The 72,089-nt window shown below is 46.2% G+C and overlaps 1 protein-coding gene across 1 annotated transcript; it reads right to left on the minus strand.

Moving 5' to 3' along the window:
- Positions 1–8,900: 8,900 nt before the first annotated feature.
- Positions 8,901–59,546, minus strand: LOC126419358 (glucose dehydrogenase [FAD, quinone]-like). Its single transcript, XM_050086545.1, has 7 exons — positions 59,310–59,546; positions 51,398–51,868; positions 42,052–42,423; positions 37,052–37,327; positions 21,429–21,560; positions 19,784–20,020; positions 8,901–9,476 (listed from the first exon to the last, which is right to left on the minus strand). Exons 1-7 carry the CDS (start codon positions 59,511–59,513, stop codon positions 9,162–9,164), a joined length of 2,007 nt encoding a protein of 668 aa, XP_049942502.1. The 5' UTR covers positions 59,514–59,546; the 3' UTR covers positions 8,901–9,161.
- Positions 59,547–72,089: the final 12,543 nt, after the last annotated feature.

The raw sequence follows: 72,089 nt of genomic DNA on the forward strand, positions 1-72,089 counted from the left end.
CGTGCTTCATTTGCAGCGTCTACCTCAGGTAAATAGCTCATGAGCAGCTGCAGTTCACACGATTCTGAGACAAATGGTATACACGACATTTCTCCCAAAAAAAGATACCTGTGGTTATAATTAAAGTGCATCTACTCACAGATGTCCACCGTTGGCTGTAATTATCACGAGGCCGCGGAACTTGGTAGATATCCTAATGCGTTAATGCGGAACCGATGTACACTGAAAAAAAATTAGTTCCAAATTTGGCCACCAGGTGCAGATCTGGCGCTGTGAATGCAAGATAGGCGTATACAAATGCTTCCACATGCAATGGATTAGAAACGGGACGTGCACAGAAGTGGTCAGACAAGTGAGAAAGGCATAATGCTGATTTTATTATTAACAGCCGCTTACGCAGTTCGTTCAGTATTAGTACCGGAGACGTCGATCAGATAATGTACACGTCCAGATTTGCACCTGGTGTCCAAAATTGGAACTGATTTTTTTCCAGCGTTAATAGGTTCCACATTAAGTCGTTGGCATATCTACCAAGTTTCGCTAACGTACGATAATTACAGCCCACACTGGACCTCCATGAGTAGCTGCACTTTTAAAATCACTGATAAAAATGAAAGTTTTCAATCACCAAAGGCTCGACAGGTGCAGGGCATATAATTGGACTCGAAGAAGAACAAGACGCCGATGATGGTGAATTTCTTTTTTATTCCGGCAAAGATATTTTTCTTTTGTCTTCCGCCACGGATTACTTAAGAAACGTGCTTCATCGTTGTTAAGATCTTATATATCAACGCAAATAATAATTAAATGTTTCCTTATCTGTTGCAGGTAAGATGTGGTTCATACCAGGGAACTCGCTGAGCTAGGTGCGTTCCCTTCATTGCATCTCGCTTGTTATAGGAAGCGTGAGGTGCTGGTAAGTAACGACCTTCTTTTTATAGCAGAGAACGTAAACAGAGTGGAAGGACTACCGTAGATTCTAACTTTCAGGCTCGCTGATAAGTATGCTCCAATGGTTTAGTGTCCAGTAAATGTTGAGGATTTTCCAGCTGACGTGTTTGTTGCCATAGCAGTGGATAGCTCTGGATTAATGTGCTCTACTTATTACCGTACGGGTTGCTTATCGCCTGGTCGTCTTTGCTGTACTGGGGACGGTTGTTCAGAACAGGTGTGAACATCCTGATGTCCTTAGCTGGTTGCAAAAGAGATTACGCAAGTGAAGTATCGCAACGATTTCTTTAGTCTGTAGAAGAGAGCCATAAAAGAGGTAGCGCAATAACGCACATTAAAATTCGATGTTGCCGACAGCTAAGATGTTAGAGAATGAGCAAAGTTTAACTGAGAAATTATTTACCTAATTTCCTAGAGTCACTCAAAGGAAACAAGGAAACAGTAAATAACAAGTACCAAGGAGATATTTCAAAATGTTTTCTACACAGTAGGACTACAGTGGCTTGTCAGTACATCTACATCTACGTGATTACTCTGCTATTCACAATAAAGTGCCTGGCAGAGGGTTCAATGAACCATCTTCATGCTGTCTCTCTACCGTTCCACTCTCGAACGGCACGCGGGAAAAAACGAGCACTTAAATTTTTCTGTGCGAGCCCTGATTTCTCTTATTTCATCGGGATGATCATTTCTCCCTGTGTAGGTGGGTGCCAACAGAATGTTTTCGCAATCTTGTTTCATGAAGAAAGAAACAGAACTAACGTTTTCCAAATATTGGACCACTGTTGCTGGTGAATGAATTCTCCGTGGCCGTATATCAGAAGCCCATCACAACTGTCACCTATGTTATTACCATTTGACTTCAGATGATTAACAGGACTTTGCGAGAGAGTTATGTACCACCATGAGAAGTGCAAGGAAGTGTGTTAAATGTTTGACAGTGCATGTTTGCTGCTTATTATTATTTTTGACTGTTCTTAATGACGTGCTAATTTTACCAACTTGATACTGGAATAATGTAGTCACGAAACACCTGTTATAAGTCACATATTTTGGACGACAGGTGGGTGAAACCTCCGTATTTCGTAGTGCTGGAACACAGTATACATTCTAAAACCCTACCACAAGTCGATGTCAAAGCGCGAACAGCGGCCTTTTGCACCGGACGTGCAGACAGAGTGTCAGAGAGGTTCTGGACGCGGGGCCAGGCCGGCTCCAGTGCACTCACCCTCTGCGCCGGGTTCCTCGGCTGAAGATCCGTGGCGCCAAAAGCCCGAACTAACTGGTCGCTCAGATTATCGTTTGGGTTTAAATCCGAGGAATTTGGTAGCCATGAGGTTGCGGTAAATTCAGCCTGGTGCTCTTCGAACCACGCACGTACACTCCGATCTGTGTGACACGTCGCATTGTCCTGTTGATAGATCCCATCGTGCCGAGAAAAAAAAAAAACGCATGTAGCTGTGGGGATGGTCCCAGAGGATAGATTCGTTCTTTTGTTGATCCACGGTGCCTTCCAGAATAGCATCATCCAGGGAATGAAACATTCCGCAGTCCATAATGCTGCCTCCTCCAGCCTGGTCCCTCACGACGGCTGTCTGCCCGATGGAGCATGAAACGTGATTCATGTGGAAAGACCGCCTGTCGTCAGTTAGTGGACGGCCAGTTGCGGTGTCGGCGTGCAGATTCCATCCCTCGTCGCCGATGGACGGAAGTCAGCACGGGTGCACAGACCAGGCGCCTGCTGCAGAGCACCACACGCAGCAGCGTTCGCTGAGCGGCCGTTGAGGATCACTGCTGGTAGCCCACTGGTTCATCTGTGCCGTCAGTTGCTCAACAGTTGCGCCTCTATTCGCCCGTATTCATCTTTCTAACCGTAATTCGCCCATGTCATCTGTGGTCCACGGTGGCCGTGGGACGTGCAAATAGTTTACAAACTTAGTCGTTATGGAAATGCTTCACCCTTCGCTCGAAAGCCATTAATCGTGTCCTTTTGGACGTCAGATAAATAGCTCCGTTTCCGCATCATGACAACGGCTGCAGTGTTTTTCGCGTCCCCCGAGACGCTGTATATACCCTCCACGGCTAGTGTTGCCGCCGGTCGTCTGTGTGTGGTTATTCCACGTCGAATATCCGTGGTGGTCACATGAATGTGACTAAACTATTTATTTATTATAAAAAGTGTAACGGGAACATCACATAATGACACAAATACGGCCAAAAATCCGGCCGGAGTGGCCGAGCGGTTCTAGACGCTACAGTCTGGAGCCGCGCGACCGCTACGGTCGCAGGTTCCTGCCTCTGGCATGGATGTGTGTGATGCCCTTAGGTTAGTTAGGTTTAAGTAGTTTTAAGTCTAGGGGACTGATGACCTCAGAAGTTAAGTCCCATAGTGCTCAGAGCCATTTGAACTTTTTTTTTTTTTTTTTTTTTTTTTTTTGGGTCGGTGAAAAAGTAGCGATGTGGAGACAACCAGTGGAAAGTGATTGTGCACTGCAGATTATCAAGCTTTTTTATCACCTGAACGGTGGTCTTCGAAGCATATGGTTCACTTCCTACTAGATGCTGCCGAAAATTGGTATGCAGACATCCTCTTCCACACATTACATTCGCCGGGACTGAATTTCACCGTTTTGGTTACACAGAGAGAACACGGACGCTGTGAAATTAAAGTCCCTTAAACTCTTCTGCACTTGCGCGCTGTATCTTCACTGATTATCTGGAGGGGTTTAGCTCACCTGACCTCTTCTATAGATGTCTCCTGGACGCCGTTTCTATATACTGACGTCCCCACTGGATTCTTCTTCTCAGCAGGTCGCGAGTTCGTTACTCCTGTACTGAATGGTGCGAGGAGGAGCAGTGGTTCAAAATAAAGCAACGGACACTGACCTAGGATGCCACAGAAGCCTCTCCAAATTTATTAAACTTTGCCGTGAATGGCCTGCAGACGCACAGAGCCAGTAAAAGTACATTTCGAAATTTGAAATATTCCCTGAACAACGTGATTAACAGTCTCTTTGCAGGCAATATGCTCTAACTTAGTTTATATACTTTCGGGTAATATGACACTAAACATTTCCGTGTCACTCAGTATCCTATCACTTCCAACACACATATTTACACCTTTCAGTCTCAGTCGTGACTTTTGCAGACGCTTAACCACCGTTACGCACTTGCCTCCCCCTGCTCGCTTCTGATTGGTCGATCTCAATATCTAATAAAACATTAAAATGTCAAACTTCTCTCATAAAAATTATTAAAGTTGTTGAAATTATTGAACGATTGTTATCTGCACAAGCAAGACCACCAGTACGGTTGGAAGTTAAAATTTAATAGTAATCTGCAAAAGCAAATTGTGAGCGGTGTGCGGCTTGGTGCCCCGTCCGAACGGTTACTCCCAATTGCTCCTGCATAGGGAGCCTCTCGAATGTTCCGTCTTCCCACACTACGTGACCATCTGGCGTCGGGTGGTGTGAGGTTAGCTACCGATTACCGGCTACTGATGCAGCTTCGCATAAATGCCGCAACATGTTACACGAGACAAGACGTTGTACGAATCATGTCGAGAGCTTACGGAAGACTAGCACAACTTCTAAGGTCTAAGCGCCTCTGCTCCTGAGAGGTTCTTCGTCTCTTCCTCGACGTGAATGTTGTCCGAAACTGGTGCCAGACCCCTCGCGTCCACAGGGGGCAGTGCGCGCCAGCAGGTGGGTGGCCCTGGCCACGTACCAGCCACTGGTGACTACGTGGCACAGTGATCAGCAGCCGTAGAGAAAAAGCTCTACCAAACCAGCAGCCGGCCGCGTGGAACGGTGCCGGCCGGTGACAGGACAGTCCCAGCAGTAGCAGAGTCATGGTCGAGCCAGTTGTCACGTGTTGTGAGCTCACAGTGAATGAGCTGTCTGTAGAATTTGTCAGTAAGCGAAGCCGAAATGACGAGGGAACGGTCAGATTTCTCTTACCGAAACCTAGCGTCATTTATTTTCCACTTGTGATTAACGGCGCACAAAGTCCACATGTCAACATTCACCTCCCAATATAATCACGCCCCGTGCTTGAAACTGAAGGATCGACACCCCTAATGATGTCGCAGTGCCCACTGAAGAGGAATATCGGTTTGTAAAGATAGCTAATATCCGGTTATTGTGGCTCTTTCTTACACATGAGTCAGGACATTGTATTGTGTGGTATTGTATTGTATAGTATTGTATGTTAACCGGGGACCTAGAAACGACGGAGAGGCTCCGTCCCCGCCGCAGCCGCAGTGGTCCACAACCCCACGACGGCTACCGCAGTCCACTTCACCCCTCCGCTGCCCCTCACCGAACCACTCTTTGAGGGTCATTGTGCGGTTCGGCCCCCGGTGGATCCCCCCTCCTTGGATCTTCCAAAAATATTCTGTACATGCAATATCGGTGGCAGCTGAATATTTGCTCAAAAAACTTTCTAAAAGTAGACCATGAGTGAAAAAAATTAAGTTTCGATATGAAAAACCTGACCGTTTCTTTCGGAGACAAAAGTGAGAAATGTTTGCAGACTCCCAGAACGTTGTTTTCTAACGGACTTCTGCAACGCGACTGTACGCAAGCACGGCGGTCGCGTTTATACATACACACACACACACACACACACACACACACACACACACACACACACGCACGCACGCACCACCATCACAGCCCCAAAAAGCCGCGTAAACAGCGTTGACAAATCGTCGTCATCATCACATTCTTCTTTTTCTTTCTCTTCTTCTCCTTCTCCTCCTCCTCCTCCTCCTTCTCCTTCTCCTTCGCGGGTTGTGCTAGCTGGTCCATACGAGTTCAACACTCCACCACTTTCTGGAGCGTTCCACACAGGATCTTCCTGATGGGGCATAACGTACAGCTGATTCTGGTTCACTATTCTTAACCACTCTCGACACATGAGAGAACTACGCGGTGGCTCATTGAGACTAGAGCCCGAATCAGTTGTAGGATTTCATATTGCTTATCGCTTGTTTGACCCCTGTCAATCGTTTTTTATATCTGAAAAATGCGGAGTTGCCTCGTGGTCCGGAGTTCATTTTGAACTACAGTTTCTCCAACAACTGTCTCGGTAAGTCAGTTCAGACATCGGAGGAAGGTAATACTATCACGTTTTGGTAGACACTGCTATGTTCAAACCACCTTTCGAGTTGAGGACGACATTCCTTAGTTTAAGCACTTACGAAATTTGTGTTATTCTCTGATACACTCATTTCTTATGTGGTCAATTTCTGAAGCAGCCATTAACGGCACGAAGGACCCCCCTCCTACCACTTGCATCTGAGAATGCAGTTCTGTATTTTAGCTACTATTAAGGATAACCGTAACCTCTACTAGGCATGTCCGTGACTTAACAGTCCAGTTATCTGAAGTGTGTGCCCTATTTTAATATCAAATTAGCGATCTTAATTTTAATCGAAATGCCGTTATATCTTTCAGAAATTTTGTTTTGCTTATGAACTGATTTCTGGAGATGATCTTTGGGGTATATGTAATCTCCTGGTCGCCTGAGAATAACAGGACACTTAACTTTCTTCATTATTTCACAATTATATATTCTAAAGAAAGATGATATTACAGGAGAAAGTTTAGAAAAGAGGAAAATATAACGTAAAAGTAGAGCCACATTGTCACTTAAGCTACTAATTCAAGGGAAATATAGTTTTTCTTAGAAACTCTCATAAATTATCTGATCATTCATATTCAGGAATTGGAAATTGTTAACAGTACCTTGTAAGGGAGGATTGCTGTTTATAAACACACATGTTACAGTGTGTGCTTACTCGTGGTCACTTCACAGTTATCATTCTGATACCGTAAATAGTAAACAATAATAGATTACCAGCAATCAATGACGTAGAAGTAACTTTTAAGATACTAGTAGTTTTGCTTCTGATTGAGTTTTTTTCGTTTATTGACAACTGAATCACAAATAAAGTGCAACTGAAATACATTCTGCAGGAATAGGTTCTAAAAGTTTCATTTTCCTGTTCTTTTGGTGAGAGGGTGTCAGTAAATGGATCACCAAGAAAACATACATATGGAAGACACGAACCAAAGAAGGGACAGCATGGTGTGACATGTATTAAGACGTCAGGCAATCACTTATAGGGCACTACATGGAGCCGTAGACGGGGAAAATTGGAGGGAACATAGAGACTGAAGCATACAGAACGAATAACAAAGGACGTCGGGTGTGTTACTCTGAGAGAGAGAGCTTGGCGAAATTGTGGCGGGTCGCGTCACACTAGTGCTGGTGTGCTGTTGCGGTTAACTGGCGTGTAAATCAGAACATCTGATTCCTTCGGCTGTCCGTCGTGGTATCATAGGAAACGTGTCATATAGAGAAGCAGGTACATTTAAGTTTAGATGAAGTCGGGGATTCTTCCAGCAAACATACTTCATACGAGAATATTATTAGGTTTCTAATCGAAAAATACTGATTTAATTATGTCTAAACTGAGATTTGATATGTAGTAGTTTCTTAAAGAGCGTAGGCGCAGAGTCAATGTAGCTCGTGTAGGCGGTTCTAGAAATAGACTCCTCATCCCATGTGCGGGATTCAAAGAAAGGACTCTAAACCGAGACTACAGAGGCCGTCTGTTTGAAATTTCCTCGCTCCCTATTGAAACGGAACCACCCGCACGCTACGACTGAAATGGAGCGAAAGCTCCTCTTGCGCGAAAACCATTCCTTGACCAGCACGACATCAAGGCAGTCAGAAGTCATATGAGAAAAAGGAGGAAAATAAAAACAAAGAGCTTGAACGCATTACTTATGAAGTGGTAGATGTAACACTATTTACCTGTGTCCTATAAATTTCCGCGCTGTTGACTGCACAGACGTATTAGTTGAGGTGGAGGATTGCACATGTACTCGTATGGGAAATACAAAAATTTTTTTGTATCAGTTACAATTAGAGTTGCACTGCATTAAAACTACGGTTCGCTAGTTTTGGTTCACTATATAAATGAGGTAGTAAATGCTAGAATTACCTGTAGTATTGGTAAGGATAGAAACACAAAAGAATACGTAACAGAAAAACTCGAAGCCGACGCCTTCTCTTTGTTTTTTTATTTCTCCATTGTGTTTTTTATACCCTTACACAATATAAATAGCATTTTATAAGTAACAAAAATTAATTCTGCGCTTTTCTGTTACCAAAGCAATTACTTTTGATGCAAGTACAGCTTATATGCAGAAACATAATATTTTTTTTGTTATTTTGTACTTAATAGTACATTTTTAATCATTATCAAAGAGAAGAGTTTCCTGTTATTATTGATAAATGCGAAAGTTGTTTATGAATGACAAACATGTTTTGTATAAATGCGACGAAGTATTTAAGTGATGTATGATACATATTTTTGTTCCGCATTTTTTTGTTTTATCTTTTTGTTTTGTTTTCTCACGCTACATGATAAATCTGTATCGTTTTCTTTATTTTTACTACAACATTCGTCTGTTTCACGTTACAGACAGACAATTTCCAAATAAAATTTGAATTTAACACTGACAATTTCAGTTTTGCTGTAAATAATGTTCATTCTTAAGTAACAGCCTGGAGGATAACAATGGAGAACAATTTTCGCTAGGTCACCGGCCTTTCATATACCCTCACTCAGTTTCTAGTCGGTTCAGCGGTTCTGCTTTTTAGGCGAATCTAGTAAGACACTGTCGCATACGTAAGGAAAGCGATCGTAATGAGGTAACGACCGATAGGTATGGAACACACCTGACGTATAGGCAGTGCGTGTAAGATCTTAACTGACCAAAGTGACAAGGAAAGCTACCGTAGTCTACGTTCGCTTATCGTAGTCTTTGGTATCGTACGGTAGTCTCATAAGTAGTTAGAACACCCCAGGCCGTCATTGAGAGAGTTTGTTACATTCATGGGAGAGTATTCCATTTTGTATGTAAAACATGCGATTCTAGCAATTCAGCATCTTGTTTATTGCACAGCCTTGGACACAATGATATTGTAAATTGTTTTAATATCGGAACGAGTTTCGCAGAGACATTATTCGAATCCATAACAACTAGTTGTGTAACAACTTTTTACAGATTTGTGATTTCTTGTAACGGAAGAGGCATCCAGTGGTAGTAAGGCGAATGCGTCATCGTACGAGTGCAATACACGAGATGTCTGCGCGCTTCGAGAAACAAACGGTGTAGAGGGACGGGCGTTGCTCAGGCGGCGATGGCCCCCCAGTCCTGCTTGATCATGTCGGCCGCCTTCTCGCCGATCATCACGACGGGGGCGTTGATGTTGGCAGTGACGATGGTCGGCATGACGGAGGCGTCGACGACGCGCAGCCCGCGCACGCCGTGCACGCGGAGGCGCGCGTCCACGACGGCGGCGGGGTCGGTGTGGGGGCCCATCTTGCAGGTGCCCACCGGGTGGTAGATGGTGGTCGCCAGCGTGCGCACCACGCACGCCCAGTGCTCGTCCGTCTCCCAGGCCAGGTGCTCGCAGCCCGGCACTGGCTCGCGGCTCATCTGCACCTGCACAGTGGCACCACAACACGCAGTCACACAGCGGACATTTAATTAGTCATTTGTTTGTTGCGGGTACTAGTATACTGGGTGTTAAGTGTACGAGCGCAGGCGTTGTGATGACTGGCGCCTTAATACACTCCTGGAAACTGAAATAAGAACACCGTGAATTCATTGTCCCAGGAAGGGGAAACTTTATTGACACATTCCTGGGGTCAGATACATCACATGATCACACTGACATAACCACAGGCACATAGACACAGGCAACAGAGCATGCACAATGTCGGCACTAGTGCAGTGTATATCCACCTTTCGCAGCAGTGCAGGCTGCTATTCTCCCATGGAGACGATCGTAGAGATGCTGGATGTAGTCCTGTGGAACGGCTTGCCATGCCATTTCCACCTGGCGCCTCAGTTGGACCAGCGTTCGTGCTGGACGTGCAGACCGCGTGAGACGACGCTTCATCCAGTCCCAAACATGCTCAATGGGGGACAGATCCGGAGATCTGGCTGGCCAGGGTAGTTGACTTACACCTTCTAGAGCACATTGGGTGGCACGGGATACATGCGGACGTGCATTGTCCTGTTGGAACAGCAAGTTCCCTTGTCGGTCTAGGAATGGTAGAACGATGGGTTCGATGACGGTTTGGATGTACCGTGCACTATTCAGTGTCCCCTCGACGATCACCAGTGGTGTACGGCCAGTGTAGGAGATCGCTCCCCACACCATGATGCCGGGTGTTGGCCCTGTGTGCCTCGGTCGTATGCAGTCCTGATTGTGGCGCTCACCTGCACGGCGCCAAACACGCATACGACCATCATTGGCACCAAGGCAGAAGCGACTCTCATCGCTGTAGACGACACGTCTCCATTCGTCCCTCCATTCACGCCTGTCGCGACACCACTGGAGGCGGGCTGCACGATGTTGGGGCGTGAGCGGAAGACTGCCTAACGGTGTGCGGGACCGTAGCCCAGCTTCATGGAGACGGTTGCGAATGGTCCTCGCCGATACCCCAGGAGAAACAGTGTCCCTAATTTGCTGGGAAGTGGCGGTGCGGTCCCCTACGGCACTGCGTAGGATCCTACGGTCTTGGCGTGCATCCGTGCATCGCTGTGGTCCGGTCCCAGGTCGACGGGCACGTGCACCTTCCGCCGACCACTGGCGACAACATCGATGTACTGTGGAGACCTCACGCCCCACGTGTTGAGCAATTCGGCGGTACGTCCACCCGGCCTCCCGCATGCCCACTATACGCCCTCGCTCAAAGTCCGTCAACTGCACATACGGTTCACGTCCACGCTGTCGCGGCATGCTACCAGTGTTAAAGACTGCGATGGAGCTCCGTATGCCACGGCAAACTGGCTGACACTGACGGCGGCGGTGCACAAATGCTGCGCAGCTAGCGCCATTCGACGGCCAACACCGCGGTTCCTGGTGTGTCCGCTCTGCCGTGCGTGTGATCATTGCTTGTACAGCCCTCTCGCAGTGTCCGGGGCAAGTATGGTGGGTCTGACACACCGGTGTCAATCTGTTCTTTTTTCCATTTCCAGGAGTGTATGTACCCACTTCAGTATGATAATTGTTTTTTCTCTGCATCTGTCTGCCCACAAACACGTCACATGATTTACTGCCTGATGTCTTCTGCACGGTCGGAACTACACCTGCCAGTAAAGACTAACTGTTTTGTGTCCAAGTGTCCACACTTCGACACTTGACCTGTTGCCCAGGAGAAATTAAGTATTAATGGCTTGCTCTACCCACAAATACTTGGAGATACTAACCAACCTAAAAACATTCTACAGCTATAATTATTAGCCTGCAAGTGAAGTAAATACTGATGTAATGTTACGATACTGCAGTGCCTATGTTGTTAAGAAGAACGAGGCAATGTTCCTTCAGAAATGCACAGATATCCAAAGGAACAGGCACTGCGGTGACAACAGCCGTTACGAAATACGTCACATGTCTTCACTGTTGCGAATACGAATATCAGTCAGCTGTATAAGCGAATGATGACAGAGAAAACTTTTGCCGGACTGGGATCTGAACCCGTATTTCCGGCTTTACGATAGCGGTCGCCTTAACTGCTTTCGCCATCAGTTCAATAATCATGGCCCAGACCTGAGCTTCAATACAGGGTGTTACAGAAAGGTACGGGCAAACTTTCAAGAAACATTCCTCACACACAAAGAAAGAAAATATGTTATGTGGGCATGTGACCGGAAACGCTTACTTTCCATGTTAGAGCTCATTTTATTACTTCTCTTCAAATCACATTAATCATGGAATGGAAACACACAGCAACATAACGTACCAGCGTGACTTCAAACACTTTGTTACAGGAAATGTTCAAAATGTCCTCCGTTAGCGAGGATACATGCATCCACCCTCCGTCGCACGGAATCCCTGATGCGCTGATGCAGCCCTGGAAAATGGCGTATTGTATCACAGCCGTCCACAATACGAGCACGAAGAGTCTCTACATTTGGTACCGGGGTTGCGTAGACAAGAGCTTTCAAATGCCCCCATAAATGAAAGTCAAGAGGGTTGAGGTCAGGAGAGCGTGGAGGCCATGGAATTGGTCCGCCTGTACCAATCCATCGGTCACCGAATCTGTTGTTGAGAAGCGTACGAACACTTCGACTGAAATTTGCAGGAGCTCCATCGTGCATGAACCACATGTTGTGTCCTACTTGTAAAGGCACATGTTCTAGCAGCACAGGTAGAGTATCCCGTATGAAATCATGATAACGTGCTCCATTGAGCGTAGGTGGAAGAACATGGGGCCCAATCGAGACATCACCAACAATCTGTGTTGATGATGTGATTGCACAATTGCGTCCGGATTCTCGTCAGCCCACACTTGTTGATTGTGAAAATTTACAATTTGATCACGTTGAAATGAAGCCTCATCCGTAAAGAGAACATTTGCACTGAAGTGAGGATTGACACATTGTTGGATGAACCATTCGCAGAAGTGTACCCGTGGAGGCCAATCAGCTGCTGATAGTGCCTGCACACACTGTACACGGTACGGAAACAACTGGTTCTCCCGTAGCACTCTCCATGCAGTGACGTGGTCAACGTTACCATGTACAGCAGCAACCTCTCTGACGCTGACATTAGGGTTATCGTCAACTGCACGAAGAATGCCTCGTCCATTGCAGGTGTCCTCGTCGTTCTAGGTCTTCCCCATTCGCGAGTCATAGGCTGGAGTGTTCCGTGCTCCCTAAGACGCCGATCAATTGCTTCGAACGTCTTCCTGTCGGGACACCTTCGCTCTGGAAATCTATCTCGATACAAACGTACCGCGCCACGGCTATTGCCCCGTGCTAATCCATACATCACATGGACATCTGCCAACTCTGCATTTGTAAATATTGCACTGACTGCAAAACCACGTTCGTGATTAACACTAACCTGTTGATGCTATGTACTGATGTGCTCGATGCTAGTACTGTAGAGCAATGAGTCGCATGTCAACACAAGCACCGAAGTCAACATTACCTTCCTTCAATTGGGCCAACTGGCGGTGAATCGAGGAAGTACAGTACGTATTGAGGAAACTAAAATGAGCTCTAACATGGAAATTAAGCGTTTCCGGACACATGTTCACATAACATCTTTTCTTTATTTGTGTGTGAGGAATTTTTCCTGAAAGTTTGGCCGTACCTTTTTGTAACACCCTGTATATCGTCGTTCCTGCGTCACAAGTACGGTAAGTAATTCCCGCACAGATGACATTTTAATTGAAAATCGCTGCCTGGTATCAGCAGATTAACATGATTGCATTGTTGTTCTTAAAAGGAAGGCGTATGCAATATCGTTTTTACCCCCTGATACCAGGCAATTAAAATGTTCTCCCCTATATACAAATTACGTAATGTGTATACGAGAACAGGTTGTAACACAGGAACGACGACATATGGAAGTTTGGGTCTGGCCACGAATCGTGCACGAATAGGCAAAGTTTTTAAGGTGATCTCTCAGTAAAGAAGAAAATCTGGGTCCGGGTCCTAGTCTGACACAAATTTTCGTTGCCGTCATTCCCTTATACAGCTGATGATTGTTCGTATCCGTAACAACGAATGTATCTCATGTGACGTAATGTTGTTCAGTACACTGTTCCCAGCCACCAATAAAAACATCTCCACTTATACCCTGCGACCGAACCGCCGAATCTTTCCATCAGTAAATGGGGTATGTTCTCAACTGACTCAGTTGTTTTAAACCCTCCACTGACGGAATGACCCGCTTCCTACTTCCGTATGTATAAAGCCAATACGGACTTGTAGCTGTCACGCCTTTGCGCTTACTGCTACGTATTTTAACCGTAAATAGCTCAGCCCTAATGGTACGAGGTAGTAGTGAATTCACGTTATTAATCTTTGAAGACAGCACAGCTGCCACAAGCTCAACTCACTTTTACTCCACTCCTACCCTCGCCATTACACCACATTAACTAGGTGCTACATGGGCCTTGCTAAATTCACTTGCGTATACATATTTTTTCGATAAGAATAACAATACTGCTTGTTAAAATTTGTATCTGATGCTCAATTTTTCATTTAAATATAATACAAAGAACCCCATCCGCTTCATTTCATAACACAACATGGCACTGGATTGCTATCTCACTTCATGAAGCCATAGGACAAATAAAAGTAGACCAATCAGTACGATCAAATTTTTAGTTGAAAAGTTGCAGGTAATCAGTCACAAAAAAATTAAAATGCATGTGTTATAATTTGCAGGCTTAAAACAGAAAAGTAACTGAAAGTTTTATTAATATTATACAGAAGTAAAACAAGGTGAAGGTGACACATAGGGGTCGAAAAACGTTTGGGTGAACAATAAAAAAGGAAAAACGTTTTGTTTTGCAGAACGTGGAGTTTAAAAACCCAAATTTAATTCGTACACATGGAAAGCAGCAAAAGGAGCTTCCAGCAACGGCAAGATGAATAGTTACAAAGTATTCACGACAAGAATAAAAAATATTCCCTAACAAGTCACTAGGGACTTAACAAATCTCTGTTCGCCTGATGCGGGAGTGACCTGGGCTCTATGAGAATTTGCTGCAGACTGAAAACAGGAGAACTGATGTCCATGTACACTCACTAGTTTATTTAAGCAATCTTAGGTGAAGGAGTATTTTTTCTCTAATGTTCGGATTTTTGTTAAAGACGCATAAGCTGATACACAATTCCAACTTACAAGTTTATTTTACTCAGTGCTACATATCAGATAAGTACAAAATTTTGAGTCATTATTTGGTTTTAAAGCTCTAACAGTGTTTACTGATGATGGCACAAAGGTGCTCAAATATGTTCAGGCATATTGTCAAAAAACAGTTGTCCACATAATAGACAGACTTAAAATTCAGTAACCAATTCTTTGGTAAATTACACTGGATGCCTCACATATAAATTAGGTTTCATTTGTAACACTTCTCAAGCTGGAAGTTTTTCCCACAGTTGTAATATCTGCAAGAATGGCAAGGCTATCCTCGTGTCTGCTGGAGAGTTAAATTGTATTCATCATGTTGTACAGCCATCGCAAATGGGTGCCAACCTTGGGTAGACGTGTCGGTGCTGGTGGTGAGATGCAGGTGGCTAACGCAGCTCTTCACGCCTCATGCCCTTAATGGCGGCTGGAACTACGAGCTGTAGCACTCGTATAAGCTTCTGCACATCCGCCATAAAATCTGGGCGCAGGAACTCTTACAATCAGCCCCAGTGGCATAGAGACGGCTTCGACAACCATTCGTCGCGTTCCACTCCACTAACGGCGACGGTATTCGCCTCTTCGCTGTTGCACAATCACTTTTGCGTGAGCACAGTTACGCACGTCCGATCACGTCAACACTCCCCAGGCCATTCCATTGTTCAGTCCCTGTGTCTCCAGCTACCTCTAGCTACGCTCGTATCATCAAGAGTGGGGGCGTTCCCCTACCACCTTTTCACCGAAATCATTTAGTATTTAAGAATATTTATATTTATTACCCTGGAGTTCATACCAGTCATAATAATTTACTACTAGCTCTTTATAACATTAAATCATACAGTAATAACTTATTATTACCAAGAAAAAGAATACATTTGACTCAGAGAGCTCTGTGCATTGTCTGAGACAGCGCTAATTCCCAGTTTCGCCAATAGATGGCATCAGGGTGCACTCCCTGGCAGTCTCACACCAGCGCGCCCGTTTCCGACGCGCGGGCTCCAAATTACTGTCAGCCCACCATCATTTCAGTTCCGTTACAACCCCTAACACCCTGTATGTCTGCAACTCTCGTACACACTGACACAGCCGCGGAGAGTGGCCGCGCGGTCTGAGGCGCCATGTCACGGATTGCGCGGCCCTCCCGCCAGAGGTTCGAGTCCTCCCTCAGGCATCGGTGTGTGTGTGTGTGTGTGTGTGTGTGTGTGTGTGTGTGTGTGTTGTTCTTAGCATAGCAAGTTAATTATAGTAGTGTTTAAGTCTAGGGACCGATGACCTCAGCAGTTTGGTCCCTTAGGAATTCGCACACATTTGAACGTTTTGAACACACTGACATCCCCCACGCCACAGTACTTTAGCAATCCGCTACAGGAGCCAAAACAAAATGGCGCAGCTCATTCATAAAATGGAGTTTTGTACGGTAATTTGTTTTCTACATTGAACGGTAACAATGCTGCAACAATCCATACAGTGTAGGTGGAAGTGTATGTCGACAATGTACCATCACATCACACAGAAGATGGGTGGCGCAGATCTTTCCAGAGTGGTCAAGTAAATCTGAATGATGGAGAATGAAATGGCAGAACACCCTTCCGTGAACAACGAGGAACTGCAAGGGGAGCGCAAGCTCTGGTGAGCGAAGACCGGTGTACCACAATCGAGGCGATAGTGGAAAAAGTGAAAATCAGTCACAGATCAGTTCTCAACATCTTGCACACCATTTTGAATATGATGAAGGTCGCCAAACCTATGCAGCAGTGGAAATGTGGCAACTCTGTCATGCCAATCCAGATTACTAAGGACAAGTGCTGGGAGTATCGCTGTAACCCGAGGCAAAGGAGCGAAGCAAGCAGTGGACTTAGGAGTATTCACCACTTCCTGAACAGGCAATGACCCAACAGTCTTCAGAGAGAGTGAAAGATTGCTTTTTTGGGGGGGGACTGGCGTGGTGGCAACACATTATACACGTAAGGGGTAAGTGTGTCACCATGAGGGGTCAATATGTAGAGGACTACACCGTCACCAAGTTTAATGGAGGCAGGTTGATATTTCTGAGATGATACTTAAAGCTTCGTGACTACCTATTGTATGCATGATGTCGTGGGGAATTACACTTGTAAGGGAACTGCAAACGTGTTCACACGATTTTAAAAAATAGTTTTGGCGTTGCCCATAAGCAATAAGTAATTACTTTCGATCCATTTATCATTTTCGTTAGAATAGTCATCATACAAGCTGACACTCCATGCCGAAGTGCCATGTGGAAATTATGAGATCAGTTGAGTATAGGAATTAGCAACTTCAGTACTACACACTACTCAGAGCAAACTACAAGTCACAGAGGTTGTGCCTGGAGTGTGATACTGAAACGAGATATGATAAGATCAGAATCTTGCTTCAGACGTGAAGTATCTTAGAGTGCTTAATTAACTTATTGAAATAAGGAATCGGATATCTTCTGTACACCATGTGATCGGAAGTATCCTGACATCCCCAAAAACATACGATTTTAATATTAGGTGCGTTGTGCTGCCTCCTACCGCCAGGAACTCCATATCAGCGACCTCAATAGTCATTAGACATCGTGAGAGTGCAGACTGGGGTGCTCCACAGAGCTCCCGGACTTCGAACGTGGTCTGGTGATTGGGTGTCTCTTGTGTCATACGTCTGTATGCTAGATTTCCACACTCCTAAGCATCCCTAGCTCCACTGTTTCCGATGTGCTAGTGAACTAGAAACGTGAAGGGACACGCACAGCACAAAAACGTACAGGCTCACATCGTCTTTTGACTGACAGAGACTGCAGACAGCTTAAGTGGGTCGTAATGTGTAATAGGCAGACATCTATCCAGACCATCACACAGGAATTCCTAACGGCATCAGGATCCACTTAAATACTATGTCGGTTAGGTGGGAAGTGATAAAACTTGGATTTCATGGTCGAACGGCTGCTCATAAACCACACATCATGGCGGTAAACTCCAAACGACGCCTTGCTTGGTGTAAGGAACGTAAACATTGGACGATTGAACAGTGAAAAAACGTTGTGTGGAGTGACGAATCACGGTACACGATGTGGCGATCCGATGGCAGGGTGTGGGTATGGCGAATGCCCAGTGAACGTCTTGTGCCAGGAAAATTGGGAGGCGGGGGTGTTATGGTGTTGTCGTTTTTTTCATGGAGGCGGGGTGCACCCCTTGTGGTTTTGCGTGGTACTATCAAAGCACAGGCCTACATTGATGTTTTAATCACCTTCTTGCTTCCCATTGTTGAAGGGCAAGTCGGGAATGGCGATTGCAACATTCAACATGATCGAGCACCTTTTCACAATGCAGGCCTGTGGTGGTATGGTTACATGACAATAACATCCCTGTAGTGGACCGGTCTGCACCCAGTCCAGACCTGAGTCCTATGGAACACCTTTGGGATGTTTTGGAACGCCGACTTCGTGCCAGCCCTCACCGACCGACGTCAGTACCTCTCCTCAGTGCAGCATTCCGTGAAGAATGGGCTGCCATCCCCCAAGAAACCTTCCAGCACGTGATTGAATGTATGCCTGCGAGAGTGGAAGCTGTCATCAAGGGTAAGGGTGGGCCAACACCATATTGAATTCCAGCATTACCGATGGAGGGCGCCACGAAATTTTAAGTCATTTGCACCCAGGTATCTGGATACTTTTAAACACATGTCTGGGATCTCCTCCCAAAGCCTTGGATCAATTTCAGCCAAATTTGCCACATAAACACGAGACCTCACAACTATCAGCACTGTGGGGTTGATAATCTCCTGGCTCCAGAAGGAGTGGGGATATGGGCAGAAACGTGTTTTCTCAGTGTGTGGTGTACAGGCTGCTCTGCAAAAAAGATGTATTGTGTGGGAACGGTATCGGCCTGTCAAATCAATCTGCTTTGCAGTGAAGCCTATATGTCAGTGACAAGAAACGGTTTTCTGGGCTCTGGCCTGTAGGCTGCCTTGTATGAGACGTACTTTGTGTTGTAGTAGTATGGGTCAGCTTTATCGACCTCTGCCCCGCACATGGCAGCAAATAAATGATTTATGATTTTCAAGCCTCTGTGTGACAGGCATGTTGAGAGAGTAATATCAATGAGTATGGCTGGGGATTGATTGGAATGGATAGAGGAGGGGATGGACAGAGTGAGGGGAGATGAAATGAATGGAGAGAGAGAGAGAGAGAGAGAGAGAGAGAGAGAGAGAGAGAGAGAGAAAGAGAGAGAGAGAGAGTGGAGGAGGAGGAAGAGGAGGAGGGAGGATGCAGGATGAAGGTGTAGAAGGGTAGTGGCAGGTGGGAAAGGAAGAGAGGGAGACAGAAATGGAAAGAGAGAGAGTGGGAGGAGAAAATGGTCATAATGAGGGAGGAGGAAACTATGGTCAGAAAGAGGTGGAGGAAGTGGACAAAGAGAGCGAGAGGAGGAGATGATGACAAATGGTTCGAATGGCTCTAAGCACTATGGGACTTTAGATCTGAGGTCATCAGTCCCCTAGACTTAGAACTACTTAAACCTAAGTAACCTAAGGACATCACACACATCTATGCCCAAGGCGGGATTCGAACCTGCGACCGTAGCAACAGCGCGGTTCCAGACTGAAGCGCCTATAATCGCTCGGCCGCAGCGGCCGGCAGAGATGAAGACAGTGGGAGGGAGTGAGGCAAGGAGGGATGGACACAGAGGGGGAGGAAGAGGTGGTGGTGTGTATGTTGAACGCATGTAGTGGGTGGAGCCACAGGGAAAGGCATATGCATGTGTGTGTGTGTGTGTGTGTGTGTGTGTGTGTGTGTGTGTGTGTGTGTGTGACAAGAAATGGATGACTGTGTGAAATAAATACCGAAACTGTAAGACATTGAGGCACTTCCAGAAATTAAGACTGGCAGTGGGACGGTGAACTCTTGGAACATTTTCAAATTATCGTGATACACACTCTAGATGAACACTTTTTGCACGTTACATGTAGTCAGATGGTGAAACCATCAGTGTATAGTTCAGAAAGGGATTATCTTTCATCGTGGATGTCTTCTTAGTAGAAAACGTAGCACGTAATTTGTAGGTAGTGATTTAGCACAGGAGGCACTGACCTCGAAGTCCTTGGCGAGGGCCTTGGTCTTGGCCATGCGGGCGCTGAACTTGGCGCCCTCGACCAGCACGGCGACGTCGTGCGGGTGTGTGAGGTAGCGGGGGTCGATGACGGGCGGCACCAGCGGGTCCGCCGAGCGCAGCCTGATGGTGCCCCGGCTGCGCGGCCGCTGCAGCACCGCCAGCTGCACGTAGATCTCGGACCGAGACACCGGCCGCCCGAACACCGCCTCGTGCACCTGCAACACGCCGCCGCACCGTCTCGTGTGTCCCTGCATCCCGCTACTGCTGGCACACTTGCCTATAGAAACAGGAGGAGGAAGCCGTGCACTGGCTGAAGACGAATAATAGCCGCAAGTTCAGAATGTCCTCTAGCGACAACGCTAAGGTGACATATAAAAAAGGACTAACCTACAACTTCTTCCGAAACATTGAACCATTTTCTGATGGGTCATGTAAGTTTCTTATGCCGAACCAGAAGTAAAGGGAGAAACTAATTTGCCTTTGGAGAAGGCGGCTCTCCAGAGTACATTTCTGGGAATGCCCATTGTGTGCTGATAGGGCTAGTGATGGGCTGCAACAACTGACTCAGCGTCGAATACCAGATGTTAAGGAGATCCTTGACAACATTCCTGACACAGTGTCCTAAAAAGGCGTGGTAAGCACAACGATATTTGAACCAGCATGCTCCCCTGTACAACGAGAGAACAAACACCGTCGAAGCAGTGGTCTGCCCATCCAAGGAATCTGACAGATCTGGGTAACGCGGTCTTGATCCGGCGACAGTCGACACTGAATATAGCAACACACACCACCATCAGGGAATTGTCTGCTGCGAAGAGGAAGCACAGGAGCAAATTGTGCAGAGGAAGACTGCTGTCTAAACTGAATTGGACGAAGGAATCACTTTCGATCACAAAGTCATTTGCAGTGCTCGTAGAACTGTGCTCCTTTCCGGCTTGACCTGTATTATAGGCAGCTTATGTCCACCTAAGTAGCCCGTTGTGGGTGGCGAATTCCATTTGGTTTCCACCGATTACTGGTTTCGAGAGTCAGTACTAAGCGATAAGGCTGGGCAAAATTTGCAACATACAGGTCGTTAATAGCAATACCTGCAGAGTCCTGGACAGAGTGCTGGACAATAGGGTCGGGAATGTGTCTTATAACAGTGGTGCAGTGCGTGGTCCGCCGTCTCTATGAAAATGTCAGTTGCTGATACAGTTCCTCGATATGAGATTATGTTGCATATGGTCTTCTGAATGATCTGTTTGACCAAATCTAAAACAGTGACAGACATTATCTCTAAATTACGTAACACGGACTGTAGAACTGAAGCTTCACGGGTTCCAAAAGCATAGTAACAACAAACTTTTCGCTAAAGTTTCGATAGTAGAAAAAGTAATTTTAGAGCAGGCACCCACATTTGAGCTGCAGTGCGCGTAGCTGACTGCGACTCTTCCATTATTTGCTGGTAACCCATTAGTACATTCACTTCAGTATTAAAGGAATATCAGGGAATTTTTACCTCCAGTACGTATTAAATGGCGGGCACACACTAAAAGACAACATACGTCAACTCGGTTTGAAGCCCGCTACAGATGGTGAGCCTGTCAGAAAGATAGTTTTTTCGAGTCACCGCTGGCTCACCTCTGGACGGAAGCGCGTTACCCTGGAGACGCGCTCCACCGTCTCGAAGTCCTTGTGTGGGAACCGGATGTGCTGGTACTGCACGTCGGGGTAGTCATCCTGCGGATCTTCGTACTTTGTCTTGATGAAACCCTGTGGAGGAAGAAACACATCAATTAAGTGCCAAAAACGTTGATGTTTACTCGTATCTTGATACAATCAATGCGAAAACCAACATGTCTTTTTCTACTGGAGTGCACGATTTTCACGTTTTTCTAGTTGTTTCGCTACTTCATTTACAACTCTTGACAGCTCAAGATTAATCAGTAATTCAGATGTTGAAACACTAAAATCTAAAGAAGTTAATGTTAACACAAAATTAATATGGAGTGAAGTCGCTTCTGAGATCCAAAACCCGTCATCGGTGTTTCAATGCATAAAAATCTTAGATAACGGTTAGTGCTATTTTACGTCATTCCTTTGGTCGAGTTGGTTGAGAGATGCTGGAGAAGGACGCTTATAGCTGGATCTTATCTGTTATTTTGATAGAAACCAAACTGACTGTCCATCGAATTTCGAACCGTATTGTTTCCCTCCCGATCTCGTCAAACCAGTATTGGTCGTTCCCGAAGATTTAAATGAGGCGTCATAAGGAAGATACAGTCCTCTGCTGGAAACAATATTCACGCCACTGAATGAACATAGTCAGTGACAACGGTTTTATAGACCACACTTGTGACTACAGTATCCTCTGAAATCCGCGGAAGCCATTAGAAATCTTACAACATACTTACAGTTGGAAGAAAGTTGTCTGGGCTGTATATTTCCCTTTACGTTGTCCACACATAAACAAGTATAGGTTACAGTGTAAAAGCAAACGCTGTGCACTAGGTTATGTTTATCCATTTATCGGCAGTCCAAGGTATATACACCATGCGCAACGGTAATCTTTTTTATTTGCGTCAGGTTGACAAGAAGGTTGACAGTATCAACTCTAAAACAGTTGTTTACGCAGTTGCTCTTACGTATCTTTGTTGACACTCTGGTCTTGAACACACATGCTAATGAGTAATTTCTTTCCTGATCGCATTTCACTGACCTTGTCGCCGATGAGATCCATACCTTCCGGTCGCGGTAATTCCCGGCCGGCCTGTGTGTTTCTCCTGTGGCTTTTGTGTTCGCTAGGACCTGCATCTCTGGAAAGTAGCTGTTCTCCATCTTGGAGGTGCGAGATCTCTGGAGTGGATATGCTGATTCGAAAGTATTATTGCTTTACGTGTGTCGGAGACTTAGTGGTCCACCGTGACCACGAAGCCAGTAAATTGTATTTGTTTCCGTGGAAACTTGAGTGTGGAAATTATGTATGACCTTTTTCTGCTGACTTATTCCTGTTTTGTTATTGTGAAGATGGGAGGAAGTTGCTTGTAGCCTCTTAAAGGCGATGTTCAATTATGTGTGAATTCAATTATGTGTAGCAGCAGCGCGGTTCTCGACTGAAGCGCCTAGAACCTCTCGGCCACAACGGCCGGCCTTGGCGTATCTAACCGCGCGAGTAGGGGGACAACCTTCGTGCCAGCGCACGTTGCATTGATGCCAAATTTATTCAAGATGGCGGCTATGACGTCATCCAAGATAGCGGCTTTTAGCGGAAAAATAGTCCAATTGTGCTATGTCCACTAACCTAACCTCAAGAAAAAATGGCGGGAATTTTGAATTTTGGCGCGAAAATAGCCCAACTGTGTTACATACACTAACCTAAGCCACCAGGAGAAAAAATGGCGGGAAGTTTGAATTCCAACAGGACAATGCATGCAAAGAGCGTACTTGTCTTTTTATTATTATTAATTATCATTCATTAACATTTATTATTATTTATTATTATTCATTATCATTTATTATAATATATTATCATTTATTATTATTTATTATTATTGACCTGCATCCTCTAGAAAATTCCCTCCAAATTCAAATTCCAACACGATAATGGCTGCAAAACCTTACTTTTGTTTATTATTATTCAATATTATTTATTAACATTCATTATCTTTCATTGTCATTTATTATAATTCATTATCATTTATTATCATTCAGTATCATTTATTATTATAGGCCTACCTCCACTAGAAAATTGCGCCAAATTCAAATTCCAACACGATATTCTCTCGAAAACTGTACTTCTATTTATTATTATCATTTATTATTTATTCAAAATGTCCGATTTTCTCGGTGAGAAAGCCATTTTCCTTACATCCATAACAAAAATCTATCACAAGTTCAAATCTCAACACCGTAATTGATCACATGTACGAGCTTTCTCCGTCACTTATCTTTTTTCACTGCTAGCCTATCATAATCGCGTCAAATAATAAACTGCACTTATAGTAACGTAATTCACGCCCTTTGATTTTGCAGGGGGGAAGGGACTGAAGACTTTATTTCAAGCAGTACGGTCATCACTCGTTCTCCAACACAGTCAGCACACACATCTTTGATATCGCAGTGCAGTCACCACGACGTCCGCGCTCCAACTGAAATAGTTCAAATCCTCGCCACCCCCTGGCCAGCGTGCGGAGACACTGCCTATGCCTGTCACGTGAGGCAGCCAGCCACTAGTGCGGGGGGCGAGCCCAGCGATCGCTCCCACGTCGTAAACATGTTTTCGCTGGACACGCTGGAACCTGCCGACTTTTGGCGTCACAGCGGCCTCTTGTCCGCTCACCACGTGTATTCGTCGCCTCCACACGTTTCCCACCAAAATTGTCTGCCTCGGAGCTGAATCACACAACGGTCGACTGTTCGCTGCCACACTTTTGGCGCCACGTTCAAACCTGTCCATGCCGACCGCCCACAGTCCACCACGTGTCCCTGTGCGAGCGAGACGCAGTGCTACACTTTTGGCAACAAAGTTTGCTCGACAGTGGAATCCGCCATGACTGTATAACAGCAGGTTTGCACTGCACTAGAACGCCCGCTAATTGACTCGCTCGCGCGCGCGCGCGCGCGCGTAGTAACTGTACAATCGCTGCGCCGCCGCCCCGCTTACGTCACACACCCTCCATACACGCGACGGACATAGCCTTCTGTAAATACCTGGAAAATGACTCTTTATTCCAGACATTACGGTCATGCAGGTGTGTTCGAACTGACTTCTCCATGCTCACATAGCGAAACTCCAGAGCGCAGCTGACGTACGCGTGGCCGGCTGCGCCTGCTCCAGCGGCAGCTCCCTGGCCGGCTGATGTCAAGCGACCAGCGGTGCCCGCACACTCCCACGGCCAGCGAGTCAGGTAGGCGGCGAGCGGCGCCTCAGGGTCCCGCCACAAACGGTCAGCCGCGCTCGTCTCAGAGTCCGCGACCGAGAGCGCTTAACGCCAGACACGATGCAACCTGTCGAGACCGCGTGCCGGACAAAGGATACGTTTGACGCCAGAGTTTGACCGACAGTGGAATCCACCATGACCGTATAACAGCGCGTTTGCTCATCGCGAGAACACGTGCTAATTCACTCTCACCACCCCGCTATATTAAACAATTGAATTTACAATTTCATATATGTATGCAAACGTGTTCAACTCCCTGATTTCAACTGCTTTACGAGGACCAGACTGCCACCTCCTCGTCCTAGGAATCAGCGCCAAATTTGAAATCTGCCAATAAACAAAGCTCACTTGCGTTTCCGCCAACAACCTAAGAAAATTGTTTCAAACTAAGCCACCAGCACACAACCTCTTCCTACACGTTTCTGGTAAACGGACTCACCCTGCACTGGATGGAGGAACGAATTTACTTTATTTAGGAATGTAGTATATCTATCACACCGACATGTCCCACATCATACAGACCTGCAAAACACTCCTACATAATTCATTTATAATATTCTAGACACACGCTTGCTAATTGTAAACAGTTAAAAATAACTCAGAGCACAGCCTACAGACATGCGAACCGCTCGTAAATAATGCAAAACATTTACCTCCAAACAGCCAAAAAAAAAATGGTTCAAATGGCTCTGAGCACTATGGGACTCAACTGCTGAGGTCATTAGTCCCCTAGAACTTAGAACTAGTTAAACCTAACTAACCTAAGGACATCACAAACATCCATGCCCGAAGCAGGATTCGAACCTGCGACCGTAGCGGTCTTGCGGTTCCAGACTGCAGCGCCTTTAACCGCACGGCCACTTCGGCCGGCTCCAAACAGCCAAACAACTGCTAATTTTCGGAAATAATTTTAGTGCATAGGCTGATGGAAGGAGGAAGGAGTGTATTTTATTTATCTGCGACATATCTTTTTGAAACTTGTACTTCTCATAGGTTTCGATATGTAATGATCACATGAGGCAGTTTCCGAACTCCAGTAGTGCACTACGCTTGGCAACAGAACCACACCCATCAAAATATTCATTCCAATCCTGACCTGTAACTCCTCTACAGATAAATTTCTGCAGTTATTTGTCTACTCACCCACAGTCTGACCAGATTGCCGTTATTGCGCAAAAACAGCTCAGACTGCGCTGTGCGGCTCGGGGAAGTAAGGAACGGCTGCACTCTATTTATTTGGACCCTTTTTATTTAGTTGTGGAGTATATTTGTCACAAAACAACCGCACTGATCCCACTGTTGTCATCTGACACAGGCCACAAATACGTAAACAACTCCTAATTTCACCACACAATAGCAAACTGCTCTTAAATAATGCAGTACACAATATCAGCAGACGAGCTCTGTACTCTTAAACTTTCCAAATAAAGCACCGCACAGTGCACACACATGCTCGCAAAATACACTCCTGGAAATTGAAATAAGAACACCGTGAATTCATTGTCCCAGGAAGGGGAAACTTTATTGACACATTCCTGGGGTCAGATACATCACATGATCACACTGACAGAACCACAGGCACATAGACACAGGCAACAGAGCATGCACAATGTCGGCACTAGTACAGTGTATATCCACCTTTCGCAGCAATGCAGGCTGCTATTCTCCCATGGAGACGATCGTAGAGATGCTGGATGTAGTCCTGTGGAACGGCTTGCCATGCCATTTCCACCTGGCGCCTCAGTTGGACCAGCGTTCGTGCTGGACGTGCAGACCGCGTGAGACGACGCTTCATCCAGTCCCAAACATGCTCAATGGGGGACAGATCCGGAGATCTTGCTGGCCAGGGTAGTTGACTTACACCTTCTAGAGCACGTTGGGTGGCACGGGATACATGCGGACGTGCATTGTCCTGTTGGAACAGCAAGTTCCCTTGCCGGTCTAGGAATGGTAGAACGATGGGTTCGATGACGGTTTGGATGTACCGTGCACTATTCAGTGTCCCCTCGACGATCGCCAGTGGTGTACGGCCAGTGTAGGAGATCGCTCCCCACACCATGATGCCGGGTGTTGACCCTGTGTGCCTCGGTCGTATGCAGTCCTGATTGTGGCGCTCACCTGCACGGCGCCAAACACGCATACGACCATCATTGGCACCAAGGCAGAAGCGACTCTCATCGCTGAAGACGACACGTCTCCATTCGTCCCTCCATTCACGCCTGTCGCGACACCACTGGAGGCGGGCTGCACGATGTTGGGGCGTGAGCGGAAGACGGCCTAACGGTGTGCGGGACCGTAGCCCAGCTTCATGGAGACGGTTGCGAATGGTCCTCGCCGATACCCCAGGAGAAACAGTGTCCCTAATTTGCTGGGAAGTGGCGGTGCGGTCCCCTACGGCACTGCGTAGGATCCTACGGTCTTGGCGTGCATCCGTGCGTCGCTGCGGTCCGGTCGCAGGTCGACGGGCACGTGCACCTTCCGCCGACCACTGGCGACAACATCGATGTACTGTGGAGACCTCACGCCCCACGTGTTGAGCAATTCGGCGGTACGTCCACCCGGCCTCCCGCATGCCCACTATACGCCCTCGCTCAAAGTCCGTCAACTGCACATACGGTTCACGTCCACGCTGTCGCGGCATGCTACCAGTGTTAAAGACTGCGATAGAGCTCCGTATGCCACGGCAAACTGGCTGACACTGACGGCGGCGGTGCACAAATGCTGCGCAGCTAGCGCCATTCGACGGCCAACACCGCGGTTCCTGGTGTGTCCGCTGTGCCGTGCGTGTGATCATTGCTTGTACAGCCCTCTCGCAGTGTCCGGAGCAAGTATGGTGGGTCTGACACACCGGTGTCAATGTGTTCTTTTTTCTATTTCCAGGAGTGTAGTTCAACAGACGCGCCCAAACACCACCAGCTGCCAAACCGACCAAAAGTCTCTGCTCGGCCTCCCCCAAACATGACCTCAACACAGTCGCATTCGCACCTATCACCGGAGAAGTTGATATCGCCTATGCGCCTTAGATTACGCTCCAAGGCAGGCAGCGCGCGCGTGCGGTCGGCGGGGAAGGGGATTCCAGAGTCTCCAGCCAAGTTCAGCTTCCGAGCGCTCGTGACAGCTGACACATTGTTCTTCTCATGTATACCGCCGGCGTCACAGGTCTGGACCTGCCTTCACGTCTATTCTCAGAGTAGCTCATAGCTCGTTGACACACTCGATTAATGCGGCCGGGAAAACATTTACTACTCGCATGCAACCGAGATGGTGACGGAAAACCAATCACTCTGATCTGCGCTGCAGGCGCGTGTAATCATTGAGAACACTCTATTTATTTATTTCGAACAGCTTATTTAACCATACAGTGTATCTGTCACGCTGTCACAAAACACGAATCCCAGATGTGCCCTGGGCCATGTTGCACAGCCCACAGAGACGCACCCAATAATAGTTTCAGTGAACACTATAGCAAACTGCTAATAAACAATACATCACACAGATGTGTAGATACGCTCAGTACTCGTAAACTATCCTAATAACGCATAGCAGAGCCTGCAGATCCGCTCGCAAAATAACTCAGCAGACGTGCGCAGGTACCCCCACTCTGCACCCTGCCCACAGGATCATGAAGTCACCCATCCGTCTGATTTCAGGCCTCGCACAGCCCCTGCTCGGCTTCCGCAAGCGTGAGTTGGCGCGGTCAACGCGCTCGTCAGCGGTCAAAGCACACACATACGTCCGTCCAGTACTGGCGAGGTACTGGCAGAAGTAAAGCTGTGAGTACCGGACGTGAGTCGTGCTTCGGTAGCTCAGATGGTAGAGCACTTGCCCACGAAAGGCAAAGGTCCCGAGTTCGAGTCTCGGTCGAGCACACAGTTTTAATCTGCCAGGAAGTTTCATATCAGCGCACACTCCGCTGCAGAGTGAAAATCTCATTCTGGAAACATCCCCCAGGCTGTGGCTAAGCCATGTCTCTGCAATATCCTTTCTTTCAGGAGTGCTAGGTCTGCAAGTTTCGCAGGAGAGCTTCTGTAAAGTTTGGAAGGTAGGAGACGAGGTACTGGCAGAAGTAAAGCTGTGAGTACCGGGCATGAGTCGTGCTTCGGTAGCTCAGATGGTAGAGCACTTGCCCGCGAAAGGCAAAGGTTCCGAGTTCGAGTCTCGGTCGGGCACACAGTTTTAATCTGCCAGGAAGTTTCATATCAGCGCACACTCCGCTGCAGAGTGAAAATCTCATTCTGGAAACATCCCCCAGCCTTGACTAAGCCATGTCTCCGCAATATCCTTTCTTTCAGGAATGCTAGTTCTGCAAGTTTCGCAGGAGGTTTCTGTAAAGTTTGGAAGGTAGGAGACGAGGTACTGGCAGAAGTAAAGCTGTGAGTACCGGGCGTGAGTCGTGCTTCGGTAGCTCAGATGGTAGAGCACTTGCCCGTGAAAGGCAAAGGTCCCGAGTTCGAGTCTCGGTCGGGCACACAGTTTTAATCTGCCAGGAAGTTTCATATCAGCGCACACTCCGCTGCAGAGTGAAAATCTCATTCTTTTATATGGAACATCACGCACATACGACAATATTCAAAGCCTGGTCCATTTTTACCACTTCCACCTTCAATTAAATATTATTACCATTGCCGCAACATTCTGCCAGCGCTCGATTTGTACCTATTTTTCCGCTCTTAACTGTTGTCACTAGCGGTCGAATCTCACTATCTATAGATTGCATATATTTCCACATAAAAAAAAATCTCGCCCCTCCGTTTAGAGACTCCTATATCCGAACACATAGCATCATTCAACTATCACTTGCTCTTATCTAATAACTCATCTATCAGGTCTGGGGGCAAGGTCATCCCTTTCTTTCTTTCAGCAGCAGACAGCTACTTTTTTTACAGTGGTAGCTAAACTGCGAGATCAACTTAACATCACCATTCGCGAAACATATCTTCAAATACGTAAACACACTTATTCAATTACACAGCGGTCCCGCTGAGGACATGACCTTCAATATTACAGTTCTTAATCCAATAACCACCGAAACAAGTACTAAATTTTCAAACTAATCCCATAGCGCCTTACAAAGCGAGTGTCCGAGCGCCGCCGGCGGCATGTCAGAGCCACATAGCTCTCCATCTAAACAGCCGTCCACTCAGCCCCAGGACCAGAATGCTGAAGTGGGCTCTCCCTATACCTGCTCTCCAGCTATTGTCTAACGACGTACAGTGCACAAATGGATTCCTGAATAGCGCAGATCTCTATCTCCCCCTTGCATCTCCAACAGGACATGTAAATAGTGTCTCCCCCAGCCAGCGTACCCGACATCATTCACCCTTCGCTCACAATTTCCACTCGCATATATAAAACCATATTCACCGCTGCCAAAACTCACTCAATAATAAAAAAGCATTCTCCCTTTCTAAGCATAGATGAGTATGGATTTATCTTCACCCACCTTATCTCTGCAATTTAAGTCGGAGAAAGACATATCTATTACCTTCTGCAACCTGTCTATAAACAGAACGATCTCAGTAACTACAACAGGACCTTGTTTTGACCATTCGCCGGAAATGCGTGCAATGTTGTACGCCTCAAACTAGGTACAAGTACAACAGATCCTCAACACCCTATCGTCTTTATCCTGTACCATCAAACAATGAAAAAGTCACGAAGGCACCAATGCGATCCACCTCCAGCGCGGACAAACGGAATTCACAATACTCCTCCCCCCCCCCCCCCCCCCCGCCGAATAACTCGGAGTCCAACCATCCAAGAATTCCTAACAGCTCACCAAATCCAACACCTCAAACTACAGATGCCTATATGAACAAGATCATATTAAATATACACACATGCTGCGGAGACCCCTTTAAAGTTTGATCACCCGTACTCTAAGTGAATGAGGAGCTGCCTCTGGCCCTTGTCAAACAGTGTTTTCTAACACGCTTTTGCACACTGCCGAGCATTTCGTCTTTCTGCTGCGACTTCGAAGTCACTGTCTGATTCTAAACAGCGGACTGATGCACGGCCTCTCACAGGAAACTATACCTTGCACCTTATAAATCATATTCTTACAGTCGGTAGCATAACATTGAATGATTTTAAATAAAGGACAGCCACAACACAATGAAGATAGAAGAGCCTGCTGGCGTTGTAGCGACTTCCCTCGAAAGTGATTGACCACCTCTACATTGAAACTCGTATGTCGCAGTGACCGAATAGTTTATACCTCTGCATTCAACTTCTAGTGATTGGTCATTTTTTCACACAAGTACAGGATCACCGTTTTCGGTGCTAGCAACCCTGGAAGTTGCGGTCCATCAACCAAAATTTCTCCCCTGACTCAAGCAAGCATTGTCAGTCAATCATTATGCCGTACCCAATGCACAGATGCGATGGATAAGACACCACCCATCTACTGTAATATTATCCATCACAGCTGATATGGCGAAAAATTTTACGGTAAGTCCAACACTGGTCAATCATGTGACAGCTTGTTTTCTTAATTTCAGTATCATAGGTAAACCATACAACCTCTACTTTGCAAGTATCATTGCGACCATTCATAGATGACTGCTCAGCACGCCCATTCACACTTAATTCTCGAACACATAAAGACGATCAAATTATACCAGACAACGCTACACGTATTTCTAAGACCTCGCGCATAGTACTCGAACAATCTCTCTGCGTATGGCGATCACAGAGCTATCTAGTCCTCTTACGTTAAAAGACCATCCTCACCTCGGCGTTGACCTACCTACCCCGCAACATCGCTACCCAATTATTCCTCAACCGAGCAGACGAATACAGCTACACTCCACCTCTCTTTACTGAATAGAGCTTTCCTAGTCCTAACCCATCCAGGTGCACCACATTTCTCGAAATGTAACCAAGTCTTGGAGCTTAGCACACCATATCGATCTATAGTAACAGATGTCAAAGTGCCTTAATTTAATAGCATACAGTTAAGAAGAACAAGAACGGAACGATATTTATACACAAGGTTGTTCGATAGATTTTTAAGCAAAGAATCCAATCTATCATGTGTAAAGTATTGTCCTAGAGTCCATGATCGGTGCATCGAAGGTTCCGGTAGAAGAGAGAGAGAGAGAGAGAGAGAGAGAGAGAGAGAGAACATAAACACACACTCCTAAGACTAGAACGTTCAGCACTTAAAAACGGGCAATAACCTTAGATCGCTTACTTTTCCATCCTGTCAGACATACATCCTTCTCCCCGGTCACCCTACGCTGAGCTATCTCTATCCCAGTCGTAAAGCTTTTCCTTTCTATGTTACGAGCCCAATATACCCCTGCGGACACGTCTAGTGCCCAATGATCACACCAGATCACGAGTCAGAAATAATACTATTACTCCATCAGCTCTATATAAAAAATGATAGTTATTAGCAGCCGGTACATCCTACAAGCAAACAGATACGTATAACAGCAGCGTCCAACATGTGAAAATTACAACTCATCCCGTCACCGACTCCGTGAACACCCGTCTGTTGGGTAAGTGTGTACACAATGATTACAGCCCCTCACAAATTTCCCACAGCTGACTTAGTTATGACGCTGAAGTCTCGATTTTACACCAAGCATGCGACAGGGTGGGTATCGCGTAAATCAAAGTGCGTTTAGAGGATTGTGTCAACTTTCATCACACATGAGATGGAAGTCCTCTGATGACCGACGGGTTCGCCGTTAACGATCGCAAGTAGACAGCGCTTTAAACCACATACCGAACACGTACACGCTTATGACTAGAACGCTGGCTATATCACGTGACTAAAGCATCCAAATAGAATACTCGGAAAAAAATCTATCTTCAGCAACTTGTCCTTCTCTAGAATAAATGAGTCAACGTTTGAATCGTGCCTAGTTGCAGCTCTGTCTCAATCGATCATTCCGTACACCCTCTGTTATCATTTAACACAGATGTGAGTAAGTTTAGACCTGAATGATTCTCTGTCCTCCTCAAAAGCATCAAATACAGTATTCAACTCGGGTGTATCACTGCTACCTCAGTAGACATACACTATAATACGAACTCAACGAGAAAAAATTGACTGCCTTCCTTACTCGGCTCGCTTCGAGGTCATGGTTTTTCTGCATTCCTCTTGTTGCCGCATACTTGACTCCATGTACAAATCCCCCCCTGCGAACCAGAAGATAAGCAAGTACGTTCTCATTTTCACCGCATTTCGGTGTATATTAGGATAGTTTATATGTATGCGCTAATCAGTTTTCGCATTTCTTTTGATTTTATGTCAGATCCATCCATGCTACCGCGACATAAGTTATCGTTCAGTATTCTAAAATTGTCTCTAAATGTAACCAAGGCGTATCCAGTCACCTCCACATTCGGAGAGCGCTTGCTCTGTTTTCTGTATCTCTATGAACATGCACGCCTCGCAGAAGGCTCCCAGGACCGGCGGTAGAGTAGGGTTAACGTTCGAATGTGGATCCGCCGCGAGTTATATGGAGATCGGTGTTCAGATGCGGATCCACAATACGCCGCGCACGGTGTAGTGTTTGAAGGTGGATCCGCCTCGCGCAAGGTAGCAAGCTGTATTTGAATGCAGCTCCACAGTATTCAATACCCGAGTTAGCATTCGAGTGTGGATCTGCTGCGTACTATATATCCGGAGCTGTGTCCGAGAGGCGGATCCACCATACGCAGCATCCGTGATAGGGTTCGCGGGTGGACCAAGCATGCGTTACGTCCGGAGAAGTACTCTATGCTCGAAGTTTGGTCCAGCAGCCGATGTGAGCGTTACATATCGAAACCTATGAGAAGTAAAAGTTTCAAAAAGATATGTCGCAAATAAATAAAGTACACTCGCTCGCACAGGGACACGTGGTGGATGGTGAGCAGTCGGCATCGACAGGTTTGAACGTGGCGCCAAAAGTGTGGCAGCGAACACTCGACCGTTGTGTGATTCAGATCCGAGGCAGACAATTTTGGTGGGAAACGTGTGGAGGCGACGAATACACGTGGTAAGCGGACAAGGGGCCTCTGTGACGTCAAACTCGGCAAGTTCCAGCGTGTCCAGCGAAACCATGTTTACGACGTGGGAGCGATCGCTGGGCTCGCCCACCGCGCTAGTGGCCGGCAGCCTCACGTGACAGGCGTAGGCAGTGTCTCCGCACGCTGGCCAGGGGGTGGCGAGGATTTGAACTAATTCAGTTGGAGCGCGGACGTCGTGGTGACTGCACTGCGATATCAAAGATGTGTGTGCTGACTGTGTTGGAGAACAAGTGATGACCGTACTGCTTGAAATAAAGTCTTCAGTCCCTTCCCCCCTGCAAAATCAAGGGACGTGACTTACGTTACTATAAGTGCAGTTTATTATTTGACGCGATTATGATAGGCTAGCAGTGAAAAGAGATAAGTGGCGGAGAAAGCTCGTACATGTGATCAATTATGCTGTTTGGATTTGAACTTGTGATAGGTTTTTGTTATGGATGTATGCAAAAAGGCTTTCTCACCGAGAAAATCGGACATCTTGAATAAATAATAAATGATAATAATAAATAGAAGTACAGTTTTCGAGAGAATATCGTGTTGGAATTTGAATTTGGCGCAATTTTCTAGTGGAGGTAGGCCTATAATAATGAATGATAATGAATGATAATGAATGATAATAAATAATAATAAATAATAATGAATGATAATCAATAATAAAAAAAGTCAAGTACGGTCTTTGCATGCATTATCCTGTTGGAATTCAAACTTCCCGCCATTTTTTCTTCTGGAGGCTTAGGTTAGTGGACGTAACACAATTGGGCTATTTTCGCGCCAAAATTCAATATTCCCGCCATTTTTTCTTGAGGTTAGGTTAGTGGACATAGCACAATTGGACTATTTTCCCGCCAAAAGCCGCCATCTTGGATGACGTCATGCGATGTTGCCAAGTCTACATGCCGCCATCTTGGATGACGTCATCGCCACCATCTTGAATAAATTTGGCAACAATGTAACGTGCGCTGGCACGAATGTTGTCCCCCTCCTCGCGCGGCCACTCCATGCGGTGTTGGTGGTAATGGATGAACTCTTAACGGTGAACGTATTTCCAGCCCAGTGAGAGGATCTTGGAATCCTCATGAGAGTAGTTAAACAGCTAAGGGCTGTAGTTATGAACTTTTGAGCATTCTGACATTTAACACTGTCATGCGTATGAAAGTGGAATGGTGTCATTTATTTTAAATGGGCTTAAAAATGTGGGAGTGCAGAGAATTAATCCGTGTTCGTTAATAAACGCTTTCGAGTAAATCAGTGGAGCAATATGTCTCATACTTTGTCTTGTAGCTATGCAACCATGAGTAGGATTTCGCACAATGCCACAACAGCTACGAGAAGGAACGTTTCAGTAGCTGACAGCTTAATACAAATAACAGTGATCGTTGATGGCTTCTAACATTCTTCCACTGCAGTGGGTAGCAAATGAAGTATTACTAGGAGTCTGTTGGCTGTAACGGTATTGCATAACCTAATTTTGTGTATAAGCCGCTAGTAAGCGTGCCACTAGTATTGGTGCATCACCTAAAATGGAACAGAGCACTTGGCCTCATAGGAGACCAACACGACAACATAATGATCTTCGAAGTCATATAACTGAGAACGCTTTCCCTTTATTTATCTCCCAACTCATCCCATCTTTGTTCCCATTCCTCACACATCTCTTCCCCCTCATTGCATTTCATCCCATCCCTTTGCATTCCCTCAAATTTTCCCTTCGCTTTCCCCACCCTTTTCTTTCTCATCCCTTCCCTTTCTCCTTTATTTCCCTCACACCTTTCCCCTTTTCTTCGTCCCTCTCATTTCCCGTTCCGTCCTTTCCTATCCCTTCTCGTCCATACTCCCATCCCCATCACTCCTCCCATACTTCCCCTCTTATGCACCTTCCCTTACCCCCTAGCCTCCCTTTCCCCGTCCCCACACTCTCCTCCATTCCCCAATCCTCCCCTGTCCACGCTCTTGCCCTGTCCTCCCTAATCCTGTTCCCTTCTGTCATTACTCCCACCCAACCCCCCCCCCCCCCCCAAATTCCTTTCCTGCCACATTTTCTTTTGCCTTCTCTACTCGGTTTCCTTTCTCCTTTTCCTTCCCTTCTGTTTTCATTATTGCGTAAATTTCTTTCTTTTTTTGTTTTCCTTTTTATTGCTTTTTCCTTTTCGTTTCCCTTTTTTCCTTTGCTGTTCTTTTCCTTTTTATTTCCTTTATCCTTTCGGTTTTCTTTCCCTTGTTCCTTCCATTCCCACTCTGTGTCCTCTTCTAATGCACATTTTCATTAACACCACAAACTGGCAAAATATAATACTATTTGTACAACACATTATTTGCATGGATCAGATAAAACCAATGGAAAATTTTATCCAGGATGATATCGGCATGTTACAGTTCCACTTCGTGCTCACAAGTACGAAAGAAAATAGTAATTTTTGAGAACACTTCTCGTGGAGGAATAGTTGACTGGCTAAAAGTACTTTAAAAATGGATTAAAACAGTCTTGACCGTAATGAAATATTTGATTACAGTGGTTGACAGTTAGCATTGTGGAGTCAATAACACCTGCTGCGCTCACCACCACCTCCTTAACTCACAGTGTAAATGGTCTGAAGATGGTCACGTTCTGACCGAAATCGGTGGCCATTGTAAATAAATATTTCGTTGCCGTCAAGACTGTTTTTAATCAATTTGAGAGTAGTAAAGAGAATGTTCGCTGTCCTATGTCAGCGATCCACGGAACAATTTACTCGGTGGATTGTGCTGGAGACGACATTGGTAGCAGTAAGTCTCTCGAAGCTTCGTTTAATATATGTAATGAAATATCGCGGGAGTATAGTTATTTACCATGTAAACCAGAGAGGTGGAGCATCTGAAACCCAGTGCCAATAAATAACCTACACTTTTCGAAGAGCACAGAGGGGCAGTGAAGCTTAACGTCCGTATCTCGGAATCGGATCACAGGGGAGAGTTTAACGTTTCACGTGGTACTGGGCGCACAGCAAGGAAGTTAGACAGAATTAGCTGCCACCTCTCGTTCCGTTGCCAGTCAAATAATGGTGTCGAGAATGTCTTTCTACATCGTACTTCGAACCAGCTACGTCTAGGTCGGACGGCAAGTCACTAGAATGGCTTAACGAATCCAATTGCGGAGGCATGTTCCGACGGTAAGGTGAGATAGCACAAAGCTGTGATGTTGATGATAACGATGCTGAAAAAATTGAGTAACAACAGAAAGTATAAACGAGGGAGATACATCGGCACAGCACGGTCAGTGCAGTCCAGCATTCTGACTGGGAAGAAACTGGCGATAGTAGTTACCTGTACTTGAAGGAGGTCCAAGCTGGCAAGCGGCCCAGTGCGGTGCGCGAAGTATTCGTAGACGTCGTCCATCCGCTGGGAGGCAGTGCGCTCCTGCGGGTGGGACCTGTTGAAGAGGTAGGTGGGCGCCACCAGCTGCATGTGGTCTTGCAGGTTCTCCCCCACCGGCAGGTCCCGCACCACGGGGATCCCCAGCGACTCCAGGTGCCGGCGCGGCCCTATCCCGGAAACCATCAGCAGCTGGGCCGACCCCACAGTGCCGGCGCTCAGCACCACCTGGGTGTCCGTTGCGAGCGCGCTTCAGTCAACTACACCTTAAGTGCTACTGCAGTTACTATAGCGGCTGTCACGAAAATGGGCACATCAAAGTTATCTCGCAGCTTTGCAGTTAGTGATAATTTCAGATGTTGGTAAAAATTCCGCAAAAATATTAGACATCTCTATCTTTAGTCTATAATGTGTTGGAGTACATTCCAAAAGAAAATTCCTGTTACGAAAAAATTGACGTTACAAGAAATGTTGTAAAAACTATTTTTTTTACTTCAACTTCCTGAAAAAACAGAACCACTGACATATTTGGACTGAAGAAGCAAATGAACATCCCGAAAATTTATGAATTCATGCGATACGTATTTTATCGTGAAAACATAGAAGTATTCCGAGGTAAAAACGAAAACGAAAAGAAAACTATTCCGCCAGTGTAACGAAAAATGTCGTCGCTAATGAATTTGCGTTCTGTTGGATCTTTTAGAAACTTCCAGCGAGAAAGGTGTTTAGAAAACAACAAAATTAATTTCGGTAACACCTGAGACATGATTATTGTATCGTGTCACCTATGAAGGCATTTCATTTGCGAGAAACTCCGTGCGCACAAGGCGATAAAACCTGCATGTTGCCGCCGGGATTTTAATTCGGACGGCTTGCCTTAATACGCCGGAGAACATTCCCTACCTCGCGAACTTTTTTTTTCAGCTCTTACCGACCTTTCGGCAGTGCACCCACCACCCAAATTGTCGATATACAAAAGTACTGTAGGTACTTTCAGGCTAATATTTGCGTTGAAATCGAGCAAAATACATTTGTGCGTATGGTTTTCTGATACGCAAGTTTTATCTAAGTATAACGTACAAGACTGTTGTGCTCAGCAAGCAGTAAAGTGCACTGAACACAAAACTTCGTTCTTGCTGCTGCGATGTGTCTGCATTCCATTAAAATTATTCGTCTGTCATTGCACTTCCTGAATCAAAGACGAAGTGAGCAGAGAAGACCAATAACGGAGCTCCCTGATTCCCAGTATTTAATATCTTCATCGAGATCGCTCTGTATTTTTATAGCCGTCGGATACTCTCGTCTGTCGTAGTATCTAAGTACGGTTCTGCTTACTAACTTTTTCTCAAAATCGTCCGATTTGTTTGATTTCATTTTTCATTTATACACCTTTCTTGGAGAATGGAAACACATGTTCACATATATAGATTATGCCTATTACTGCGCTGTTAATATGGTATACAGTCGATTTGGAAATAACGCAAGTTTTCGTTGTCATGTTATGAACTTGCGCAAAATTTGCATTTCCTCTAGTTTCTTCACTGTTGACCAGATAAGTAATAAAAAAAACTTCAGTGCGTTCTATACTACAATTTAGAATTTCTTTTTGGCTGTTACGGACACCTTTGGAGCAAGACTACATATAGGTCCTGCATTTCGGTCACCAAACACACGTGAGTGCACTATTCCACGAAAGACTGAAACAACGTGTGAGCACACGGTATCGCACGTAAACACTGAACATTCAGCTGGCGTTGACTCATGGCACCTTTAGGAATGTGTATGTGGCAATAAAGCTACGAGGCGGTCGGATCGCAGCGCTTAGCACCTGCGGACTGCAGCCAGCAGGTCTGATCTTGGGCCGTCTAGCTTCGTGGCGGCCACTCTAGTAATAATTACGTGTCTGATTAATACTGCCATTTTGTTCGAAATTGACATTTTACTGGAAATGTATGATCCAGTAGTTGAGATGATAAGTTACCAGATCTTTTTTGTTAATCACATCCTGCAACAAGTGTACGTTGCTGGAAGGACACCTTGCGGTCAACAGCAGCTGCTCCTTGGTTATGTGAGGCCTGTTTCTATCAAGGCAGCCATAAATTCTTCCTCATAAATAGTTCGGCAGGCAGTCATAAAATGATAGTCTTCCAACACTCCTATCTAAATACCTGCTTAATCACGCTACCTTCTGGAAGCGTGGACAGTCACAGCACCAGATTCATTCCTCGTACAGCTGCTGAAGTGTTAGCAGTTACCAGGACGTCAAGTCACTGTGATGTGCAATGAAAGCCCAGCACACTGTTTACAAGGCTGCGCACCCCCATGTCGTGTCAGACAGAACCTATAGTAGTAAGCAGTGCAAGAGAATGTGTGCGACACCTGGGAACTGATTAGGGTGATTTGTTTTATACGCCGAAATGAAATATACTAAAAAATGAAAGCGGAAGAGACGCGTCGACAGACTAAGTAAGCTGCTCGAACGGTGTGCAATACATTTCAGCATTAGCAGAATAATACACTACTCCTGACCAATGTTATTTGGTTGTTCCAAAAAGAACTGAATAGGGAAGACTGGTCATATGGAAAGGGTTACACACATAAGAGATTGTGTCGTGTCATCAGGAAAGGTGATAATATGAAAAAAAATTGAAAACATATTGCTCAAATGTTTTGTGAAATAATTTCTGTAAAAGTAAAGTATAAAATAGAGAAAGCTTTGCACACCTCATTTGCTGCACACTATTTCGATCGTCATTCGAAGGCACATCAAATGTTGTCGTAATATGTTTTACATATTTTTTTAGACAAATCATTTCACCAAACATCTGGACTGAATTTTTCATTTTTTTATTATTTTCAAGGTTTTTTTTGGGAAAGCATGAACTTCCTGACATCTTTCTTACTTTCGTAGCGTCTTCTGTTCCCGAAATATCCTGAACTTAGCATTTGATCCGAAGGACCATTTTGACCGTTAAAAATCACATCAATGTAGCTTTTTATGCAGAAAATAAATAACCCTTGAAGAGGTGAAGTTCTTAGTACTTCATTTACGTAGCTGATTGTGAAATCATATACAGTCGATGTTGCTGAGTCCTATTGACTCTCACCTTTATCTACAATGATAATGTAGGTTGGAGCAATGAAATAAATTTTGTATGAACGGCAACTCTCCTGCTTACTAGCCAGACACTCCATCCGTTGTCCCACACTGACCCTCAGAGTACCACAGCTGCAGAGACAACCCTAGTACGTGCCCCTCCCCAATGCAGAGTCCTTTTCACGCCTAGCCCATAACTGCTCCCCTTGTAAATTCGGATCACTACTGCCAAGGCTCTCTGTTATTGGATTAGCACGTTAGCAACGAATGAAATGGGGTTAATCCCGCTTGTACCTCAGATGTGGTTGATACAGGGTGACAATTATTAAACTATATGAAAGGAAACGTAAATTAGTTACAAACTACGGCGTGCACACAGTTTATTCAACATGCAAACGTCACTACAGATATTCGAAGCTGGGTTATGGCATGTTCGATATGGCTGCCACCATTGGCGGTGATGTTGCGCAGCCTAGTAGCGAAATTCTGCACGACCCGCTGGTGTCGGAAAATCTATGCTGTCGACGATCTGCTGAATAGCTGTTTTCAGCTCACCAATTACTTCGGAGTTATTGCTGTAACGTTATCTTCAATATAGCCCCAGAAAAAGGAGTCGTATGTGTTCAGATACGGAGAATATGGGGCCCAATCGGCGCCCATGCCAGTGGCCTGCGGGTTCCTCAGAGCCAGAATGCGGTCCCCAAAGTGCTCCTGCAGGACATCAAACACTCTCCTGCTTCGACAGGGTCTAGCTCCGTGTTACACGAATCACATGTTGTCGAAATTGGCGTCACTTTGGATAATGGGGATTAAATCATCTTCCAAAACCTTCATGTACCTTTCGGTAGTCACCGTGCCATCGAGGAATATCGCATAGTTTATTCCGTGACTGGGCCGGCCGGAGTGCCCTAGCGGTTCTAGGCGCTTCAGTCTGGAATCGCGCGACCGCTACGGTCGCAGGTTCGAATTCTGCCTCGGGCATGGATGTGTGTGATGTGCTTAGGTTAGTTAGGTTTAAGTAGTTCTAAGTTTTAGGGGACTGATAACGTCAGCTGTTAAGTCCCGTAGTGCTCAGAGCCATTTGAACCGTTTCGTGACTGGACACTGCACACCACACAGTCAGCCGTCGAGGTGCAGAGACTTCTCGATCGCGAAATGCGGACTGTCAGTCCCCCAAATGCAATTTTGTTTATTGACGAACCTACCAAATGAAAGTGGGATTTGTCGCTCAACCAAAGCCCACTAATTCTCATCTTGCTGCGCGGCCGACCGTGCAGTTTCGACGTCCTAACGCAAACCGTTCAAAAACAGTAATTGCTACTCTGCATGTTAATCATACAGAGCTGTGCTTTCTGAGAGACATTGAATTTCACCTTCACCTACGATAATGATTACTGAAGCAATGAAGACAAGAGCAATGGCCTGAGGCACGAATTGGAATTTGTATCAGGGATGGAGACATACTAGGGTAGCCTGTGCAGCTGCAGCATCCAGAGTGGCGGTGCGGTACAACGGATAGCGCATCTGCCTAGTGAGCAGGGGTCCTGGCTTCGGATCGTCGCAGTGGAACAAATTTTAATTCACTACTTCGGCCTACATCACTGTCGCAGACATTCGTGACATGTTTCACTTTTTCCGCAAATAAGTAATGAAGTTTTTCTTAACTACCGTCGAAAACAACTAAATGTTTATTGCAAAATTAGACGTCACGCTGGTCGCCCTGAGACCCCATTTATCCGATTCTCATTCTCTACGAAAATTCGGACATAATCCCTTTCTCCGCTGATGTGTATGTCCAAAAAGGACGCGTGGCGAGAGAGGAAAGGTGCAGTGAAGTGGAGCGTGTGCGCGGTACCTCCTTGGCGGCACGGACGGTGTGGTTGCGGCCGGCCAGCAGGAAGCGCACGCCGGTGGCGGCGAGCGTGGCGGGGTCGACGAGCACGGCGGAGGCGGCTGCGCGCCGCACCACGTGCAGGTTGCCCCTGGAGGCGGCCGGGCAGAGGTAGGCGCGCGCGGAGCTCTGGCGCACGCCGCCCGCCACGGCCACGTGCTGCAGCGTGAAGCCCGCCTGCCGGCCGCCGCTCGCGTCGCCCACGCGCAGCCCCAGCTGGCGCGCCGCGCGCAGCACGGCCCCGCACAGCGGGCTGCGCCACGCGCTCTGCGTCAGCCGCAGCGGGCCCGCCGCGCCGTGCTCCGAGGCCGAGTAGCCGCCCCACGGGTGCGGCTCCTGCACGTCACCGTCTTACAACAGTAAGGGAAACTACACCACTGGCCACTGAAGCTGCTACACCGAGAAGAAATGCAGACAAATGTATTATACTAGAACTGACATGTGATTGCATTTTCACGCTATTTGGGTGCATAGATCCTGAGAAATCACTACCCAGAACAACCACCTCTGGCCGTAATAACAGCCTTGATACGCCTGGGCATTGAGTCAAACAGAGCTTGGATGGCGTGTACAGGTACAGCTGCCCATGCAGCTTCAACACGATACCACAGTTCATCATGAGTAGTGACTGGCGTATTGTGACGAGCCAGTTGCTCGGCCACCATTGACCAGACGTTTTCAGTTGGTGAGAGATCTGGAGAATGTGACGGCCAGGGCAGCAGTCGAGCATTTTCTGTATCCAGAAAGGCCTGTACAAGACCTGCAACATGCGGTCGTCCTTTATCCTGCTGAAATGTACGGTTTCGCAGGGATCGAATGAAAGGTAACGTCCGCTGTTCAAAGTGCCGTCAATGCGAACAAGAGGTGACCGAGACGTGTAACCAATGGCACCCCATACCATCACGCCGGGTGATAGGCCAGTATGGCGATGACGAATACACGCCTCCATTGTGCGTTCACCGCGATGTCGCCAAACACGGATGCTGTAAACAGAACCTGAATTCGTCCGAAAAAGTGATGTTTGTGCACCCAGGTTCGTCGTTGAGTACACCATCGCAGGCGCTCCTGTCTGTGATGCAGCGTCAAGGGTAACCGCAGCCATGGTCTCCGAGCTTATAGTCCATGCTGCAAACGTCGTCGAACTGTTCGTGCAGAGGTTCGTCGTTGGGTACACCATCGCAGGCGCTCCTGTCTCTGATGTGACCTTTATCAAAGTCGGAAACGTAATGGTACGCATTTCTCCTCCTTACACGAGGCATCACAACAACGTTTCACCAGGCAACGCCGGTCAACTGCTGTTTGTGTATGAGAAATCGGTTGGAAACATTCCTCATGTCAGCACGTTGTGTCGCCACCAGCGCCGACCTTGTGAATGCTGTGAAAAGCTAACCATTTGCATATCACAACATCTTCTTCCTGTCGGTTAAATTTCGCGTCTGTAGCACGTCATCTTCGTGATGTAGCAATTTTAATGGCCAGTATTGTAGAACCAGGACTATACATCGTCGACGGAACAACTGTGATAGATCGGAAAGATCTTGGGGGCAGGGTAAAGTACTCCTAGATATCTGTCATACAACTCTGTCGTAGGGATCTGAACGCGATTAGTAGCCCTCCCGTACACTGATACTCCTGGCAACAGCAAATACAGACATTTATAGACTAATTTTCTAATTCGTGTTAAATGTTTGCATTGAATTGCAGCTTGTCTGTGTGTCGTTTGTGTGCGTGCGTGCGTTCATACGTACTTCCACGTGCCTCGTGAACAGAACAGGAAAACTGACAGTATCATGGCAATAATCTCCATCTCGTCTACCTGCTGCTGTGTGTTTTGTAACACCGCTTTCTGCGAATACTAACAAACGGTCAGAATAATGCGAGTAGTCAATTTATACACACGGTTCCGTAACATTAATCTGACGACCGTCTGTGTCCGACGTTAACGGGCAATAACCACTCGCAGGTGGCAGCACTAGCAGTGCAGGGTACATAAAGGGTGTCGGGGGGGGGGGGGGACACGGAAAACAATACATTAGTCGTCATAATGCGGAAACGGAGCGATTTATTTAACGCTCCTCAGGAGAGCATGACCATTTTCTTTCAGGCCTAGTGTGCAAGCATATCGAGAATGGCTCGGATTTTACACTGTTCTCCTGCCGCCGTGTGGCGCCAAGGCGACTGCGATGCTGTGCGCACCCTAAACGACAGGAGTGAACAATGGCTGCAGAGATGTGTACGGCCGAATAGACGTGCAACTATTGAGCAGATGAACCGAGGGGCTACCAACAGTATCTCCTCAAAGACCGTTTGGACATCATTGCTGTGTATGCGCCTCCGCAGAGGGCGCCTCGTTCGTGCACCTACGCTCACTGCATTTGATCGGCGACAAATGCTGGAATTTGCACGCCAATACCGCAAGTGGACGTCCACTGAGTGGCGACAGGTGGAGTTTCCAGGTGACTCACATCTGGTGCTCCACCGGAATGACGGCTGCTGGCATTATGGCATGAAGTGTGTGAAAGCACAGGGTCCAGGCTGGCGGAGGGAGTGTAATGGTTCGAGGAATATCTTTATGGCATTCTCTGGGTAATCTCGTGAATCAGGAAGGCACGGTGAATAAACACCCTAGGGGACCATCTCCACCTCGGCACGATGGTATCCACCACAGCACAATACAACTTGTCACGCAGCACGCAGTGTATGTGCGCGGTTGGAAGTGGTACAGGATGAGTTTCCCATACCCGCCTGGCCACCAAACGCGCCACGGATCCCCGATCGAGTAACCTCCACGAAATGGCCACAGCATCCTCGTCCTGCACCTCTCTCAGCAATCCGCCCTGCAAAAGGTGATTATTCGGGCTTCTAATGAGTGATCGCATTGATGTAACTGGACAGTGTATAAGACGACAGAAGACCTTGCAGCTCAATATACTCTTCCGCGTTGTCCTCACACCCGCATGTGACAGTGTTGGCGACATCACAGACGTGCGACAGCCCGTCAGTGCTGTCGGGCGACGCTCGCGGTGAACTTCTGCCGCAGTGCTGCAAAGTAGACTAGAACTGTGCAGCAGCCAGGAGTGTAGGAGCCGGTACTGACTCCCCTTGCTAGCTCGTCTAGCCTGGGGAGGTCCGAGGTGTGGTACATGGTGGTAGTTACCTCGGTACATTTCCAGTTCTAACATGGTGTAGCGTAAGTTGTTACTGTCATTTACTGTTGATGTCATGTATTATATGTAGTTTAATACGGGGGACGAGGATGTTCATCGATGGCTAGTAGCAGTGGGCCACCTCAAGTCGGCTGGGATGTGCAGCAATCTGGGAACAGCCCAGAGAGGGTAAACGGCGTAATACCTGTACAGCTGTCCACCTTGGTAGCTGCGCGGTCAGCATGGCAGATTGCTAACTAAAGGGGCCCGCGTTCGATTCCCGGCCAGGTTACAGATTTTCTCCCTTATGGGACTGGCTATTGTGTTGTCCTTGCTTTCGTATCGCTGTAAGTGACTAGAAAATTGTCCCCAATACGCTGTCCTATCGTCTTTCCATTACAAATGGCTGAATGGGCACGACCCGAAAGGCAATAAACTAAAAAATTAAAAAGACTGTATAGTCATAAACATTTTAGTATGTGTGTATGTGTATGTATGTGTGTGTAGTTACAACTATTTACTATGGGAGTACATTAGTTTTGCCTATTTCAGTAGATTAGCAAAAGTAGTTTTGTCCAGTTGTAGCACAGCTCACTGAAATTTCAGGTAGGGAGATTTTATGCACTAATAAATGCGTATAACAACTCAAACTCACAGGCTGATGGGACACTGATGATCAATACAAATTTCTATATGTACACTGCCGAACAAAGACATTAATAAGTTTGAAATGAAATTCATTTTACTGTTTATTTAGCCACGTTAGGGTCTGGCTCATCTGATACACGGGTCAGGGCGACTCTTGAATTTCATCGTGGCGTCAGAGAAGTAGATTTTACACGGCTACCAACTATTACGGTTGTAGTGTTGTTGTTGTGGTCTTCAGTCCTGAGATTGGTTTGATGCAGCTCTCCATGCTACCCTATCCTGTGCAAGCTTCATCATCTTCCAGTACTTACAGCAACCTACATCCTTCTAATCTCCTTAGTGTATTCATCTCTTGGTCTCCCTCTAAGATTTTTACCCTCCACGCTGCCCTCCAGTACCAAATTGGTGATCCCTCGATGCCTCAGAACATGTCCTACCAACCGATCCCTTCTTCTAGTCAAGTTGTGCCACAAACTTCTCTTCTCCCCAATCCTATTCAATACCTCCTCATTAGTTACGTGATCTACCCACCTTATCTTCAGCATTCTTCTGTACCAACACATTTCGAAAGCTTGTATTCTCTTCTTGTCTAAACTATTTGTCGTCCATGTTTCACTTCCATACATGGCTACACTCCACACAAATACTTTCAGAAACGACTTCCTGACACTTAAATCAATACTCGATGTTAACAAATTTCCCTTCTTTAGAAACGCTTTCCTTGCCATTGCCAGTCTACATTTTATATCCTCTCTATTTCGACCACCATCAGTTATTTTGCTCCCCAAATAGCAAAACTCCTTTACTACTTTAAGTGTCCCACTTCCTAATCTAATTCCCTCAGCATCACCCGACTTAATTCGACTACATTCCATTATCCTCGTTTTGCTTTTGTTGATGTTCGTCTAATATCCTCCTTTCAAGACACTGTCCATTCCGTTCAACTGCTCTTCCAAGTCCTTTGCTGTCCCTGACAGAATTACAATGTCATCGGCGAACCTCAAAGTTTTCATTTCTTCTCAATGGATTTTAATGCCTACTCCGAACTTTTCTTTTGTTTCCCTTACTGCTTGCTCAATATACAGATTGAATAACATCGGGGAGAGGCTAAAACCCTGTCTCACTCCCTTGCCAACCACTGCTTCCCTTTCGTGCCCCTCGACTCTTATAACTGCCATCTGGTTTCTGTACAAATTGTAAATAGCCTTTTGCTCCCTGTATTTTACCCCTGCCACCTTTAGAATGTGAAAGAGAGTATTCCAGTCAACATCGTCAAAAGCTTTCTCCAAGTCTACAAATGCTACAAACGTAGGTTTGCCTTTCCTTAATCTTTCTTGTAAGATAAGCCGTAAGGTCAGTATTGTCCATAATTGCTACGGAGTTATGGGAAGTTATTAAAAATTACAGAAAGACATACAATTTGATGTTTTAAAAAAAATTCGGAAAAGGTACTATTTGCATTTCACTAATCATATGCTGCTAAAATGTTTAATACACTGAAGCGCCAAAGAAACTGGTACAGTCATGCGTATCCGAATACAGAGATATGTCCTATATACCTATTGGACAACAAGAGTCTGACGCAGTTGTTAGATCGGGTACTGCTGCTACAATGGCAAGTTATCAAGATTTAAGTGAGTTTGAACGTGATGTTACAGTCGGCGCATGAGCGATGGGACACAGCATCTCCGAGGTAGCGATGAAGTGGGGATTTTCCCGTAAGACCATTTCACGAGTGTTCAAAAAATGGTTCAAATGGTTCTGAGCACTATGCGACTTAACTTCTGAGGTCATCAGTCGCCTAGAACTTAGAACTAATTAAACCTAACTAACCTAAGGACATCACACACATCCATGCCCGAGGCAGGATTCGAACCTGCGACCGTAGCGGTCGCTCGGCTCCAGACTGCAGCGCCCAGAACCGCACGGCCACTCCGGCCGGCTTCACGAGTGTACTGTGAATATCAGGAATCAGTTAAAAGACCAGACTTACGACATCGCTGCGACTGGTAAAAGATCCCTCAAGAACGGGACCAACGGCGACTGAAGAGAATCGTTCAACAAGACAGAAGCGCAATCCTTCCGCAAATTGCTGCAGATTTCAATGCTTTGCCATCAGCAAGTGTCACCGTGCGAACCATTCAGCGAAACATCGTCGGTATTGGCTTTTGGAGCTGAAAGCCCACTCGTGTAGCCTTAATGACTGCACGACACAAAGCTTTACCTCTCGCCTGTACGCGTCAACACCGATATTGGACTCTTGATGACCGGAAACATGTTGACTGATCGGACGAGTCTCGTTTCAGATGATATCGAGCGGATGGACGTGTACGGAAATGAAGACAACCTCATGAGCCCACTGACTCTGCATGTGAGCAGGAGACTGTTCAAGCTGTTGGAGGCTCTGTAATGATGTGTGCGTATGCAGTTGTACTGATATGGGACCTCTGATTCGTCTAGATACGACTCTGACAGGTGACACATACGTAAGCATCCTGTCTGATCATCTGCATTCGTTCATGTCCATTGTGTATTCCGACAGACTTGGGCAATTCCAGCTGGGCAATGCGACACCCGACACGTCCAGCATTGCTACAGAGTGCCTCCAGGAAAACTCTTGTGAGTTTAAACACTTCCGCTGGCCACCAAACTCCCCGGACAAGAACATTGTTGAGCATATCAGGAATACCTTGCCACTTGCTGTTCAGAAGGGATTTCCACCCCCTCGCACTCTTACGGATTTATAGACAGCCCTGCAGGATTCATGGTGTCAATCCCCTGCAGCACTACTTCAGACATTAGTCGAGTCCGTGCCACGTCGTGTTGTGGACTTGTGTGTGCTCGTGGGCACCCTACACGATATTAGGCAAGTGTACCAGATTCTTTCACTCTTCAGTGTATATTGTAATGATTTCGGTCCTATGGTATGAACCTGTTACGAATATTTCGTCACTACCGCTTACTTTGAACCTGAATTGCGGTTGGCGGGGTATCTTCTTATCTTCTCATTAAGGTTTTGGTATGTGTTCAGTAATAAGGCCCCGACTATTTTTTTTCTATTAATTCTAGAGGGCTTGGTTTCTGCCCCTTTAGTAATACGTGCGTGTGTAACTACACTCGTAGTCATGTTTTGTTTAGTTCCATGGGTTGTTTGGGGGAAGATACCAAACTGCGAGGTCATCGGTCTCATCGGCTTAGGGGAGGATGAGGAAAGAAGTCGGCCGTGCCCTTTCAGAGGAACCATCGTGGCTCTTGCCAGGAGTGATTTAGGGAAGTCGCGGAAGACCTAAATCAGGATGGCTCCACGCGGGATTGGACCATCGTCCTCCCGAATACGAGTCCAGTGTGCGAACCACTGCACCACCTCCATCGGTATTTAGTTCCATGATTGAGGGGTTAAAGATCATTTATGATTTGATTATTTGTTGAACTTCAACATCATTTTTCTTGCCAGGTAATAATATCAGTAACTAGCGCCATGCGCAGTAGTGTCTCGATTACCTGGGAGGTGTCTGTATCTGATTTATGCTGAGTAACTACCTGAGTGCAGCCGGTTGCATTCTGAAGTCGCGGATTGCGCGACATTGTACCTGTCTTGGCTCTTTTAAAATTTCTGTGTTTTTGAAATGTGTGAACCCTTTTTGGGAACTGAATGTAGACTTTAATGTCATTGCGTTAGTAAGTTTTAATTCCTTTGGTTAGTAATGTTGTGGAACATTCTGTGATATCAAGCAATTGTAAATCAGTAAACAGGCTGTCAGAAAATATGACAAGGTGAATTGGCAAATTGTTTGTGACACAAATTCTTCGTGTTGTAGTTATGGTTTTGAAGCATAGATATTGTATTAAATTTTTGCATCGTTTTTCTGTCACATACACTTGTACCAAAAAATATCTGTGTCCTCATAATTACACGGTGTCTCATTACAGGAACTGAAACTTAAGCGATTAATTCTCAAGGAACTGCAACAAATTTCTTCGCCTCTGTGATGTCGGGTGTTGAAAGTATTTGCTTCCATAACTGTGATAGTTAAGTGCAAAGCTCATTTGTCGCCTTTGAACATAGATATGTTCATAATCACTTATATCATTTTAGATTTCTTATGTTTTAACATTACACTGCGGGTCAGTGTGACAGTGTATTAAAGTCTTACTTGAAAACAAAGTAAACATTGCAGCTCATGTTCAGGGACGTGCGCATTTATGAAATTTGATCACCTTTGACACTTTTTGTTATTGTTCTTAACATGTTTTCTATTAACTGTTGAAAGCTTGCAAGTAAATTTTTCTTAATTGCTTTGATTCTACTTCTAAGCATACGTTGTTCAATAAATATTTTGGTCGCGAATGATGTTCAGTCCTTACTTGGGCCTATTCCTCCTCCTCCAAGTCAACCCCAGGCAGTAACTGTGTTCCGTTTTGGTGTGTTGAAAATTTGTGCAGGACGGGTATTAATTTGATTTTCAATTGCAATTAATTCATTAATTTCAATGCCGTAATGCCAACACCGTCGGAAAAATTTCCCTGACTACTGATATTCACGGCCGCTGAATCATAACAGCGTATTGTCTCTCTTCTGTAGGACAGGTCCGACAGAACAGACATCACGAATATTCTGTGTTCAGAAACTTTTAGTATATGGACAAGTTGAATTTTATACGCTATAGGTGCTCTGTCAGTTCTTGAAAGACAAAATAGTCTGGGAGGAGGGGAGAGGGGTGGTGAGATCTGGTGAAACCGAAGTACATTAAGAAGTTAAGACTTATTTTTCAACTAGTAACTGGCTATGTTTGGTGCCGAATGAGTCTGTTGCTGCCGGGTAGGGAACTGAACGTAAACACAGAGGGTGAAAAGGTCCGCGAACTCGTTGGACTGAAGCTTGAGTCTTTATTTGATATTCTCCCAAAAGGTGAACCTTTTGCGGATTTCAAACTGAACTTTTGAAAGAGCACTTCATTTCGATCTTGGAAATTTTTCATCAACACATTCGGAACTCTCGAGTCTTATTTAAGGTTTGTAAGCCACATATTAAGTCTCTGTAGCAATAATATTCTTGTATAAAAATGTGTCGACTGGTTATTCGTGGATAATGAATGCCAAAAAGCGTGTGTCGTAAATAAGACTGTGTAAAGTCGCCATAACTACCATACTAACAGGAAATTACGTAGCTACTGGTTGTGGTTGTAACTGAAGTTGAGTTAGCCACAGAGGTTCATCGTGGGTTGTAGTTACACATGCCTGCCAAACCTGTTAGATATTTTAATGCATTAATGCGGAACCGAATTACGCTGGAAAAATTGGCTCCAGTTTTGACTTCCGAGTGCAATCTGGCACTGTGAATGCAAAAAAGAAGTGTGGAAATGTTTCCATATGTATTAGATTAGGAACAGGACGTGGCAGAAAAGTTCAGACAAGTGAGAAAGGCATAATGTTGATTTTATTATTAACCGCCGCTTACACAATGTGTTCAATACAAGCATCGGGACCGTCGACGAGACGCTTTACTGCGCCAGATTTGCACCTGGTGGCCAAAATTGGAAATAATTGTTTTCCAGCGTAAATAGGTTCCGCATTGTCGCATTAGCATATCTGCCAAGTTTCGCTGCCATACGACAATTACAGCCCACAGTCGACCTCCGTGAGTGATTGAACTTTAGTTGCAACCACCCAGTAGTATTTTCGGGCCGCCGCGCCTTGGGCTCGGTGGTTGCTTTGTTCGGTAGGATGGGAGCTGGCTTCACCTGCGGCATCTCGAAGCTCTCGGCTTTGATGAAGTAGGGCCTGACGTGGCGGTACGCCCAGCCCGGGTTGCCGGCCGCCTCCCACGCGTCGTAGTCGCGCGGGTTGCCGCGCACGTGCAGCATGGCGTTGAGCACGCTGGAGCCGCCCAGCACCTTGCCGCGCGGCCAGTAGCAGCGCCGGCCCTCCATCCCCAGGCAGGCCGCCTCCTGCGGCTCCGTCTCGTAGCCCCAGTCTATCTCCGACTCCTGCACAAGCAAGCACACAGTGGGAGGCAGCCCCATGGCAGTCGGCCGCATACTCCGCCTACCTACCGACGTCGCCACGAGATGTGGCTATAAAGTAATAGGACTGATGCTGTCACAGGTGTGAAGTGTGAAGCCGAATACGGCGTCTCTGGCGCCTGTACACAAATCAGTGTGGCCGTGACCTTCGTTTATGTAAGAGTTGTTAGTTTTTGCCGGAAAAAATGGTAAGTGTAATAAGAGAGCAACGAATTGGTAAAACTCATTCCGAAACCTGTGTTTCAATTAAAGAAGTGTATAGCGCTAAATGTTTACCACGTACGCTCGTTTTTGAGTGGTTCGAGCGTTTCCATGATGCCCGAGAAGACTTTGAGGGTGACTCACGCCCAGGACGACACCCAACACCAAAAACACATGAAAATATCAAAAAGTTTCTGATTAGATCTGATGGTCGGCTGAGAATTCAATCGACTGCTGAAACTGTAGGAATTGCGTAAGGCAAATTTTACATAACCATTTTAACATGAGAAAAGTGTGTGCGAAACTCGTGTAAAAAAAAATCTCGAAAAAAGGTTCAAATGGCTCTGAGCACTATGGGACTTAACATTTGAGGTCATCAGTCCCTTCGACTTAGAACTACTTAAATCTAACTAACCTAAGGACATCACACACACATCCATGCCCGAGGCAGGATTCGAACCTGCGACCGTAGCAGGCTCGTGGTTCCGGACTGAAGCGGCTAGAACCGCTCGGCCACAGCGGCCGGCTGAAAAATCTCACTTTCGAACAAAAATAGGTTGGGAAAACGTTTGTATTGACACTTTGACACCATTTCAAATGATCCTAATTTTTTGGAAAGGGTGATAACACGTGCAGAAACTTTGTTTTTCACTTAGGATCCACAAAATTAGCACCGGTCCAAGCAACTCAAGGATCAAAGCGATGAGGTTTTTTTTCTATATTCATGGAATTGTGTATGTTCACTGGGTACCTGAAGGTCTAACTATTAATCAACACTACTACCTGTAGGTTCTAGCTCAACTCTATGAGAAAATAATAAAAAATTACCCGAATTGAGGAAGGAGACGTCATGGGTTCCGCATCGAGACAAGGCACCGTCTCATACCGCATTGCCTGTTAAGAGGTTTCTATCGAAGCAGCATCCTAGTATTAGACCACGTGCCTTATTCGCCTCACGTAGCACAGTGTGACATATTTATACCCGAAGGTCAACCCTCCATTAAAAGAAACAAGATTTCAGTCCGTTGAAGCACCCAAAGGAAAAATGTTGTAGGGATAGGGGAGGGGAGTATACTGAGGCTGACAATAACCAAATATATATTTTTTCTGAAATAAAACGTTTTGTAGCACTAGTCCCGTTATTTTATAGCCACACCATGTACCCCTGCGCTGACGACACTGCGTTGGTACACCAAAACAAACTGCCAGAAGCCATACAGCGCCGACTGCAGCCTGTACCGTCGTTGCATGCTCCCAGCAGGCTGACGCGTCGGTTTCAACGCAGCTAAGAGCCAAGCGATGATCCTGACCAAGAGGCATAAACAGGGAGCACCACGCTTGTTCGTACTCCGATACCGTGGACACCAACAGTGAAATACTTAGAAGTCAGACTGAATCGCCAGCTGTTGCGGAAACACGACGTAAAGGAGATCTACAAGAAGACGAGCAACACCCTGGGCGCCGTCGGTCCGGCCATCAAAGAGTCACCAGCCCTCTCTGCAGACGACGGGCGTTCTGTGTCAGACCTGTTACGGATTACTTCTCCCATGTCTGGAGGATGGCAACAGCTCCAGGATGAGGCACTGTGGTCGATCTTCCGTGTACTCACGAAATTCCCTGTGGAATACCTTCACAATGCAGCAGACGAAAAGCGTGCCCTGGACAGCTTTAAGTAACATGCCAGAAAAGTTTACAGCAAAGCGACGAATTCTGAATATTCCTTTCTTCGTTGCCTCAGTCAGCGCAATGAAATTTCAGGCGCTAGAAGCCGTGCGTGTTTCTACTTGAAATGTAGCAGGGCCACCAGCGGCTGAGCGCAAAGTGATAAAATAAGGCCCAGCGCCTCTACAGAAAATAAATAAACAGCTCCACATAGAGTACCAGGCAAAACCAACCTGATAAATACTACATCTCATGTACAGGGAAATCGTCCCGTACGAAATGAAATGATCGTGTGGTACCGATGGCCGGGATTCCGCACCTGGGGAAGTTCGGCCGTCGAGTCGCAAGTCCTATCAGTTGATGCTACACTGGGCGACTAGCGTGTCGACGACGATGAAATTTATGGTGACACCGCAACACCCAGTCCCCGAGCGGAGAAAATCTCCGATCCGGACGGGAATCGAACCCGTGCCCGCTGCATGGCAGTCAGAGGCGCTGATACTCAGCTAAGGAGGCGAATATCATCCCGTAGAGAAGATGCTACAGCTTCTGGGCAAGATGCGTGACCTGAGCGCATTTGATCGCGGTCAGATTCGAGATTGTGCGAACACTTGCATCAGTGCCTTCATCTCCCAAGTCATGCAGGCACTGGCCATTTTACGTGCCAGGATCTTCACCATAGGGACTGTGAATGCTCTCTGTAAGAACTATTGTGGCCATAGAATGTCATGAAAACCCTGCTTCCAACAGCTTATGTGCCTCCAGTAGTTGTCTCACTGTGTCCGTCCTTCGTTCTTTCTTATTCGATAGACCAATGCACTTCCGTCCAACAAAAACAGAAATGTGCTGTTTGGCCCCTCTCCCCACCGCCCCCTCTTTTAAACCAACCAACCATCCAGAAACGTGGCTCACAGATACTGATGAAGCCATTTTGTCCTCCTCTGCCAACTTGGTTTCATTGCTCAAGATGCACTGAGCGTACTTAAAATTTGGAGTTCTATGCGAAATCAAGTTTGGGAAACACATCTAATAGTCCACGGTGGCGTTGTGGGAGTGAAACACAAAACAATAAATTCGAGACTCGGTTCATCTTCGGATTTGTAGTTTCGCTTCCGTTGTAAGCTGCAAACTCCATGCGAGTCTTTGCTAGTGCCCAGTTCTACTTTGTTTTGTTAATTACTGTGGCAGTTGGCTGTCGGTCACTCTTTAGGTTTCTTTGGTATTCCTTTAGTTTGCCTTCTCTCCTGAGTTCTTAATATTTGCATCGTAGAAGGGGCAGTGAAATGCAAACGAGACAGATGGAAAAGAGTAAACTCTTTATTATTTCAAAAGCAATCACCGTAATTGTTATAAATTTATCCCACTGTGAAGCAGTGCCTCATCGGAAAAATGTTTGCGGTTGCCTACGGAACCATGACTGTACTCAGGCGTGCATCTGTTCGTCCGAAACTAACCGACGGCCACGGATGTCTGTCTTCCAGGCTCCAAAAATATGAAACTCGCATAGCAACACGTGGGCGGGCGTTATCAATGATGCCGTCCGTCAATATTACTGGGCATTTAGACTTTGCAGTGCGCTTCAATTTTTGCAAAATGCCGACGAACAAATGTGTTAATTGTGGCGTTGTGTTCCAGAAAGACAATGATCAACGGGCCCTTTCAGTAAAAAACGAAGTATCAGGACTTCCCCGCAGATGGCTTTCACGGCTTGAAATTTTGTTCTCTGGGGATGACTCCATATGGTTCGTTTGTTGGCTCTGACGCTCGCTCCCCGGCTCAAAGTGATGACACCATATTTCATCCCCCGCGACTATACGGGACAGGGACTTATTGTCTTTACCGTAACACTGTTCCAAGTGCTGCTGTGATGTCGATAATTCTGCTCCGCCATCAGGCTGTAGGGAACCCTCTGCGCGCAGATCTTCCGGAACTTGAGATACTCTGGCGTGACTGATGCCCAACATGAGCCGAGTGTCTTCCACCGTGCATCTTCGGCAATTTGAGACGGCTGCACCCACCGCAACAATGACGAAAGGAGTAACGACACAATGAGCTTCTCCTTGCCGACTGCTGTGTTTCAGTCACACCCGACCTTCCAGAAATCCTTAATTCCACAAAATCCCAAGTGCGCATGACATACTGTTCTCGCCTTACACGGCAGACACTCTAGCGTGAATTTCGCTTCCTGACACTCCTGCCACAGTGAGTAAACGGCATGATACCTCGCTGTCCTCTTTCTCGGCCTACGTAATGAAGTCTGACGCGCACACAAATCGCTGACAGCACGTCTAACAGACGAATGAGACAGCGGTCAACATTCGCTCTGTTCCTTTCTCATTCCCAATATTTTACACATACACCTACCTGCGTTACCAACGCCCGTGCCAGCTTGTTATACTGTACAGTATCTCCTTTACACCTGAGTGCTCCTTGTACATTCGCCATCGAGCTCCGTGCCACAGTAGTAAGACACTGGACTTCAATTCTGTGCGGCCATCCAGTTGTAGTTTTCCGTGAATCGACTACGTCACCTAAGGTGAATGCTGGAATGGTTCCTTTGAAAGAGCATGGCAGCATTCCCCATCCTTCGCCAGTGCCAGCTGGTACTCAGTTTATAAAGACGAGACATTAAACGATTTTCCTTCCTTTCCGCCCTCCTTTTCTATGTATTAGGGCTTTCAGTGGGAAGATAAGTTTATATACAATAATGTTGAGCGAATAATTCTCGGAGTACTGTCGCATCTTCGAGGATAACGGTGCCATCAACACCGGGTGAAACTGAATAACTAGAATTATACTTTTTTTTTTTTTTTTTTACTTATAAACTGCATGGTGGTGTCCACTTCCGCTTGACAATGATGCTAACATTGGAACTGGTCAGTAGCAAATGTATTGGAATGAATTTAGTGGCCATAATTGGTGTATTTACTCACCACCTGACAAAATGGAGCACCAAGAAGACATAGTCGTATGTGGGTATAACGCTCGACACATGCACACAATCGGCGGGAATGCAAATGATTAGAGTTGTACCTCTCTGTGACAGATAGAGCGGCCACCAGAGAGCATAGGTGTTCTTCGTGTTTAGTGTAGCTGCCAGGCCTTGTAGGGTATGTAAGGGACGTGAAAAGTCAGATGCTTGGTGATCACGGGCACGAAGATGTCGCATACTCGTGAGAGACTGCAGTGTCGGCGCCTAACAGAGTTTGAAAGGCGCTTCATTGTTGCTCTCCAATTGGTCGGCTGGTCGAGTACTGCAATATCCAGATTCGTGGGCCGTACGGTTGTGACAGTGGCCCGATGGTGGTCGACCACATCTGATCACCGCAAGGGAGGATGGCCGTGTTGTGCACAGAGCACATCGCAGTGCCTTCACATCTGCGCCTACCGTTCGAGAACAAGTGATGGACAGTGGTTAGACACTGGACTCGCATTCGGGAGGACGACGGTTCGATCCCGCGTCCGGCCATCCTGATTTAGGTTTTCCGTGATTTCCCTAAATCATTCCAGGCAAATGCCGGGATGGTTCCTTTCAAAGGGCACGGCCGACTTCCTTCCCAGTCCTTCCCTAATCCGATGAGACCGATGACCACGCTGTCTGGTCTCCTTCCCCAAAAAAACAACCAACCAACCAACAACCAACCAACAAGTGATGGACATCCCTCACCACTTGTCAGAGACTGACAGCAGCCGGATTAGGGAATTAACCGTCCCACGGGTAGGCAGCCATTAACACCACAACATAAACGGCTGTGTTGGAGCAGTTTCATTACAGTGAAACATGGACTGGTGATGAATGTTGTCCCACTACACTCAGCAATGAATCGCAGTTCTACATTAACCCGGACGGGTATCGTTGGCGAGTAAAGCGGCGACCTAGGGAGGCGTCCCATTCATCTAATGTTTAAGGGAGTCACAGCGGTGTTAAAAGAAGTTGCTATGGTGTGGGGTACCGTCGACTGTGTCTTCGGCCACGACTGGTTATGGTGGAGGGTGCACAATGGTACTCCAAATATGCCCCACGTCCTCATGTTTTACATCTGTTGCGACTGTATCGTGGTACTGTATTTCAACAGGACAGTGCTGTTGCATACATGACACGGGTCCCTGTGGATTGTGTGCTTGAAGTTCAGGTACTATCTGTACCCGACAGAACATGGTGTGGCTCAACTGGGCCGTCAGCTCCATCCCAGGTTATCAAGGTCCTCTTACAACAGTTGTGGGCTCGCCAACATCAGGAGAGAATATGACTGCCTCATGACAAGCTTCTCAGCCGGATAAATGCATGTATCCAGGTAGGAGATGGTGCCACGCCATGTTCATAAGTGGACATATCCTGCAAATTTGTTGTCAGTTGGATTCTGTTTTGAAATTACCGAAATAATATAACATACCCTCTCAATCCGTCGATTTCCATTTCGTTTACTCCTCTCCTTCTGGGTACTTCACTTTTTTTGTTGGCCAGTATGTTCATCGAGGCTGTAAGAAAAGGCGTGATTGGAAGGGTTGGGCGGCGCTCAGGCCGTTAACGAACAAGTGGGCACCACCTCCAGTAGAAGCGAGGCTGTTAATTCACTGTGCTACTGAAATTTCTGGTTGATGGCTGCTTTACCTCCCAATTCATTATAAGTAACCAACATCATTCAAAGCTGTTTCATTTCGTCACTGACTATAGTTGGCAACAAAGTTTTTTTTTTTACTATCTTGGTCCCAAAGATAAATCCTTCATTTAAAACAATAATATGCAATCGTAGTGCCTCAGTCATACGACCTGACTATGTAGTTGTTACGGAATCCATTGAGGTATCTTGTTTTGTCAGCCCTATATATGCACTGAAGTGACGAAACTCATGGGATAGGGATATGGACATATACAGATGATGGTAGTATCGTATATAGAAGGCAGGAAAGGGCAGTGCAGTGGCGAAGCTGATATTTGCGCTCAGGTGATTCATCTGAAAAGGTTTCCAACTTAATTGTGGACGCACGACGGGAATTAAGAGTTTGGCTCAGACCCTTGGAAGCCATCGACGCGAGTTGTCAAAGAGGCACTGCGCAAGCTGGTGGTGGCTGCATAATGGTGTGGGCCGTGTTTACACGGAATGGGCGAGGTCCCCTGTTCCAACTGAACCGACTTCACTGGAAATACGTATGTTCGTCTACTTGGAGACCATTTTCAGCCATTCACGGACTTCGTGCTCCCAACAATGGTGGAAAATTTATGGATGGCAATGCGCCGTGTCATCGGTCCGTACTTGTTCGCGACTGATTTGAAGAACATTCTGTACAATTCGAGCGAGTGGTTTGGGCACTCAGATCGTCCGACACGAGTCCCATCGAACATTCACGGGAAATAATCTAGAGGGCAGTCCGTGCAAAAAAAATCCTTAGTGGCAACACTCCCGCAGTTATGGACGGTTATAGAGGCAGCACGGCTCTAGGTTTCTGCAAGGGACTTCCGACGACTCGTCGAGTCCACGGCGTGTCGATTTCTGCACTACGCCGTTTAGAAGGATGTCCGATAGGATATTAGGAGGGGCACCTGCAGGCTGTGGAAGAGCGGCGGGATGTCTGCGGTGAGCGGCGGGTCGGCCCCCGCCTCGAGCAGCAGCACGCGCCACTCGGCCACCTCGGCGAGCCGCGCGGCCACGGCGGACCCGGCGCTGCCGCCGCCCACCACCACGAAGTCGTACTCTGGCAGCAGGCGGTCGGCCGCGTCCGGCGGGTAGCCCGCCTCAGCGCGCATGCGCGCCGGCGCCCCCGCCAGCGTCGTCAGCAGCGTGGCCAGCAGCGCCGCCCCCAGCCCGCCGCCCCCGGCCGCCGCCCCCGCCCCCGCCTCCACCGCCGACCACGAAGCATTGGTCGGACAGCTCTCCATCACGTCGGCGTCTTCGTCACCCTATACTGAGTGCCAAAACGCGTTACTACGTAGATGTTATGTGGGATGAACAAAAAGTTCGTTAACATTTGAAAATGCACTAATTCCCGGAATAACGTAGGTGCCGAGAGAAAACTTAACACACCTGCCTGAACTGGGATTAGGTTGTGTCGAACCAAAGGCGAGTGGAAAAAACCGGCCAACAGACGGCACTGGACAGCGACACGTCGGTAGCGCCGCGCGAGAATCGTATATAAACTGAGCTGTAATGAGAGATGGTGTCGCATCTGCCAGCACTCGTGGAGTGTCGACTTTACCAAGAAAACTACTGTCACTGAAACTCTAGTGTTTGAAAGGAGAATCCGCTACTGAAGCTGTAAGATCCTATCGCACTAAGAAGGGTAATTTAATGGGTAAAGGTTCTGTGGCAAGTATCACTCTCTGGAAAATGATAGCCAAGTTCGAAGACAAAATGCTACTGTTGCTCTGGCAGTTCAGGTAGAAATGGAGACTTCAGCGGGTTCATCTTCTACATCTACATCCATACTCCGCAAGCCACCTGACGGTGTGTGGCGGAGCGTACCTTGAGTACCTCTATCGGTTCTCCTTTCTATTCCAGTCTCGTATTGTTCGTGGAAAGAAGGATTCTCGCTATGCTTCTGTGTGGGCTCTAATCTCTCTGATTTTATCCTCATGGTCTCTTTGCGAGATGTACGTAGGAGGGAGCAATACACTGCTTGACTCTTCGGTGAAGGTATGTTCTCGAAACTTTAACAAAAGCCCGTACCGAGCTACTGAGCGTCTCTCCTGCAGAGTCTTCCACTGGAGTTTATCTATCATCTCCGTAACGCTTTCGCGATTACTAAATGATCCTGTAACGAAGCGCGCTACTCTCCGTTGGATCTTCTCTATCTCTTCTATCAACCCTATCTGCTACGGATCCCACACTGATGAGCAGTATTCAAGCAGTGGGCGAACAAGCGTACTGTAACCTACTTCCTTTGTTTTCCGATTGCATTTCCTTAGGATTCTTCCAATGAATCTCAGTCTGGCATCTGCTTTACCGACGATCAACTTTATATGATCATTCCATTTTAAATCACTCCTAATGCGTACTCCCAGATAATTTATGGAATTAACTGCTTCCAGTTGCTGATCTGCTATTTTGTAGCTAAATGATAAGGGATCTATCTTTCTATGTATTCGAAGCACATTACACTTGTCTACATTGAGATTCAATTGTCATTCCCTGCACGATGCCTCAATTCGCTGCAGATCCTCCTGCATTTCAGTACAATTTTCCATTGTTACATCCTCTCGTTACACCACAGCATCATCTGCAAAAAGCCTCAGTGAACTTCCGATGTCATCCACAAGGTCATTTATGTATATTGTGAATAGCAACGGTCCTATGACACTCCCCTGGCAACGGTCCTATGACACTCCCCTGGGGCACACCCGAAATCACTCTTACTTCGCATGGTCAACTCAACACAGGTGAAGTCGCATGGCACAGCGACATTCCACGCACAGCTGTTAGGAGGGCGCTAAGGTCTACACTCCAATGATATCTGTACCCTTATCGTGATCATAAACTATTGGGCACCGATTTTGTGACGCGGAGAGCATTTGCGGCGTGGGTACTTCAGAAAATGGGGGAAGAAGACAACTTGTTCTCTAGCAACTTGTGGACCGTCGAAGCCCATTTCACAACCCGATGGTCTGCCAACACCCACAGCTGCAGAATTTGGGCTACCGAAAATCCTACAACTGTCGTGGAAACCCCACCGCAGTACGATACGGTCACGGTTTGATGTGGATTTACCGCATCAGTCATAACCGGACCCTTTTCCTTTGAAGAAATGAGGAGTGGCGCCTTTCAAACTTATCAGTGTGACGGGTGCGAGGTACGCCGATACGTTACATAATCTCATCATCCCTGCCCTGTCCTAATACACAGCTGTTGGAAGGTACGATTTTTATGCAGGATGGAACTCCAACCCGTATTGCTACACATGTTCAAGATTTTTGTGCACTTTGTTTGGTGAGGACCGCATGCTTGACCTCCCAGGTCCCTAGCCCTCAATCTGTGTGATTACTGGTTGTGTGGTTATTTGAAGTCTCAGGTCTACCGCAATCGTCCGAAGTCATTACGGATGCTAAAAGACGACATCGGACGGCAATTTCTCACCACATGTACTGATAAGCTGTATGGTACTGTTCACAACATTGTTCATAGGTTGTAGGTATTGTCGATGAATGATGGACGACATGTGGAGGGTGTGTTATAGAGAACATTGTCTTTCCTAAAAATCAGTTGTTACTCTAAATATTGCTTTTGTTTCATATGAAGCGCCAGTATTGATCATTTTCCGTACCATTTTTTTGGTTTCAGTAGAACACTATGTCATTTCAAGCATGTGTGTCACTTTATTCGTCCCTACGTGCGTTATTCTGTGAAGTGCTGTATTTTCAAGTGTTAACAGACTTAAGGGTCACCCTGTACACAGTACATGACGTCTTTACATTGAAACCAAACATCTCGATGAGTTGTGAAATGGCAGCATTCAGTCGCAGGTGACTTCTACAATAGTGTTCAGTCTTAATTGTAGTATTTTTGATAAAGCTTTCTTTATTAGAATGATGAAATCGTGTGCAGCGCTTCGTTGCACCAAAAGTTATGTTAAGGGAAATAATATTCCACAGTAAAATTTGTTTTAAAATACAAAAAAACAGCGGTTACAAATTTGGAGATTCGATGACTATATGCGATGAAACTAAAGAGTCAGATCGTTATCAATCAGATGCGAATGACCGTTTATTTGATAGTATTTGTTTAATGTCTAGATAATACGAATTGAATGAGAAGAGTCATTAAATATCTGTCTCGTAATTTATGAAATAGATTAGGCGACACTCTATCCAGGTCAGAGAACGGTAGCTGTACAAAACCCCGAAGTATCAGTGTAAGTTCGAAAGAAGAGCCTCCCATAGGCGAGAGTATTAAAATCCTAATGGTTAACTGCTGAAGCATTCTTATCGAAGTGCCAGAGTTTCAAGCGCTTCTGAAAAGCAGTGAAGGTCACGTAATATTAGGTACAGAAAGCTGGTTGAAACCTGAAATTCATAGCAGTGATATTTTTGGGAATAATAAAAGTTGATATCGAAAGGATAGGAAAATGGAAGTGGAGGTGGTGTATTTGTCACAGTAGATAAGAAACTCAGATCCACAAAGGTAGAAACTGAAGTGCATGTGAGACTGACTGGGCAAGACCCAGAATCAGGGGTGGGCATAAAATGATAATTGGGTCCTTCTGTCGGCCACGTGACACATCTCCTGATGTAATCGAAAACTTAGAGAAAACCTCAGTTCACTTGTCCGTTTGTTCCCAATCATACTTTAATTATCCAACAAATATTTGTTAAAATTACAGTTTCGTTAGAGGTGAGCGTGATAAGACATCCTGTGAAACATTACTAAATGCCTTCTCTGAAAACTGCTTAGAAAAACACTCATAATGGAAATATATTGAATCTAGTGGCAACATGTAGACCTGACATCTTTTAGGATGTCCACATGAAAACTGGTATCAGTCACCACGACGCGGTTACGGCAACAGTGGTTAACAAAATACAAAGGAGAATTAAACAAACAGAAAGATATGTATGTTCACTAAACTAGATAAAACATCTGTGGTATCGTACCTCGTTGAGGAACTTGAACCTTTTAGCAGAGGGCAGGAGCATGTAGAGGAAGTATGGCTCAGTTTAAAAGGAGGAGGAGGAGGAGGAGCAGCAGATTAGTGTTTAACGTCCCGTCGATAACAAGGCCATCAGAGACGGAGCACAAGCTCGGATTAGGGATGGACTGGGAAGAAATTGACCCCGAGCTTTCAAAGGAACCATCCCAGCATTTTCCTGAAGCAGTTTAAGGAAATCACGGAAAAGCTAAATCAAGATGGCCGGAGGCGGGTTTGAACCGTCGTCCTCACGAATGCGAGTTCAGGGTGCTAACCACTGCACCGCGTTGTTCGATGAAGTTTAAGAGAACAGTTGACCATGCACTGGATAGATACGTACATCGTATATATCCAGCAGAACAGTCCGTAATGGGAAGGGCCCTCCTTGGTATACAGTTACTGTAAAGAACCTTCTAAAGAAACAGAATTTACTGCATAACAGGTGTAAAAAAAAGTGTGGGGTTAGAGACAGAGAGGTGCTCAAAGAAACGCGTTTGGCTGTCAAGACAGCAATGCTTGATGTCTTCAGTGACTATCGCAGCAGAATATCGTCAAATGATACTTCACAAAACCCAAAGAAATTCTTGTAGCATGTAAAAGTTGTTAGTGGCACCTTAGATAGTGTCCAGTCCCTGGTGAATGACACAGGAGCTGAAATTGAGGGTAGCAAAGCAAAAAGTTAAAATGCTTAACTCCGTTTTCAAATGTTCCTTTAAAAAGGAAAACCCAGAAGAATTTCCCCTATTTAATCCTCGTACCACTGAAAAGATGAATGAAATAAGTGTCAGTGTCAGTTGTGTTGAGAAGCAGCTGAAATCGTTAAAATGAATAGTTTCCGGGCCCGATGGAATCTCTGTCAGATTCTATACTGAATTTCCGGCTGAGTTATCTCCTATTCTAACTATAATCTGTCGCATGTCCCTCGGACAAAAAACCGTGCCCAGTTCTCGGAAAAAGGTACAGTTCTCACCCGCCTACAAGAAGGTTATTGGAAGTGATCCACAAAACTACCATCCACTATCTTTGACGCCGATTTGTTGCATAATCTTAGAACATGTTCTGAGCTTAAACATAATGACGTATCTTGAACAGAATGACCTCCTCAATGCCAAGCAGCATGGATTTCGGAAACATCGATCATGTGAAACCCAGCTCACATGACATACTGAAAGCTTTGAATAAAATCAACCAGGCAGATGCAGTGTTTCTTGATTTCCAAAAAGCATTTGACTCAGTACCGCACCTGCGCTTATTGTCAAAAAAGTGCGAGTACATTGGGAATCAACTGAAATGTATGATTGGACTGATAACTTCTTGGTACGGAGGACGCAGCGTGTTGTCTTGGATGCAGAGTCATCGTCAGATTCAGAAGTAACTTCAGGTGTGCCCCAGGAAAGTGTGTCGGGACCCTTTCTGTTTGTGTTTGTATATCAATGACCTTGCAAACAATATTAATAGTAACCTCAAACTTTTTGCAGGTGACGTGGTTATCTGTGATGAAGTACTGTGAAAGAAGCAGCATAAATATTCAGTCAGATCTTTATAAGGTTTCAACATAGTGCAGAGATTGGCAACTGGCTCTAAATGTTTAGAAATGTAAAACTGCGCACTTCACAAAACGAAAGAACATAGTGCTCTATGACAATAATATCGATGAGTCACTGCTGGAATCGGCCAACTCACAAAACTATTTGGGTGTACAGTTTGTAGGGGGATGAAATGGAATGATCCTATAGGGTCAACTGCGGGTATGGCAGGTGGTAGACTTGGCTTTATTTGTAGAATACAGGGGAAGTGCAATCAGTCTAGAAAGCAGATTGCTTACAAATGGCTGGTGCAACCTGTTCTACAGTATTGCTCAAGTGTGTGGGACCCATACCAAGTTGGATTAACAGGGATACTGAACATACACACAGGGGGGCACCACTAATAGTTACAGGTTTGTATGATGTGTAGGAGAGTGTCATAGAGAAACTGAACTAGGAGACTCTTGAAGGTAGACATAAAGTATCCCGAGAAAGTCTGTTAACGAAGTTTCAAGACCGGATGTAAATGATGACTCTGGGAGCCGACCGGTGTGGCCGAGCGGTTGTAGGCGCTTCAGTCTGGAGCCGCGCGACCGCTAAGGTCGCAGGTTCGAATCCTGCCTCGGGCATGGATGTGTGTGATGTCCTTAGGTTAGGTTAGTTCTAAGTTCTAGGGGACTGATGACCTCAGATGTTACGTCCCATAGTGCTCAGAGCCATTTAAAAGCATTTTTGACTCTGGGAACAAACTACAACCTCCTACATATCGCTAACATGGGAACCGTGACGATAAGATTAGAATAATTACTGCACGCACAGAGGCATTCAGACAGTCACTTTTCCCGCTCTCGATACGTGAATGGAACGGGCAGAAATGCTGAAAACTGGAACTGTGGGATATACAGCCTACTATGTAACTCACGGTGGTTGGCAGAGTATGGATGTGAATGTAGATGTAGATGAAATACTAGCTGTTACCGATGGCTACGCTCACGTATTAGTATTGTTACTATGATGAAAGAGTTATTAACTAAGCCACTGTATGAACAAAACGCCAGCTTTCCTCACGTATCTGTTTGGGTAAGCACAGCACATGTTGTGGTGCCTGCTCTCCCGCCATCCTAAGCTGTCCGAATGCACGATGTATTGCACAGTGATATAATTTCGAAGTATTTTCAGTGGTATATCTACACACTGTCTGAAAGATGTGACAAATACAGTTAGTAGTAAAGAACTAATAAATTAAAATGTCATGCCTGAAGCGAAAATTAAATTCAAAAATGTAGTAAGTGATAAACGCTTTTCCTTTCCTCATTATGTGTGTGTGTGTGGGGGGGGGGGGGGGGGGGGGGGAGCGGGGAGGGGGGAAAGGGGGGCGGTGAGCGACAAAATGTTTCCTTAAGGTTTGAAATTATATGTAAAGTTTATTGCAAGTCACTAAGTGCTCCCTTTCTCAAATACTGAATGAATAAAATCTGTGTATTCGCGTGCAGTAGCCTACACCTCTTTTCACCCCTACCCCCACCCCTTGGATGAGCAGATTGTTCTTACCCCCACAGCGATTGCTTCCAGACAATAAATAGTATGTGTATCAAGTTTTGTTGAAATCGGTCCAGTGGTTTTGGAGAAGATGTGGAACATACATACATATATTTTTATAATATTTATGAATATATTTTTTTCCGTGATCCGATTTTGATGAAATGTAGCCTATATAGTGCCCCTAACTGCTCTGAAGTACCAGTGAAAATCCCATAAAAACCTGTTTAGTAGTTGAAAATGGCTCTGAGCACTATGGGACTCAACTGCTGTGGTCATAAGTCCCCTAGAACTTAGAACTTCTTAAACCTAACTAACCTAAGGACAGCACACAACACCCAGCCATAACGAGGCAGAGAAAATCCCTGACCCGCCGGGAATCGAACCCGGGAACCCGGGCGTGGGAAGCGAGAACGCTACCGCACGACCACGAGATGCGGGCGTTTAGTAGTTGAGATTACCGTGTACAAAGGCATGGCAATTTTACAGAATTATTGTTAGTATAGACATAAGTAGATTAATTGCAAGGTCCTTATTTTTTTTATGTTCACTTTCAAGCCTTGTTTTTACGTAATCTCAATACTGATTACAGTTTTTCCGCTGACTAAACACGAAAATGTTTGGGCCCCTGCTTTCAAGAAGAAGAATTTTTAGCCAAACGATTACACAAAGCTAAATCGTAAATTTAGTTCGGAATTCTTATTGAGATCTCTCCACGAGTTAAAAATGTGTGTGCTGATTCTCGTATCTGTATCTCAGTGAAGATTTTGATACATCAGAATAACTCGCTAGTTTAAGGGATTCGATGCCGATTCCGGATAAAACAAAACACTGGATCCCCTCCCACATCGCTTCCTCCTTGCCCCCTCTGCCGCTCACATCGCCTGACTGGAATCGTCGACCGTTCAAGGCCTTCTGTAAGGGGCGGGAGGCGTGGTAATTGCATGGAGAGAGAGGTCGGGACTCTAGGGCGGGTGCTCGGGTGTCGCACTTGGGTTGGCGCAGCTTCTGCGTTACTCCATTTACAGTGAGGGGGCGTGCCTCGTCGTTAAGCAGCAGCATCCCAGCGCGCCGGTGGCTTCCCACAGACACCATGCCCCGTGTACACTCTTCATACGATGGATGTCTAGCGGTGTTTGTCCTTGACAGTCAAGAAAAGAAAAACAATGCGTTGCTCGTGTTGGGCCCCTTTGGTAATAACATCTCCATAGTTCACGTTCCCGCATTTACCAACGGACTTCGCAGACGCGAATCCCACACTAATCACTTGCCTAAATGTCGGTGCTTATGGCCGCGCGGGATTAGCCGAGCGGTCTTGGACGCTGCAGTCATGAACTGTGCGACTGGACCCGGCGGAGGTTCGAGTCCTCCCTCGGGCGTGGGTGCGAGTGTTTGTCCTTAGGATAATTTAGGGTAAGTAGTCTGTAAGCTTAGGGACTGATGACCTTAGCAGTTAAGTCCCATAAGATTTCACACACATTTGAACACATTTTTCGGTGCTTATGTACCCGCGCCGGAGTAGCACTACGTTGCATATATGCTGCAACAACGACCTTAAACGGAAAATTTCTTATCTCCCCCTGTAATGAGATTTAAAAATGTTGAAATGTCTCTCGTGGATTTGTTACTCAGGTGACGCACAATGACGTGTTAATGCCGTCTCCGTGGCTTTATCTCTCAACAAGATAACGCAAGACCTTATGCTGCCCTTCCTATCCTGCCTTACCTCGATACAATGGGTTTAGATGATTTGCTAGCCTTACTGGTGTTGCAATTTTAATGACCATCAGTATTGAAAAAGTATATTTGTGTCTACAGTCGCCAGCCTCCGTGACCGAGAGGTTCTAGGCGCTACGGTCTGGAACCGCGCGACCGCTACGGTCGCAGGTTCGAATCCTCCCTTGGGCATGGATGTATGTGATGTCGTTAGGTTTAAGTAGTTCTAAGTTCTAGGGGACTGATGACATCAGATGTTAAGTCCCATAGTGCTCAGAGCCATTTGAACCATGTTGTCTACAGTCGCCATTTATTTATTTTGCGGACCGGCTACCAGTTTCCCGTAGCCAGCACGCAGACTAAATAAACTGACATTGTAGATACATACATACGTTTTTTCAGTTCTGTATTGGCCGTTGTTCTACTTACAATTTGTTGGGAATATATGACCAGCAGTGTATAAAATAGAGTATATAAAATAATATAGTATATAAAATAAAGGGGTCAGATAGTTCTGACCACTTTTTAGCATTCACAGAAACCACTGTTTGAAAACACACAGCTCAAGTAGACGAACCGGGAATTATTCCCTAAGATACTGCCAGCTCTCCTGTTCCATTCAAAAGCACGCGCACGTACCAGTGCACACAAACGACAAACAAACTGCAGTTTCATGACAACTTTTAACACTAATTCCAAGGTTAATTCAAAATGGTTCAAATGGCTCTGAGCACTATGGCTCTTAACTGCTGTGGTCAACAGTCCCCTAGAACTTAGAACTAATTAAACCTAACTAACCTAAGGACATCACACACATGCATGCCCGAGGCAGGATTCGAACCTGCGACCGTAACGGTCGCGCGGTTCCAGGCCGGCCCAAGGTTAGTTAGTAAATGTGTATATTCACCACCGCCAAAAGTATCAATGCATTGCGTTCAATGTTAGTAAGAGTATCAGCGTATTGGTGGGTAGCTCTTCTTCGATTTTAGCCTGATGCGTAAGTATCCTTCTAGTTGGCGTCCTGGATATGACAGGGGCTCGTGAGGCATATGGGACAATAATGAGGGAGTTTTTGGGGGCAAAGAGGGGGTGAGGGAGAGGAGACAGAGGTGTTTACAAGTCGTTTTTAATTTTTTTTCTTTGCATACTTTAGTGGTAACTTTAATTCGCTCTAACATGGTCACCATCTCTAGAACAAATGGCGAGGTGTATCGATTTTATTTGTAAGATTGTACCGTATTTTTATGTATGCGCGTTGCATGTTCAGTTGTCGTGTATTGTGAAAAGAATCATTGTACAAAATCACTTGCACCCTTTTTCTAATAGCTTTTCTCCCCTTACTTCAGTTCTTAGAATGGTCGGAGTCGTGAGACCCACTTGGATTTAGCGGCGCTCTGGGAAGCCCAGGGGAACGCGGAAATGGAACAGGGCCTTTGATGACGGAGGGAAAGTTGACAAGTCAGCAGCCAGCAGCCGCTGCTCATGGTGGCAGGGACAAGGAAAAAGATAACGGTAGTGAGCGCCGGCAGGCCCCGCTCTGGGGGCTCCAAAAGTCGCGCGCAGGCTACAAAAAATACTGGGGTCCGATCTGAGTCTAAATGCAGAGTAATCACAGAGCTACGGAGAAAGTAAGGCGGCCACCTTTAGACGTTTCGAACTCGAGGAGATAGTGGAGTAATTTTACACAAGGGGAAGGCAGGTGTATTAAGGAGGAGCAGCAACGGATAATATTTTTCGCAACTACGCTGGTACATATCGAAATAAATTAAACTGCTATACCTGCTGTTATAACACATTAGCGAACCTGGCAGTGCTTCGCAGTTGCTAAATATGTGTGGGAATTGGATGAACATCCTAATCTCTGTCTCCCCCTTCTCTTTGTCAATCTCCTCCCTGCCCCCTCTCTGCCCAACTCCTCCTCCTCCCTCTCTATTTTCATTTCTTCCCCCTCTTTGTCCAACTCCTCATCCCCCCTCTCTGTCTCTGAGCCTTGTTTATTGGTGTTTCAAGGGAAGCCTTGAAAGGGAATTGAGGTCGCTCAAAATGAATTGGTAAATCGGTGCCGGCCGCGGTGGTCTAGCGGTTCTAGGCGCTCAGCCCGGAACCGCGCGACTGCTACGGTCGCAGGTTCGAATCCTGCCTTGGGCATGGCTGTATGTGATGTCCTTAGGTTAGTTAGGTTTAAGTAGTTCTAAGTTCTAGGGGACTGATGACCACAGATGTTAAGTCCCATAGTGCTCAGAGCCATTTGAACCATTTGATTTGGTAAATCGGTGGTATGCAGCGTACGACAGACACCTCCAGCTGCTGAATCTGTCGGGATAGTAGCGAACTGGTGGGGCCACAAAGTTTCGGACGATTCAGCTTCCATAGCAGTATTCTAATGGAAATTGCGCGTGGCTAGAGCCACCCGTCGGGTAGACCGTTCGCCTGGTGCAAGTCTTTCGAGTTGACGCCACTTCGGCGACTTGCGTGTCGATGGGTATGAAATGATGATGGCAAGGACAACACAACACCCAGTCCGTTGGCGGAGGAAATCTTCGACTCAGCCGGGAATCGAACCCGAGCCGTTAGGTGTGACATCCCGTCGCGCTGACCACTCAGCTACCAGTGGCGCCGGCCGAAGTGGCCGTGCGGTTAAAGGCGCTGCAGTCTGGAACCGCAAGACCGCTACGGTCGCAGGTTCGAATCCTGCCTCGGGCATGGATGTTTGTGATGTCCTTAGGTTAGTTAGGTTTAACTAGTTCTAAGTTCTAGGGGCTAATGACCTCAGCAGTTGAGTCCCACAGTGCTCAGAGCCATACCAGTGGCGGACAGTATTCTAATAATAATATGATAAGATAACAAGCGAAGTCCTCGAATTTTGGTCACGGGTCAGCTGGAATATTTTGTGTATCGTCACGGACTCCAAGATCGTTCTTAGAGTAGTTACAAGTATTTATTAGAATAATGCACTGAATGATGTTATACTAGAACTTATTGAAGAATATATTAGAACTCGTTAAACTGATGGGACATTCAGTTTCATACCCTCCCACACGGGAGTGCCCTTCAACGAAGTTGTGGTGAACTACTCAGAATCGACGAAAATGAGACTTCCTCACTCAGACTTTTAAGCTCAAATACTCTACCGAAAGATGGCAATATAACTTTAACTAAACATTCAGAAAGGTAGGCAATAAGCCCTCATTGAACCATATATTCCAAGTCAACTTTAGTTCCACGGAGTCAGAGCCGTTAAGCGGACCCCGTAACGGTGCAGTGCTGTCTATGGTAGAGCGAAAGTGACTGTTGAAAGCAGGAGTTACGGCTGCAGAATAGTGAGCGTGGAGATGTACTCGTGACCGGACCTATTCACGGCCAGTGCGTCCCGGACCACAGAATCGTTCACAGACTGTTGCATTCATGCTGAGTGACTTGATATTGAGATATCATGGATATATGTAGCATTTGGAATAAGCATATGAACTGTTACCTAAATACTGTATTGATGACATTGTAATACGTGTATCGTGTCGTGTCGCGCAGGTTAACAGTTATCCGCGTCAAGGCGATTGTGCAGAGACGTGACCACGCGCAGACTTGGTACTTCGGTGTGAAAAATAAATGTAAAGGCAAGTGCACACTAAATGATATTTTACGAGCGGCTGAAGCGTCCCTGCCGCATGTCTGCGCGAGAGGTGTTAACGTTACGTGTGTAGCGGTGTGTCGCGGTATACATAGTACGAATCATGGCCTTGTCGTTCCGCAAATCGACACTGAAATTTAGTTTTGTTAACGAATATGCTCGACCGAAGGCTTACGAGATCGAACGTTATTTACGGGACGAGGTGAAAATCGAACCTGACGTTCTAGTTGGAATACACTCATCTATAGTCAGCAGCGTGGTCTATGTCAAGCTCATAAATGAAGCGGCATGTGAC

This window comes from Schistocerca serialis, chromosome 9 (assembly GCF_023864345.2).
Source record: "Schistocerca serialis cubense isolate TAMUIC-IGC-003099 chromosome 9, iqSchSeri2.2, whole genome shotgun sequence".
Taxonomy (NCBI): Eukaryota; Metazoa; Arthropoda; class Insecta; order Orthoptera; family Acrididae; genus Schistocerca; species Schistocerca serialis.

What these genes read in the sequence shown, in the direction of transcription:
- LOC126419358 (XM_050086545.1), bottom strand. Translation starts at nt 59,513, where the DNA reads ATGCGCGCTGAGGCGGGCTACCCGCCGGACGCGGCCGACCGCCTGCTG. An exon ending in TAACGCGCTTCCGTCCAGAG is followed by an intron (nt 20,021 to 21,428) that starts GTGAGCCAGCGG and finishes GGCGTGTTGCAG; the next exon opens with GTGCACGAGGCGGTGTTCGG. An exon ending in CCCTCGCCAAGGACTTCGAG is followed by an intron (nt 9,477 to 19,783) that starts GTCAGTGCCTCC and finishes GCCACTGTGCAG; the next exon opens with GTGCAGATGAGCCGCGAGCC.